Below are 72089 nucleotides of genomic sequence, written 5' to 3' on the forward strand. Positions count from 1 at the left end.
CCGCTTATTGTAGTGCCCAGACGCTGCTGCCATGATCTTCCCCGTTCGACATAAGAACAAAAACTGATTTAAACGGGTACGCGTCACCTCTATTTATAAACTAACCGTATATGGTTTAGTCACTTAGGTGCGAGTGTGTGCAAATGCCAACGTTACCGAAAATCGATAGCGCTTATTGCATCGCCCGGAGACGATGTTGCTCGTATGGGATAAGAGCAACAACTGATTTAAACGGACATGCGTTGCTTCTATTTATGACTTTTCGTGTTTCATTGAGCAACTAAGCTGCCCTCTCTTGACGGCTGTGTCTGAGAAATCTGCCTCACGAATGGTAATTTTCCCGTTTTTCGTGAACTTTTTAATTTTACCAATTTCCAAAAGTCTACTTTTATTGGGGAGATATTAAATTATTACCAATATTTAAGTTAGGTGTTTCTGAATCGGTTGGTGTATGAATGATTAAAATCCATCTAGTAATATCGGAGTTATAAGCGTGCAAACCTTACATAGTTTCGTTACATGGGAGATAGTTTAGATTTTAGAATGACACCTAGCCCCAGATAGTGGAGTAAGACATTTTTAATGTCAAAATATGAAAAAAAAAAAAAAAGAAATAGAAAAAGGCTATGACAAGAATAAATGTAGTAAATAGACAAATTCTAAAAGTTAGTGGAATAACAATAGAAACAAAGAAAAAAGCAGGGTATCAAAATATGAAACAATAAAAAAAATAAAGAAAGCAGAATTTTCTCGAAAAATTGCGAATAAAATTAAATAACAGAGAAAAAATATAAATTAAAGTAAGTGCGATAGTGATAGCAATAGAAAAAAAGCAAAAGTAATTAACGTAAAAAAATGGATTAAATAAAAGTATGCAAATAGATAAAAAAGGCAGAATCTTACAATTGTAGAAATATACATACAATCCACAACTTGAAAAACAGATCAATGAAATTTTAAATCCACGTAGGAATAAACAAATGGAAAAAAATATGAGAAACATGGATCAAATTTCAAATAAGGGTTTTGATTGGATTTTACGCTATGCTAATTTCGAAAACATTCATAATCCTATAAAAGCATGAATTATTCTTTTATTTGTGTTGGTGTGTTAGCACACCTTAAAATATTTTACAAGAATGTTGTAACTGATTTCTAGAAAATAGTTCAAAAATAAAAATAAAATCGTGACGTTCAGGAAGCGACGTTAAAAATCTCACGCTCATTCCTCCACAACGAAAAGATTTTGTATGCGGATTTAACTTGCTACATTAGTTAGCTAATCTTGCTAACTAATTGGTTTAGTTTGGAAGCAGAGTTAAATTTTCTCTTCGAAATCAATCAAACACAATTTCGCAATTTAGTTGAACGTATGCTTCTTAGAATCATTGGCAGCTGCAGGATTGTGACCTGAGAGATCTTCTCTTCATGCTCCATGACATATAAAATTCAAAACAAAACTATTAGCACTATACTCGTCACGAAAGGGGTTTGTTGTTTCCGCAGTTTGCTGTTATAATGAAAATGTTGATAAAAGGCCGTATTTGGAAGAATTGTAAAACGTATTTATTTTTTTTCCACCCCTGGTCTCTTTGCTAGGGGAAATTGGTAGTCGAAAATCGCCGAAAAAAGCTACGTCATTTGAGTATGACCCCTTTACAAAAATGTTTCGGTATCATCTCGCATCTGAATATGATTTTTTATAGATTTTGTATCAATGAACGGCAAAACAAATATATTAAATTTCAACTTTAAATTTTTGGATTATTTTGGAATTCTTTTGATGTATCAAGAGTTTTTGATGACTCATTTGACCAATTGGGCTTTGAAATAGAGGTAGGGTTACTGCCTCTAGTAGTACTTTGACGAGCAGAATTTTACTGAGCAGGGGATAGATTTCAAGAGACACATGGGTATGCATTGAAATCAATTCGAATTAAAGTGATCACTCGAAAAAAATTTGGAACGCTTCCGTTGCTTTTTATTGTATAAAACGCTTAAAAACAAATAAATATGCACTGTTTTGTTTCTTATGTAGGTCGTAGCACTAGGAGGAAAAATATCTTATTTTCTTCACATTCACCGTAGAGTGTAATGTTTTGGTAAAGCACTCCACCTTTCTGTGCCATTCACATTTAGTTTTTTGCATTTGTTACCAGTTTTGTTGATTTAGTTAGATGTAGTGATTCGCTTTCTCGGATATTCACAAAGAATCCAAAAGCATCAATCACTCTCGCTGTGAAGGATAGCCCGAGCGAGCTTTGCTCTGCTCCTCAGTAAACAAACACGGGGTGTGAAATCACACTTCAGTTTCTTTCGAAAATCTTTGTGAGGAACATAGGACCTGCAACCCGAGGATGATTTTTATGAGGACTGGGTGCTGGGCGATTCCTGGTAAAGAAAAGGGCAACGCAAAATTGCAAAATAATCCAATGGATTCTTCCGGGCGAATTCAGATTTACCTGAACGAAGACACGGAATTCGCCTCCAAAAACCGGTGTGGCAACCCTAAGCATGGTATTTCTTTCAATAATTACTTTCGATACTAATCCAGTGCTTTCGAAGATTGGAAATTCAATAAATTAAAAAAATCGATTTCAAATTGGCGAAATTTGAAGACAACCTCATGACTTCTAATCAAACCATTTAATTGTTTAACCCTTGCAAGTCTGATCATATTTTTGTTCTTTTTGATTATAGACATTTCAACCGTAAGGTCATTCGCTTCTTCATTCAGGTTAGGAATTTTCCTATAACAAATCTCTATTCCTGTGCGCGGGGTTGGGATTCGAACCCAGGTGAGCTGCGTACATGACATTCAATGTACAAATTACACTATGCCCGCTCGAGTCTGATCTTGTTTCAATGCGAGATTTGCGTTGGTATAAACATAGTTGATATCAAATATGCAGTAGTTTAGAATTTTCGCCATTCTAATTACCTCATACACAAGATATTGAATTTTTAATTGTATTCTCAAATAAATTTTTGTCGAAAAAGTATTTGTCAAAATTTTAGTTTCTGTTAAAAATCCGGGCCCCCTTCATAACTCCGGGCCCGGGGGGAAACACCCCGGTCCCCCCCTCTCGGCGGCCCTGGTACACATTATCCAATGATTTTTTGTTGCAAAACATTTTGTTTTGTAGAAGTTGTAAGCGATATTGTGATTTCGAGCATACTTTGTAAATTTTTTCGATTTTAAAAGTTTTATGTTAATTAACGTAATTCTCAATCTATTTCCCGAATGATTATATTTTTGCACAATACGTGTGAAGAACTTTCAGTATCTGCATAGATATTACAACTATCCACAAACAACAGTTATTTATAACTCGATTTAACAAATATAGAAATATATAAAATTTCCACTACATTGTACAATACTACCATTCACTCAGCTATCAAATTGAAGCCCATATAAATATTTTTTGGTATAAAGGAGGGAGGAGAAAGGCCCCTAAACCTCCAGAGAATACTTGAAAACAAATTTTCGATGCAATAGTTCAACAGCTAGAAACCTATCAGAAAAAGGTTATTGATTCCCATAATAGAAGCAGAATAGATGAACCGAACTTTACTCCAGGAGACACAATTTACAATAGAATAGCAGGGATTCCTAATAAGAGAAAAAATAAATTCAAAAACAAATTGTCAGATCTAACAGGAGAAAAACTATCATAGACAACAGAAACATTAAATTACATAAAACCAAGCTAAAAAAGAAGAGGAAATCTTGAAATGAATGCAATTACATGCAACTATATGTATACAGCGTTCACTAACAAAGAACTTAAACCATTATTAACAACTTGCTATTTATCCACAACCAACAATATCAACATTAATTATGATTACGATAGCCTCGGTTCAAACACAAAAATTAACAATCCGGAACTTACAGAATGACCCACTACTACTTGTGAAAGAGAGAGATTGCAAAATTCAAGTAGGAACTATAAAAATAATACACCCTATCAATCTCACGTCCATTGAAGAGACCATAGAATATCTGATAAGATCGTCATATCCGGACAAAATTCAAAGTACTAACACACTAACAAATATTTTAAAACTTAAGACAAAGAAATTGTACGGCAACCTGTATCAACTTAAACCACGAGAACATCACCGATCAAAAAGATGGAATGCCATTGGTACCGTTTGGAAATGGATTGCGGGGACGCCGGACGCTTCTGACTTACAAGCCATCAACACGACCATGAACGACTTAATAGATCAAAATAACCAACAATTCAAAATCAACCAAAACATTAACAGTCGAATTGAACAGCTTACATATGCAATTAAGGAAACAACTGTACAAGCCCGTCTGAACGATCTTATGATGAATGATGTCGATACCATTACTGCCATCTTAAACATAGACATTCTGAACCAACTGCTCGAAGACATTCAAGACGCAATAATATTGTCGAAACTATCTATAACAACCAATAAGATACTATCTATCCAAGAAATCCTAACAGTACGAGATCTACTACAAGATCAAGGGATCAACATTCAATTACCTGATGAAGCGCTGCAATAGACCTTTCTCGTCCGACCTAACCCCCTTTTTTTTCTTATTTTTATTCAAAAGACTACACATTTTTAAGAATATTACCGTTGAAATGAGACTATTTGGAGCTATCGTGATTTTTTGAGATGAGAAATTTGAAAAATGCTAGAATGTTGAGTATTTTTTTCACCTTTGCAAGAATGGTGGGACTCAAAATGTGTGTTTGGGCAACACTGTTTTGTATATTTTTGCTTGAGTTCCTGGCAACGCGGCAAATGAAGTGGTGAGTGGCGGTACAAAGTTCATTGGTTATGGTTGTGAACCATTTGGCGATTTTTTTAACCTTTAGTTAAAATTTGACAGTTCGAAAGTTATTTTCTCTTGAATGGAAAAATTTAACCGAGAGAACGAACCATTTCACAAGTTGACATATGGATAGTTATTTAGAATTAACAGCTGCGATAACCACAAGATGGTGGAGGTGTGAACATTTGTCGATATTTTGAAAATTAGTTTTTTTCTTATTACATTAAGTTTGACAGTCATAGCCTCGAAAAGTAAACATCCACATCATGAAATAACCCAAACAAATCTTAACACAACACGTTATCGTTTCCATCTTTATCCCTTAATTTTGTATTGAAAAATATTGACAAGCTCAATTAGGTACAGAAAATGTTTCCACCATTTTGTTCTGCATCATGGGCAACATTTTAACCATCGAGCTGTCAAATTTAACTATCGCTCTGTCAATATTAACCATGCTCCAGAGTAGGGTTATTTTGCAAATAACTTTCGAAGTGTCAGATTTTAACTAAAAGTTAAAAATTTCACCAAATGGTTCACAGCCTATGTAAACAAACTAAAGTGAACTTCTCGGTGGAGAACATTGCATGATAATGTTTAACCTCACTTTTTTGACAGTTAAGAGAGATTGTTTACATGGTCTTGGAATTTTTGTTGATTCGATCATAGTATGAGAAACTTGGTTTGGTTCGCTGCCAAATGTTAACACTTTCCAAACAAGGTCGCTCAGCTGTATTTTTTAATTTGATGTCGGCATCATACATTGTTTCGATAAATTTAACATTTTTACTTTTTTTGTACATGATTCATTGAAGAAGTAAGGAATTTCTAGCCAAGCATTTGAAAAAGGCCTACTGCCAAATGCAAACAAATCGAATTTTCATGTTCTCTATTAAAATCCTAGGACAAAACCTGTGGATAGATGTTTTCTTTTTCTTTTTTTCTGTTCATTTGATCTCTTGTCTTGCATAGTCACTCTTTCTTCCTCACATATTTTTAATGGACTGGCTACATACGACAGTTCCCTTTGGCTGCATTTGACAGCTCCCCCTGGCTGCAATTGACATTAGTTTTTTTCCGTATCCACACGTCACCTCCCAGTTAAAAACTATCTATCTGGCCCTGTGCATAAACATAACGCAACAATGGATTATGAAGAATTTTGATAATGATTTTATAACAAATTATCAAAGGGCCCGGCTGACATAAAAGTCCTAACTAGCAATACGCTTATTATAAAATGATAATAAAGGATTATTGTAACTGATTCCAAAAGGATTATAAAGGCAGTGAAATACGTACTCAATGAATTAAGGGGAGTGTCTGATGTAAACAATATGCACAATCAAACTAAATAAAACAGTATGAAATTTTTAAATAGAATTATAATGAATTCGACCAAAACTTCTTTTGCCTTTTTCTCAAGGTTTACGTTTGGCAGTTAGACCCTTTTCAAATGTTTCAAATGTTTGGGTTGAATTTAGCCAGTAGCAGACTGCTTCGGTTCAGCAATACGCTCCGGTATCGGATGAAGCTAACACTCCGGCAGGACGAAGGTTTCAATGAGGGGCTCAGGCATAAGTAGCAGAGTCCTTGCACTTACTGCTTGTCGAGTGACCAATTCCGACGAAACCACTGCCGCTCTCGCCAAGTTTGATCACCGTCATAAGTGTGACGTCAGCGGTATAGTGCCAGGAATAGTCGAGCAGAGTGCCAGGACTGACTTGCCGAGAGCTACAAGATTAAATAGCAGGGCGTTTTTAAAGTGACCGTAGTATAACCAAATACAAATTAAACATATTTGTATTTGGTATAACGTAGAAGCTTTAGGCAGATGATTTATTTAGCAGATTAAGATAGCAAAATTACCCAAAAAGAGAGCTGGCTGCTGAAGTGAATCCACACACATCATCACCTACAGAGGCAAGCAATATTGGAACTCACAATGAATTGATCTCGTTAGATGAAATTCCAGGAAGTACAATTTTCATAGCATAATTTTATCGACCGAAATTGTAGTCCTCAGTCGAGAGAGAGACTGATAGAGTAGCAGAAGCTAGGAATTTTCTTTCGAAAGTTAGCAGCGGTTTCGCGTATCCTGCGCTAAGTAGAGAGCGTTAAGACAGATCTCTGAAGCATGTCAAGTGCTATCAGATGAGAAAAAACGTCGCATCTATGACCAGTACGACAAGGACTGTCTGCTGACCAACGGTTCCGTTCCGTACCACCATGACACACGGCACCGGCGACACATATATTCACAACATACTAATTACTTATCCTTCCGAAAAAGTAAATAAATTGACTATGAAATTTATCATTCGCTGCCTAGTTATTTCGTGCCAATTTGAACAAGACGGCAGTTGCAGATAGCTTTATTGCGGTGCCAAAATGATGGCAACTCGGGATATAATATAAATTTACATATAATTTCTCCTCCCTGATATTCTTCCAGAATGTATAATGCTTTGCATTATTATCACTCCTATCAAATCCTTCTTACCCCTTATTGTCAGTGCCGAGCACTATTTTGCATTTGCCGGCTAAATCAACGACAATGCGATAATCTACGAAACTTTTCCTGTAATGGAACTTGAACACGAATAATAAATAATTGTTCCATTCGAAAGTGATAACCTTTCTGTCCTCATGTTTGCAGCTATCATACGCTGGTAGGCATTCTGACCAATGGAAACGTTCTTCGAAATGGGCCTTGAACGATCAAAATCATTTCAACAACTTATCATTGACCGAATTCGTTACCTATAAAGTTCAGGTAAACTTCACCACCTAAAAATGAGTAATCAATCGGATCATCTTGTTAGGACTTAACCCACGAGCAAACAAACAAATGTGTACAAATCCTTATCCATCATCCAGAAAGCAATCGTTTTATAGCCCAATGCTTGATCTTGCGATTCAGCATATGCCACCCTCTTGAGTTGATATTCTTTCAAAGAGCATCGAAAGTATTCAAGTAATGTAAATTTTAAAGTCCATGTAAACAAGTCTTAGGCAAACAAGCACACCGAACTGTCAGAAAAGTGAGGTTATACATTTTCATACAATGCTCTATGTTTTTGACAGGTATATGAATGAATCATTTTAGCATCAGACATGCCAGGTCTATTTAAACAATAGCCTGCAGTAAAAATATAAAAGTCTACAGATTGCTACAAAAATCTTCAATAAATTTGACGTAGAAATGTAGTATGTATATAATTTAAATGATCAAAAATGTTGAAGGCTGGTGTATAAATTGGCTGGCATAGGCTTTGTTCTGCTAAATATTTGTAATCTGCAAAAGATCTGCAGTGAAAATGCAAAATCTGCAGATTTACTAATATATATATATATATATATATATATATATATATATATATATATATATATATATATATATATATATATATATATATATATATATATATATATATATATATATATATATATATATATATATATATATATATATATATATATATATATATATATATATATATATATATATATATATATATATATATATATATATATATATATATATATATATATATATATATATATATATATATATATATATATATATATATATATATATATATATATATATATATATATACATATATATATATATATATATATATATATATATATATATATATATATATATATATATATATATATATATATATATATATATATATATATATATATATATATATATATATATATATATATATATATATATATATATATATATATATATATATATATATATATATATATATATATATATATATATATATATAGATCTGGCATCCTTTTAGTATTCCCCACAGGAAATTCATCCAAATGGTGTAAAAATACGGGGAAACAAGGCAAGATAGGTATTCAGAATATGGGGTTAAATGAGCAGCTTGCACTATTTTTGATTTTTTCAATAGTTAGAGGTACCAAATCATCGCGGCAATAGGCAGTAACGAATCGGGGATAAAAAGGGAAGCATCCTATCATATATAAATTTTTGACGAGAAAGGTCTTTTCATCACACCAAAGTTCGCCACTAGCCCGGGAACATTATTATATTTCATGCATGTACCTTTACTGGAAAATTCCACCTCAACGATCATTCGAGTATACCCAATAACAAACAAAAATCAAATAATCATCCAACACCCAGAATATATTGTCAAAAATGGGAACCGTATTTTCATAACTGACAATCCGAACGATTTCGTTCAAAAACTTCCGCACCTTCAGGAGCTCAACGACAAGTGCGTCAACCCTCTAATCAACGGAAGGAAACCGATTTGCAACGTTGTTTCGAATAATAAAACAATATACTAATTAATTTCGGATAACACTCTATTGGTATCCAGCATCAGAAATCAAACACTGGAGTCAAACTGTGGACCTGATAATCGCAGATTAGAAGGAAACGTGCTGATTTGCTTTGCAAATTGCTCAATTAAAACCAATAACCAGACCTTCAAAAATGAGGAACGTATAAGTGAACCAGAAATCATACACAGTGCATTTTATAATCTGGAACCGGACTGGACATTGAAGAAAGAACTCGATTTAGGAAAAATTCATCTCAATACCATACAAAACCGAAAACATCTACAACACGTATACCTAAAACAGAGTAATCTAAATTTCAAATTCTGGAGCCTAACCGGAGGATTTTCTTTTCTGGGAACAGCATCAATCATTATCATAATTTTAATCTTATGCAGATGTAGAGAATACGGAACGGGACGTTCCTCACTTATGGATGGAGTAGTTATCGCATCAACTTCATCTGGGCACGAATCTTCACCAGACATACAACGGACGTTAAATCGAATCATATCATTGCAACAACAACAACAACAATTACCTGCGAAGCTACCAACTCTAGAACCGTCACAAACAGCGAAGCCGTAGTCAGCAAATTCATCCATAAAACCCCAACCAACAAATTCAACGCCATACGCATAGCAACCGGTCTTTCAACGTGCGACGCTTCGTGTCAGCAGTATGCGCCCGGATGGCACAACTCCGATTTCAACACGAGCCACCTTAGCTAGGGAACAAATTTTCAAAAGCAAGGCCTCTGTAACATACATAGCAGGAATAAAATTCACTTTCAGTTAGCTCTCCAACCAGTGCAGTCGTGTTTTAGTTTTTAAAAACGTACCGAATGTGATTAATCTTGAAGCTTATATATATATATATATATATATATATATATATATATATATATATATATATATATATATATATATATATATATATATATATATATATATATATATATATATATATATATATATATATATATATATATATATATATATATATATATATATATATATATATATATATATATATATATATATATATATATATATATATATATATATATATATATATATATATATATATATATATATGTCTTCGAATTAATAATTTTCGTACAGACTGAAATACTATACTAACTAAAACCTATTTCCAATTTAAACATTTCTCTACTTAAATTGAAATCAAAATGATGAAAAACGCTACTGAAGAGCAAACATCTACCGGGTTATTCTGGCCGCACTGCGTGCGATGAGTAGAGCGCCGAAACAAGTCCATTCTCCGCAGAGACCTACCAGGAACGAGGGCAGAGGGCAGTCAATGTTGTCAGCGAGAAGATCGAACACAAAAAGTCGCTGCAGAAAAACTCTCCTGTTTCGTAGCGTAGGCAGGTTGATAAGAGCACAACGATGCTCATACGGTCGTAGTTCAAATCGATTTCGCCAGGGAAGCCGTCGAAGGGCATACCGGACGAAGCTCTTTTGCACCCGTTCTATGCGATTAATGTGTACGGTGTGATACGGGGCCCAAACGATAACTCCATACTCTAGAATGCTGCGTACCAAACTGATGTACAGTGCCTTCAGTGTCGTTGAAATCTTGGGTGTTTCGTTTGATGAGTCCTAGTACTGCATAGGCTTTAGCAGTTACTGCATTGAAGTGTTCGATGAAACGTAGCTTACGGTCAAGTATAATACCAAGGTCCTTGATTGATGAAACTCGTTTTACTGGGGCAGCGCTCACTGCATACTCAAACGTAATTGGCGAGAGTATTCGTGTGAGTGTGATTATGTTGCATTTCTGAATGTTTATAGTCATTCCGTTTCTATCACACCAACTCATGATCCTATCTATGTCCATCTGAAGTGCACAACAATCTACCAGAGTTGTTATGATGCGATAAATTTTCAGATCATCTGCGTACATCACCTTACACGATGTCAATTCGCTGCAAATGTCATTCACAAAGAGCACGAAGAGAAGAGGTCCAAGGTGACTCCCTTGAGGTACACCCGATGTGATATCGAATGGGTCTGAAAGTACAGTTCCAAGACGCACAGATGCACTGCGGTTTGTAAGGTACGAGAAGATCCAATTGGTCAGCCAGTCCGGAAATCCGATTCGCCTCAACTTTTCAACAGCTAGCTGATGAGGAAGGCGATCGAAGACTTTGGAGAAATCTACATACACTGCATCAATTTGTTGTCGTTTCTCTAATTTATCAATCAGCGTTGACACATAGCTCATTAAGTCCGTCGTTGTTGAGCGCTTTCTAACAAACGCATGCTGATCTGTAGTGATGATGTGTTTTACTGCAGGGTAGAGAATATCTAACAGCATACTCTCAAAAACTTTTGGGAGGCAGCTCAGGATTGAAATTCCCCTGTAATTTATGACGTCATGGACGTTACCGGCTTTATGAATTGGTGTTATTAAAGCCTCCTTCCACTTGGCGGGAAAAATACTTTCACCGAGAGAGCGATTGAAAAGCATGGATATCGGTACAGTTAACGATGAAGAGCATTCCTTGACGAAACATGGTTGTATTCCGTCCGATCCTGGTCCCTTTGAACCGCCACATAAATTGGTGTACACTTCGCGTTCGGTTACAGGCAAATTCAAGGAGAACGTCGGCAGACTACTCAGGTACGATTCAGACAAAGGTGGTGGGTTATTACTTAGCACACTTTGAAAGAAAGACGAGAATAGATTTGCTGACTCTGCAGGTGTCGTTGAGGTCCTGTCACGGTAGTTCACGTTTTCAGGAAAACCACGGGTTGATGTTTTGTTCCGCAAATAAGCCCAAAATTGCTTCGGCTCGTCCTTCATGTTACTCTCAAGTTGTGAAATGTATGATCGAAAGCAAGATGCATTCAATGATTGAAATTGTCGCTCTAAATCTCGCATAAACGATTTATCATCTTCATCTCTTGTCCGGAAAAATCGTTTACGAGCCTTCCTTAACCGATTTCGCAGATAGCGCAGCTCATCGTTCCACCAGGGGCGTTTATTTGTGCAACGGCGCTTTCGCCTTCTCAGAGGCACGTGTTGTTGAAAAATTAAGTCCAATTCACGATAAAACCTGTCCACAGCCTCGTCGAGAGTACCCAGTGATAATATTTCAATTCAATTGATGTTTGAGATTCTCGCATTTAGCTCGTCATAATCGCATTGATTAAAATCATACCACACATCTACATCGTCAATCACTGGAGAACCGTAAAGAGTCTCGATGGTCAAAACAAACGGATGATGATGACGATCCAATTTCATTAGCGGTACGGGTGGTTCTAGGATTTCAAAATCACTGGCACTACTTACAAAGGCTAAATCAAGTAATCTTCCATTGTCATTCGTCAGGTAGTTTACTTGTTGTAAACCAGAAGCGATCATAGTTTCGACTAACAACATATATATATATATATATATATATATATATATATCATTTTGACGTTCAAGGTAAATAATATTGATTGTGTAGCTTACCCGTGTTCTAATCAGTGTTTTTCTGTGTTTTAAACCGGTTTCACTACGTTCGACGTTTTAATCCTACGCCTCAACCTGTACTACGTCCGTCACATCTGGAGTACACTTATCCCGAGCCTCAAATTAAACGAATTCAACGAAAATATATTTCTGCTTTTTCCTGAGTAAGTTCAAACAATGGGTGCCTCTTCGCTTTGTTTTGCTTGCACTTGCGAATTAGATAAAGCAGATGAAATCGTATGCAGCGGATTTTGTAGATCTTCATTCCATCTAAAGTGTGTAAAACAATCTACTGTCATACGCGATGATGCAAAATGCTACTTTCCGGCAAACCATCTCATCAACCAACAATGCCATGGATGCCATTAGTGTTGAACACAATAAGGCACTGTTGGAGCTTAGGAATGAGATGGAGCAGAATAGCGCAAAAATAAATAAAATTTTGCAGCACATTCCAGCCGTGCTAAACGAACAAATCGGCCGTAAGGGTAGCTCCAGCAGCTCCCGAAAACGTCCCCGCTTGGACGGCGATTGTGATCAGTCCTCTCCTAACGTTAATGAAGGCACCAAAGACATCGATTCCAACGCGAAAATTCCACTGGCAGTAAAAAAATCAGGCGATGAATTGTTTTGGCTTTACCTGTCTGGTTTTGACCCGAAGGCTACAGAGGAAGACATACGAAATTTAGTGCAGCAAAACCTCAACACCAGCGAGACTGTTGACGTCCGTGAGTTAGTTCCCAAGGGCAAAAATCTTGAAGAACTTTCCTTCGTGTCGTTCAAAGTCGGAGTTGGATTACAGCTGAAAACGGTCTCCCTGTTAAAATCCTCCTGGCAGAAGGGAATTATCTTCCGTGAGTTTGATTTTCACACGCCATCTACGTTTCGGTTTCAATCACAACAGCAGATATGAAATAACAACAATAATCAGCACTACCCCGCTCAATGCATGTATCTCGCCAATCGCTAACACTAATCAGATGGTACACTCGCAATTAAAATCACAGAGCTCTGAATCCGACCCGACTACCGATAACGAAACAAAACGTCCATTCACAATCTTCTATCAGAACACGAGAGGTCTCCGCTCAAAGACCCGGCAACTCTTCGGAGGTCTTTCGATTACCGATTATGACGTTGTGGTGTTTACCGAAACATGGCTCAACGACAATATACTTAATACTGAGCTGATGAGTATGCAATATATCGTTGTGATCGAAATTCTTCCACAAGCCGGCACAGCCGCGGTGGTGGTGTTTTGATAGGCATAAAGAAAAACAATCGAAACAATATTGTAGCTATCGATGGGGCTGAGTCTCTAGATCAGATTGCCGTTCGAGTCACATGTGGGACCGTATCTATCGTTATTTGTGTGATTTACCTACCACCAAATTCCGAGCTCGCTTTATATGAGCAGCATGCCGCCTGTGTGGATAAGCTGCTCAATCACATTGATGGTCGCACTAGGGTTGTTGTTCTCGGTTATTATAATTTACCGTTGCTACGCTGGAGCTTTGATGACGAAATCGGATGCTTTATCCCTAATAATGCATCCTCTGAGCACTAGCTGTTGTTAGTCGAAACTATGATCGCTTCTGGTTTACAACAAGTAAACTACCTGACGAATGACAATGAAAGATTACTTGATTTAGCCTTTGTAAGTAGTGCCAGTGATTTTAAAATCCTAGAACCACCCGTACCGCTAATGAAATTGGATCGTCATCATCATCCGTTTGTTTTGACCATTGAGACTCTTTACGGTTCACCAGTGATTGACGATGTAGATGTGTGGTATGATTTTAATCAATGCGATTATGACGAGCTAAATGCGAGAATCTCAAACATCAATTGAATTGAAATATTATCACTGGGTACTCTCGACGAGGCTGTGGACAGGTTTTATCGTGAATTGGACTTAATTTTTCAACAACACGTGCCTCTGAGAAGGCGAAAGCGCCGTTGCACAAATAAACGCCCCTGGTGGAACGATGAGCTGCGCAATCTGCGAAATCGGTTAAGGAAGGCTCGTAAACGATTTTTCCGGACAAGAGATGAAGATGATAAATCGTTTGTGCGAGATTTAGAGCGACAATTTCAATCATTGAATGCATCTTGCTTTCGATCATACATTTCACAACTTGAGAGTAACATGAAGGACGAGCCGAAGCAATTTTGGGCTTATTTGCGGAACAAAACATCTACCCGTGGTTTTCCTGAAAACGTGAACTACCGTGACAGGACCTCAACGACACCTGCAGAGTCAGCAAATCTATTCTCGTCTTTCTTTCAAAGTGTGCTAAGTAATAACCCACCACCTTTGTCTGAATCGTACCTGAGTAATCTGCCGACGTTCTCCTTGAATTTGCCTGTAACCGAACGCGAAGTGTACACCAATCTATGTGGCGGTTCAAAGGGACCAGGATCGGACGGAATACAACCATGTTTCGTCAAGGAATGCTCTTCATCGTTAGCTGTACCGATATCCATGCTTTTCAATCGCTCTCTCGGTGAAAGTATTTTTCCCGCCAAGTGGAAGGAGGCTTTAATAACACCAATTCATAAAGCCGGTAACGTCCATGACGTCATAAATTACAGGGGAATTTCAATCCTGAGCTGCCTCCCAAAAGTTTTTGAGAGTATGCTGTTACATATTCTCTACCCTGCAGTAAAACACATCATCACTACAGATCAGCATGGGTTTGTTAGAAAGCGCTCAACAACGACGAACTTAATGAGCTATGTGTCAACGCTGATTGATAAATTAGAGAAACGACAACAAATTGATGCAGTGTATGTAGATTTCTCTAAAGCCTTCGATCGCCTTCCTCATCAGCTAGCTGTTGAAAAGTTGAGGCGAATCGGATTTCCGGATAGGCTGATCAATTGGATCTTCTCGTACCTTACAAACCGCAGTGCATCTGTGCGTCTTGGAACTGTACTTTCAGACCCATTCGATATCACATCGGGTGTACCTCAAGGGAGTCACCTTGGACCTCTTCTCTTCGTGCTCTTTGTGAATGACATTTGCAGCGAATTGACATCGTGTAAGGTGATGTACGCAGATGATCTGAAAATTTATCGCATCATAACAACTCTGGTAGATTGTTGTGCACTTCAGATGGACATAGATAGGATCATGAGTTGGTGTGATAGAAACGGAATGACTATAAACATTTAGAAATGCAACATAATCACACTCACACGAATACTCTCGCCAATTACGTTTGAGTATGCAGTGAGCGCTGCCCCAGTAAAACGAGTTTCATCAATCAAGGACCTTGGTATTATACTTGACCGTAAGCTACGTTTCATCGAACACTTCAATGCAGTAACTGCTAAAGCCTATGCAGTACTAGGACTCATCAAACGAAACACCCAAGATTTCAACGACACTGAAGGCACTGTACATCAGTTTGGTACGCAGCATTCTAGAGTATGGAGTTATCGTTTGGGCCCCGTATCACACCGTACACATTAATCGCATAGAACGGGTCCAACAGAGCTTCGTCCGGTATGCCCTTCGACGGCTTCCCTGGCGAAATCGATTTGAACTACGACCGTATGAGCATCGTTGTGCTCTTATCAACCTGCCTACGCTACGAAACAGGAGAGTTTTTCTGCAGCGACTTTTTGTGTTCGATCTTCTCGCTGACAACATTGACTGCCCTCTGCCCTCGTTCCTGGTAGGTCTCTGCGGAGAATGGACTTGTTTCGGCGCTCTACTCATCGCACGCAGTACGGCCAGAATAACCCGGTAGATGTTTGCTCTTCAGTAGCGTTTTCAATTTAAGTAGAGAAATGTTTAAATTGAAAATAGGTTTTAGTTAGTATAGTATTTCAGTGTGTACGAAAATTATTAATTCGAATATATATATATATATATATATATATATATATATATATATATATATATATATATATATATATATATATATATATATATATATATATATATATATATATATATATATATATATATATATATATATATATATATATATATATTATATTATATATATATATATATATAATATACATATATATATATATATATAATATTATATTATATATATATATATATATATATATATATATATATATATATATATATATATATATATTATATATATATTATATATATATATATATATATATATATATATATATATATATATTATATATATATATATATATATATATATATATATATATATAAGTTTCAAGATTAATCACATTCGGTACGTTTTTAAAAACTAAAACACGACTGCACTGGTTGGAGAGCTAACTGAAAGTGAATTTTATTCCTGCTATGTATGTTACAGAGGCCTTGCTTTTGAAAATTTGTTCCCTAGCTAAGGTGGCTCGTGTTGAAGTCGGAGTTGTGCCATCCGGGCGCATTCGGGCGCATACTGCTGACACGAAGCGTCGCACGTTGAAAGACCGGTTGCCATGCGTATGGCGTTGAATTTGTTGGTTGGGGTTTTATAGAAGAATTTGCTGACTACGGCTTCGCTGTTTGTGACGGTTCTAGAGTTGATAGCTTCGCAGGTAATTGTTGTTGTTGTTGTTGCAATTATTTGATTCGATTTAACGTCCGTTGTATGTCTGGTGAAGATTCGTGCCCAGATGAAGTTGATGCGATAACTACTCCATCCATAAGTGAGGAACGTCCCGTTCCGTATTCTCTACATCTGCATAAGATTAAAATTATGATAATGATTGATGCTGTTCCCAGAAAAGAAAAGATGTGCTGCAAAATTTTATTTATTTTTGCGCTATTCTGCTCCATCTCATTCCTAAGCTCCAACAGTGCCTTATTGTGTTCAACACTAATGGCATCCATGGCATTGTTGGTTGATGAGATGGTTTGCCGGAAAGTAGCATTTTGCATCATCGCGTATGACAGTAGATTGTTATACACACTTTAGATGGAATGAAGATCTACAAAATCCGCTGCATACGATTTCATTTGCTTTATCTAATTCGCAAGTGCAAGCAAAACAAAGCGAAGAGGCACCCATTGTTTGAACTTACTCAGGAAAAAGCAGAAATATATTTTCGTTGAATTCGTTTAATTTGTGGCTCGGGATAAGTGTACTCCAGATGTGACGGACGTAGTACAGGTTGAGGCGTAGGATTAAAACGTCGAACGTAGTGAAACCGGTATATTATTTACCTTGAACCTCAAAATGATATATATATATATATATATATATATATATATATATATATATATATATATATATATATATATATATATATATATATATATATATATATATATATATATATATATATATATATATATATATATATATATATATATATATATATATATATATATATATATATATATATATATATATATATATATATATATATATATATATATATATATATATATATCGAGATTCTGGAATTCCGGGAAAGATTTTTTCCAGAAGACTTTTACATTCTGCAAAAGAAATTCTGCAGAAAATATCTCGACCGGCAAACGTTTGGGGTGGGTAGTAATTGCAAATTGTGCTTTTACAACTGGTTCGCGGATCAACAGGCTATTTATCTTTGAGCTCGGAAAAATGCAAATATTGTTTCGTGATTTTTAGGTATATACTCTAAACCACTTATAAAAAATATTTATGTTCAACACACTAACTTATAAAGAATATTCATGTTTACAAGCCAAAACAAATAAATTTGACGACCGTTGCTCAAAGCATTTCCTTAGGGGAGACCGGGGCTAGTTGGCGGTGTTTCCAAACCTTATTCAAGTCACTTATAAAGAATATTCATGTTTTCAAGCCAAAACAAATAAATTTGCCGACCGTTGCTCGAAGCATTTCTTTAGGGGAGACTGGGGATATTTGGCGGTGTTTCCAGTTTCCATTTTTTCTCGCTTTGATTTATGTAGATCTTGCAAAATTGAACACTTTGCATGAAAGGGCAGGCTGTTGGCAACATCTCTGAATTTTATTGAAATGTACATTGACATTGACTCAATTTTTAGAGACAAAAATATGTGACGCGGAAAACCCTAGGCCCGACGTAAGTTGGCAGGTATGTTTGGGTTGGCGGAATGCCAGAAAATAAGCAATCTAATAAAAATTCGATTACATCAGTGGTCCTTATGAAATGTGCTAATTATAGTCTGTTTAACAAAACTGCATATTATTCGACACATGCCTATATATTTCAGTCTTCCCCAGCATTTAAACTTTGGCGAATACCCCATATTCAAAAGCAATTTTTCGAAATTCTTCAAGCGATTGGCCGAAATAATTGTCTTCTACATTGACGAGAAACAAATTGATTCTCTTACTTTGGAATGAATTCCAGAAATTAAAATATTTGATGACTATTTTTGCACTGTAAATAGTACCCCAACTTACCCCAACCGCATATTTTATGAAATAATGGGTATTTGGGCTTCATACATCTAAAAATTTCACTTAGGGTTGAATGATATCGTTCTACGATTCCATTCACTTCACTATGGTCAGAAGGAGTGTTATATATTTCTACATTTAATCTTTGTAAAAGACCGCGTAACTCGATGGATTTGAATGCCACCTCGTTGTCGCATACAATCATTTTCGGTGTGCCATATCTGGTCATTAGTTTTGTCAAACCTCGTTTCACGTCGGGAATGGAGCGTGATTTTATTGGGATCAGGATTGCATAGCGAGACAATTTGTCTACTGCAGAAATAAACAAGTTTGGTGAGGATATGAATATGTCAATATGCAGGATGTCTAGGGGTTTTCCTGGGGTAGGAGTGTAGGCAAATTTCACTTTGTAGGGAGATCTTTCATACTTACTTTCCAGGCATGTTTCGCAGAGGTTGATAAATTTCTGTACTTTTTGTTTGAGTTTTGAGAAGAAAAACGATTTTTTAAGTACATCGTGATTTTCTGTAGCACCCCTGTGGGCGCGTAAGTGGATTTCTTCTATGACGTGATCCTGCTCTTCTTCGGAAACGATGTCCACAAATCAACTGGTGTTCCACCAGTGATGCCTACAGCGGGTGATGTGGGTCCGTCTTTTCGAGGTTGTCACGAATCCTGGTGCTTTCTGCCGTTGCTGACTGATCACACAATGATTTTTAGGAACTGCGATGAAGCTGGGACACGATCCTTCCCCCTAAGTCGACTGCGCCAGTTTCAAGATTAATCACATTCGGTACGTTTTTAAAAACTAAAACACGACTGCACTGGTTGGAGAGCCAACTGAAAGTGAATTTTATTCCTGCTATGTATGTTACAGAGGCCTTGCTTTTGAAAATTTGTTCCCTAGCTAAGGTGGCTCGTGTTGAAATCGGAGTTGTGCCATCCGGGCGCATACTGCTGACACGAAGCGTCGCACGTTGAAAGACCGGTTGCCATGCGTATGGCGTTGAATTTGTTGGTTGGGGTTTTATGGAAGAATTTGCTGACTACGGCTTCGCTGTTTGTGACGGTTCTAGAGTTGATAGCTTCGCGGGTAATTGTTGTTGTTGTTGTTGCAATGATATGATTCGATTTAACGTCCGTTGTATGTCTGGTGAAGATTCGTGCCCAGATGAAGTTGATGCGATAACTTATATATATATATATATATATATATATATATATATATATATATATATATATATATATATATATATATATATATATATATATATATATATATATATATATATATATATATATATATATATATATATATATATATATATATATATATATATATATATATATATATATATATATATATATATATATATATATATATATATATATATATATATATATATATATATATATATACATCGGACTCTAAATGGACAGATAAGGTTATAAATAACAATTCATCTGATAAACTAAAATAAAACAATATCACATCAAATAAAAACATCAAAGCACAGTAGAGCGGCTAATCTTATTGACGAAGCGACTGGAAAACACATTAAACTCAAAAAACTCTTCCACTGCGGTGAATGTTCGAATGCATGCGGTAATCGGTTCATTGGATCCAAACAAGGTACGATGAAATCTTTGTTGAAGCAGTATTGTATTACGTAATGTTCTATTTGGAATCCGAAAGTTTACTTTCGAATGAAGCTCTGGAGCATCCATCTCACCGTTAATCAGTTTTGCGATTACCAGCACTTGCTGTATTTTTCGCCGGCGATGCAACGTATCGATTCCCAGAAGCTGACACCTATCCGGATATACTGGCAAATTAACTGGATCATTCCACGGTAGATTTCTTAATGCCATGCGCACAAAACGGCTCAGCACACGTTCGATTCTAATACACCACGTTACTTAACTCTGCTAGCGAATGACGGATCTCAATAGTAGCATGTCTGTAATAATATACGTACCTGGAACTATTGAGAACCAGAGCTACAGGTCCAAAGCCCTGTTAAAAGAAGGATGATTGTGATGATTTGAGCCGCGGTCACCACGTAAAGCAAGATAGGTCATAACCCCAATTCCAAGGCGTGAAGCGACCCGTGCCGAGGGATGAGTGATCGAGGGGGTGAAAAAGATGCTCGATCGTTAACGGAGTCTGTGGGGTACCTGGGCAACCCCCACAGTAAGCGTCCCTTACCACGTTACTGCGGAGCTCTAGCGTGCCGGACATTTATTCTCGTGTAACTTGTGGGTATTACTATGGAGATGAACAAAAACAAAACAAATAAACAAACGGAGGTTCCAAACCCCTTTGCTAGAGGTGGTTTGGCGAGGTTTCCCCCCCCCCCCCCCGTGGGGAGAGTAGTGGAGCGACGAGTGCTGCATCTGATAGCACCAATGACCCCCAAGCAGTGGTAGGAAATAGCCCTACCAACGCACTGGACGGGCCACTATCCGCGATGCGCAAAGTGGTGGAGCAGCTCGATTCAATAATCGAGTTCACTAGCGCAAAGCAAAATATCAGCAAGGAGCTGAAGCAGAGCCTCCTGGTGCTCCGGAAAGCAGTTCGTGTCGCAAGACAGGAACAGCAGGCTTACGACAAGAGGGTGGAATGTCGGGAGAAGTCCGACAGAAAAACCCAGACAGTGGCCTCCAAGAGGGAGGGAAGAGAGAAGGTCGACATCGGTACCCAGACAGTGGCCTTCACCTTCTATGGATCAGCCGTGTCGCTCGAAGCGGCGGCTGAGTTTCCCTCGGAGGGCAAAGGCAAGGGCAATCGCAAGACGGCGTCGAACGCGAAGCGCCCTAGGAAGTCGCCAGGCGAGGGTGCAAAAACCGACACCACACGTCGTGCAACCGTTAAGGTCAAACGCCGTTTGGTCGAGGTAAGCGAGGGCGAGAGTGACCTCGCTGGGCAGAGCGGTGGTACCAGCAATCACTTAGCAATCCGCTTTAGGATCAACTATGGTGTGCAGCATCCGAGGGCGGGAGATCCCTGTCAGGTACGCGGGTGGAAGTCCAATCACTTCGACAGCGAAGCTTTCACCGCGGCCCTGGGACTGGAGGCCAACACCAACAGTCTAAGCGGATATGCGCTAGTAGCTGTTCTATCACGCGCGTGCGACGCCACTATGCCGAGAAAAACCCTGCCAAGAAACAGCAGATGCCCGGTATACTGGTGAAGTGCCGCGATTGCAGCTCTACGATCAGCCTGCCTCAGAGCTAGACGTAGGATGCAAAGAGCTCGCACCGAGGATGCAAGAGAGAACCGCCGTGAAGTGTTTCGAGCTGCGAAATTGGCCCTTAACAAGGCCATTAAAAGCAGCAAGAGAGCGTGATTCGACAACCTGTGTGAGAGTGCCAACGCGAATCCGTGGGGTGGCGCCTACAGGATTGTGATGGCCAAGACCAAAGGGGGCTCCTCACCCCCAGAACGGTCTCCGGACCGGTTGGCGACGATTATCGAAGTACTCTTCCCGTCTCGAGCCACAAGCCCCTGGCCACCTGCACTACGAGACAGTGCGGGCACGGCCGAAATGGTGGCTCCAGAGACGAATGAAGAACTACTCGCAGTGGCTAAATCCCTAGCAACGAACAAAGCTCCAGGGCCGGATGGAGTTCCAAACAGCGCTCTCAAGGCAGCGATCATAGCGAACCCGAACATGTTCAGGCTAGCTATGCAGAGGTGCCTTGACGAGCGCCGTTTCCCCGATAGATGGAAAAGGCAGAAATTGGCGCTGTTGCCGAAGCCCGAGAAGCCGCCAGGCGACCCATCGGCGCACAGACCAATCTGTCTGATCGACACGACTGGCAAACTGCTTGAGAGGATCATCCTCAACAGGCTCACCCCGTTCGCGGAAGGTACGGACGGTCTGTCAAGCAACCAGTTTGGCTTTCGGAAGGGTAAGTCCTAAGTGGACGCTCTCAACTCAGTGATAAATACTGCCGAGATAGCGATCCAACAAAAAAGGCGAGGTATTCGATACTGTGCGTTAGTGACACTTGACGTGAAGAACGCATTCAACAGCGCAAGCTGGGATGCCATCGCGCTCTCGTTACACCGGCTTAGCCTACCGGTGGGTCTGTACCGGATCCTGGAAAGTTACTTCCAGAACCGCGTACTGCTATACGAGACCGATGCCGGTCAGAAAAGGGTTCCGATTACCGCCGGAGTCCCGCAGGGCTCGATCCTAGGCCCGGTGCTATGGAACCTCATGTATGGCGGGGTTCTGAGACTGAAGTTCCTCCTGCGGTCAAGATCGTCGGCTTTGCCGACGACGTAACCTTGGAGGTCTATGGGGAGTCAATCCCTGAGGTAGAACTAACCGCAGAACACGCGATTAGCACGGTGGAGGAATGGATGAGCGCGAGAGGCCTGGAGCTCGCTCATCATAAGACGTAGGTAGTTATCGTCAACAACCGCAAGTCGGCACAACATGCAGTTATCCATGTGGGAGAAGTCGCGATCACTTCACAGCGAAGTCTGAAGTCTCTCGGAGTCATTATAGACGACAAGCTGACCTTCGACAGCCATATCGACTATACAAGAGAGCGTCGACTGCTGTTGCGACTCTATCGAGGATGATGTCCAACAGCTCAAAGGTGTGCGCCAGTAGACGTAGGCTACTGGCAGGCGTTGCCGTATCTATCCTCAGGTACGGCGGCCCGTCATGGTCAAGAGCACTGAGGGTAACCAGTTACCTACAGAAACTGGAGAGCACCTACCGCGTGATGTGCCTCAGAGTGATATCTGCCTACCGCACGGTATCACACAATGCATCCTGCGTGATAGCGAGCATGATGCCAGTCGGGCTGGTCATTCGAGAAGATGAGGAGTGTTTCGAGCTACGTGAAAATAGAGGAGCCCGCGAGCGCACCAGGGTGACCTCGCTCGCCAGATGGCAGCGTGAGTGGGACAACTCCTCGAAAGGTAGGTGGACCCACCGGCTGATACCTAGCATATCGAGCTGGGTGGGAAGACCCCATGGGGAAGTTCACTTCCACCTGACACAATTCCTGTCAGGCCATGGCTGTTTCCGACAGTACCTCCACAGGTTCGGGCACTCGGAGGTCCCAGACGACGGACACGGCTAACTAGTGATTGGTTAGTTGGAGCGAAAAAGGCCGAGCGCAAAAAAGGGAGTGAATGGTCTGTTCATGCTGAGGCAGGTTTGGCGCAGCGAGTGGCAACCGCGTAAGGGGTAAACACAGCCACCCCGAAGCAAGGCAGAAGAGCGAGTGTATAGGCGTATAAGTGGACTGCCGCATGCCAAGATGGGAGGGTCGTAGCGTAGTATGTTGGGACTTAGCTATCGATGCCTCATGGCGTGGCAGAGGAGTGAAAGGGTGAGCATCCAAGTCAGTCTCACACGGCATGTTAAGGGTGAGCACAAAAGTCAGCCTCACATGGTATGGTAGAGGCTAGCACAAAAGTAAGCCTAGCAAGGAATGAAAAAGGTGAGCACACAAGTCAGCCTCGCATGGTATGTCAGAAGTGTGGCCTAAGAAAAATGTCCCACAGATTTTCTTAGGTATAATAGAGTGGCACGATCTAGAGTGAACCAGGTGATAGGGTGAGCACCCAAGTCAGCCTCACATGGTAGGGTGGGGCGAGCACAAAAGTAAGCCTAGCAAGGAATGAGTAAGGTGAGCATACAAGTTAGCCTCGCAAGGAACGGAAAAGGTGAGCACAAAAGTCAGCCTCATGTAGAGTGTTTGAGAGTGAATCAAGGTGCGATAGACATAGCACCCAAGTAAGCCTCATACAGGACGTATGAACGCGTGAGTGAGAGTGAATGAGTACATTAAGTACAGCCATCCCCCCAGAAGTAATATCGAGAGGTAGTTCCTGGGAGGAACGATGGCGGAGTCCAATGGAGTTTTGTCGGTATTAATGGCAGCGTCACCATTCGAGCCCGACACGCTCCCAGTACACCCCGTGCGGTAGCTTGGACACCTATTAATAGCACATGTACTGGGCTAGGACGTAAAGGTCTTCTCCATTGTAAAAAAAGCACCACGTTACTTGATGCGGACACCAGATCACTGATGCGTTTTCGAGAATAGGTCGGACGAGTGAACAGTACAGTGCCTTCAATGCGGGTCGTTGAACTCCTTAGCAATCTTGGAAATAAATCCCAACTGACGTGTTGCTTTTGAAATAATCAGCGAACGTTGCAAATCGAACGTCAGTTTCGCGTTCAATTGCATTCCTAAATCACACACTTGCTCAACTCTTGTCAGAATTGTACCGTTAATTATATAATCGAACTGCACCGGGCCTAAAATACGATGGAATGTAATCACTTGGCATTTCGCCACGTTAATGACAAGCTTGTTTCTGCCACACCAATCTACGAAAAATTGTAGTAAACCTTGTAGGCGCCAACAGTCTTCTACAGAACGAACAACTAGGTACAACTTCAAGTCGTCAGCATAAACTAGTTTGCAGCCGGCTCCAAGCAGCAATGCGATGTCATTGAAATATAGTACGAACAGCAGAGGTCCCAAGTTACTCCCTTGTGGAACACCAGACTTGTTGGAAAATTGTGACGATGTGCTCGTCGGCGTTGTTTGTGTTGTAGTTCTACAATTTTGGAAATTTACGTGTTTGCTGGAGAGATAATTTCTGTTACTTCCTGAATCTATCAAAAATTTTAATTCAGCTTTGCTAGTGTTAACTACAATATACGGAATGCAATTGTTTATGTCATTCCCATTTGTCCGCCCGCTAGCTGAAAATTTAAGTCATCTACAACTTGTTGGGTATTCTGTTCAGTGGCAGAGTCATTAGTTTTTGCTACTGGTTCTTGAGTTTCGCTACCGTGTGTTTTTTTATCATACTCTGCTGGCGGTGTGTAATTAAATTGGTCTTCGTGGTATTGATCGTAGTTTTCGGGAAGATAATGATCTTCGTATTGAACGGGTTGGATTCTAGATGGGAATGTGGTCTGTTCATATAATTTATTTTTCTGAACCGTATGGACGGGTCTACATCCATAGGTGTTGGTTTGGGTTGAGGTGATTGGAATTGATAAGGGTTTTGTGGTGGTTGGAAGTGTTGGAAGGGTTGTGATGAACGGAATTGTTGGAAGGGTTGCGGAGCACGAATTTGTTGGAATGGTTGTGATGAACGGAATTTTTGGAAGGGTTGCGGGGCACGAATTTGTTGGAATGGTTGCGGGGTACGAATTGGTTGAAATGGTTGTGTTGATTTAAAAGGTGGTCGAGATGACAGGAAGCCTGGATGGAGTCTCATTGGGATTCTCTGCAGATTAGCCGATGGTCTCCGAGGAAGAGCAGGTGGAAAAACTGGCGTTTTTTGGCAGTTTCTCCCGTGATTGTAGTTACTTTCCTCGAGACATAGTCTCAAGGCTTCTCTGATAGTAGTTGGAGCTTGCGCTCTAATTATCGGGCCAAGAGGATCTTTTAATCATCCCAGGAAAACTTTTAAGCCCATTTCAGCATACTACTTTTTCTTAGCATGTTTAATTTGTTCACTGTCATGGTTTAATAGATTAACAAGCGGAGATATTATATGGGACACTTTTCATTAAAAATCTCTAAGTCTGTTCTAGTTTGACCAGATCCCTAGTGAGGCAGACTTCGTCACGTCTGTCACTATAGTGTGTGATTAAATTGTTCTTTATTTCCTCCCATTCTAAAATGGTCCCGTAGAGCTCCAACGCATTATCAGCTTCGCTAGTCACCTTTGCTCTAATTGCCAGTAACCAGACATTAAAGACAGTTGTACCTCTTACACTTTCTATTAATGGCATGAGGTTATCGATACTCTTAATAAAGCATGCAATTTTATTGGGTTGCCATCGAAAGACGGCAACTCTTTAATTATTTGGGGTGTTTGAAGCGTTTTCAAAATATCTTCCACCCGTGGAGTTTGGTCTGTGGTATCAATTGTTTGCAATTGCAAACGCGCGGCATTAGCAGCGGCTTGTGCAGCCTGCACTGCTTCTGCTGCACCAATTGATTCGAGTTGCATTTGCTCGATATGCTCCTCTTTTTCGGCCAGCAGCTGCTGTAATTCAGCTATGCGTGCCTGAAGGTGAGCTTCCATTGTTAGATTCACTTAAAAAAATTAACTTAGACACTTTGTTGCAAATTATTTAGTGTTTTATTTGTTTAGGGTTAGTTTCACTTATTTAGATTTGTGATATTCAGACCTCCACTTACCGTGGGTCGGGGCTCGAGTCTCTGAATTAGTAGTTGTATTATGTGTTTATCTAAAGATAGCGCTTTTTAATGTAGAATACATTTAAGCTTTCAATATAGGGGTCCCGTTTCAAAATATCGGCTGCGGCGCCGCGTCAGATTTTGAACGTTAATAACTTTTATCATACTTAACAGAATGATTTGATTTTTAGGCCAATTTGTTGCAAATATGTTCCTCTATGCTGTATTAAAATTTGAAGTATGTATAACATGCACTAATAACAAAAAAATGTGTTTTGAAAAATCTTTCGAAAACGACTCGGAAAAGTGAAAATTTTCAGCCCATCCCGCACAGAGCCGTCAAAATGGTGGACCAACCGAACAATAAAATAATGAAAAGTTTATATATAGGTCCACTACATGTTTGTTCCTATGGTTATTCGCATTGGGTTGCTTGACGAGAGCAGTTGGTGGGGGAAAGACGGCATATTCCTTTGGTTAGGCCATTAGAAGCCGGACGGAAAGGAAAGGCTCATGCACGGCACGAGAACGAGCGAGAAAGCGATAGTAGTGCATATTAGCGCGATTATATAAATATCTGTCGGTCGGTTTTTCTCATCATTCGTATTCGTTCAAGCACTAGCAAGTAGCCAGTCCACCGAAGGAAAGCAGTTGGCAATGACGACGGCGGAAAAAGTGCCCCAGCTACTGGTGACTCATCGCAACCCGATCAGGAACTGTCGACCTGCAAGAATTTCGCCCCAACTAAAGGGCAACAGAGTAGGCTATCGTTCCAGCGTCTGGGTCGTGAGATTGTGCAGGACTGCAAAATCGAGCCACGCTTACAAAGCTCAGTCGTAATGATGCCCCGAGAAGCCAACGATGCCTACTTGGTCGGTTTGTTCGAGGATGCAAAATAGTGCTTTGTGGCTCACCGTGTCCGCGGGGAATGCGTCTGAATTATGCTCCCGCAATAAAACAATAAACGGTTCTTTACAGGACCAATTAATTGTGTTGTAATAAGAGTTAAACTGAAATTTACATTTTATGGTGTATAACAAATAATTTTCAGAAAGCTATATAAAAAATACGATGTGTGGAAAGAAAGAAAGAGAATTTAAATTATCCTCTCTTGCTCGTTTTCGTGCACTGCTTTTCCTTTCCTTTCTGCTGCTACTACTATCATAACTAAAACGAATGTGCGTGTTCCCCCAGCCAGCAATTGGCCAGTGTTGCCACAATTGCATGTCGCTATTACAATTTGAATTATTTTATTGATCCTCTCTAGTATTGATAAAATATAGAACGTGCAAAGTACACTAGTCGCATGCTTTTATTCGAACTTTTTGGCAGCCTCCGTTGATTAACTGCATAAATCGATTTGTTTGTGCAGCTCCTTGCTAGTAGCAAACTAAATAGCCTTTATCAGCGCTAACAAATAACACGAAAGAATTTAAATTTGTGAAAATCATTTCCTTCTTTTCAAATCTGCAGCATTCTTTGAAAATATTGTTTGAATGTTTTTATTGAAAAACTGAACATGCAAGTTTGCTAGCACTAGATTGAAGGCGATGGAAAGACAGAATATTCGTTTTGGTTATGCTAGTATTGGTAGCCGAACGGAAAGGAAAGGCACAGGAATGGCACGAAAACGAGCGAAAGCGATAGTAGCGCTTTCTCGTGTGTTCATATATGAATATTGGTCGGTCGGTTTTTCTCATCATTCGTATTCGTTCAAGCACTAGCAAGCAGCCAGTCCACCGAGGGAAAGAAGTTGGCGATGACGACGGTCGGAAAAAGTGCCCCAGCTACTGGTGACTCATCGCAACCCGATCAGGAACTGTCGCCCTGCAAGAATTTCGCCCCAACTAAAGGGCAACAGAGAAACTAATCTGTGTTCTAATAAGAGTTAAAGTGGTTCACCGTGTCCGCGGGGAGTGCGTCTGAATTATGCTCCCGCAATAAAACAATAAACGGTTCTTTACAGGACCAATTAATTGTGTTCTAATAAGAGTTAAACTGAAATTTACATTTTATGGTGTATAACAAATAATTTTCAGAAAGCTATATAAGAAATACGATGTGTGGAAAGAAAGAAAGAGAATTTAAATTATCCTCTCTCGCTCGTTTTCGTGCACTGCTTTTCCATTCCTTTCTGCTGCTACTACAATCATAACTAAAACGAATGTGCGTGTTCTCCCACCATCTCATGGCCAGTGTTGCCACAATTGCATGTCGCTATAACAATTTGAATTATTTTATTGATCCTCTCTAGTATTGATAAAATATAGAATATGCAAAGTACACTAGTCGCATGCTTTTTTTCGAACTTTTTGGCAGCCTCCGTTGATTAACTGCATAAATCGATTTGTTTGTGCAGCTCCTTGCTAGTAGCAAACTAAATAGCCTTTATCAGCGCTAACAAATAAGACAAAAGAATTTAAATTTGTGAAAATCTTCTCCTTCCTTCTTTTCAAATCTGCAACATTCTTTGAAAATATTGAAAATGTTGTTATTGAAAAACTGAACATGCAAGTTTGCTAGCACTGGCCACTAAATTGAAGGCGTTGGAAAGACAGAATATTCGTTTTGGTTATGCTAGTATTGGTAGCCGAACGGAAAGGAAAGGCACAGGAAAGGCACAGGAATGGCACGAAAACGAGCGAGAGAGCGATAGTAGTGCTTTCTCGTGTTTTCATATATGAATATTGGTCGGTCGGTTTTTCTCATCATTCGTATTCGTTCAAGCACTAGCAAGCAGCCAGTCCATCGGAGGAAAGCAGTTGGCGATGATGACGGTCCGCAAAAGTGCCCCAGCTACTGGTGGCCCATCGCAATCAACTACCGATCAGGAACTGTCGCCGTGCTAGTATTTCGCCCCAACTAAAGGGCAACGGAGCAACTAATCCGCTGGCTAACATTCCAGCGTCTGGTTCGTAAGGTTGTGTATTACTTCAAAGTCGAGCTACGCTTACAAAACTCAGCCGTAATGAAGCCAGTGATGCCTACTTGGTCGGTTTGTGGGAGTGGGCGTAAATTACAATAAAAGCAACGGTTCTTTTCAGGACCAATCAATTGTGTTCTAGTGAGAGTTAAACTGAAACTTTCATTTTAAGGTGTGTAGCAAATTTTCAACAAGCAACATAATACGTTGTGTGGAAAGAAGTAGCTTGCACACGGAACAAAAATTTAAATTATCCTCTCGCTCGTTTCGTGCACTGCTTTTCCATTCCTTTCTACTGTTATTATCAGTATTACCAAAACGAATGTGTTGTTGCATGTGTTTAAGAGAAACGTTGAAGTCGCATGCTTATATTCAAGCTTTTTGGCAGCCCCCGTGAACTAACTGCATTAAATGGTTTTTTTGTGCAGCTCCGTGCTAGTAGCAAACAAAATGGCCCTACTAGTGTCTGATTCGTGAGATTGTGCAAGATTTCAAAGTCGAGCTAAGCTTATAAAGTTCAGCCGTAATGGTACCCGAAGAAGCCAGTCTTGTCGTTTTGTTCGAGGCTACAAAACAGTTCGCCAGGCACGTAACTATCATGCCAAAAATATCCAACGATCCAGCGCATCACCATCAACACCAACGCCGATACCAAAGGTTCTTTTCAGAACCACCATTATTACCATAGAGAATTATTTGAAAATTTCCCATTCAAACGTGATTCTGTTGAATATTATTAGATTTAAATTAACGTCTCGAATTGAAATCACGACGCTCCGGTTATGTGACAGACATTACCCACCCATCTTTTTTTATTGTGACCACGACTAACGGTTTAATATAGACACCCCATTTCAATATTTCTGAAGGAACAGAAGGTCGAGTTTGGAAAGTTTGTAACTTTCATTGTACTTAACCAAATTACACAATGTTCGCACTAATGATTCAGAAATATGATCAGGAATCTTCTGTTAGATTTGTAAGTATGTATAATTTACATGAATAAAGAAAAATTGATTTTCAGTAATCAATTATTATCTGTTCTTCCATTGGCCAGTACTACGCGACTTCCTCATGCTAACAATTAATTTCATCGTTAGCCATCTCCCTCACCAAGGCCAACAACGCCAACAAAACCGGTCCTTTTCAGGACCACCATCATTTTTGTAAAGAATAATTTGAAATATTCCTCGCCCAAATCACCTTTTGTCCGAAAATTCCAATGAGTATCAAAATATTTAAAGAACGTGTTCCTTATGTATTCTACATCTCTCCGGTTATGTCGCAGACATTACCCACCCATCTTTTATTGTGACCACGACTAACGGTTTAATATAGACACCCCATTTCAATATTTCTGAAGCAACAGAAGGTCGAGTTTGGAAAGTTTGTAACTTTCATTGTACTTAACCAAATTACACAATGTTCGCACTAATGATTCAGAAATATGATCAGGAATCTTCTGTTAGATTTGTAAGTATGTATAATTTACATGAATAAAGAAAAATTGATTTTCAGTAATCAATTATTATCTGTTCTTCCATTGGCCAGTACTACGCGACTTCCTCATGCTAACAATTAATTTCATCGTTAGCCATCTCCCTCACCAAGGCCAACAACGCCAACAAAACCGGTCCTTTTCAGGACCACCATCATTTTTGTAAAGAATAATTTGAAATATTCCTCGCCCAAATCACCTTTTGTCCGAAAATTCCAATGAGTATCAAAATATTTAAAGAACGTGTTCCTTATGTATTCTACATCTCTCCGGTTATGTCGCAGACATTACCCACCCATCTTTTTTTTGTTTCAAAGATTAAAATTACTTACAGTATTTTTTGCGATATCCGTTCGCAATGTGTGTAGATTCAGCGGAGTTTCTTCAGAATAAAACACAATTCACACTATGTACGCTTGTGGAAGGATCGATCCGGGAATTATCACTGAACAAATCCGCGCCCGACTGCGCCACTGAAGAAATATACTAAGGGAAATTTATTTTATTAAACGATAACTTGAAGGCCCTGGCTTAGTCCCTAAAACTGCTGCTCTTGCGCTTGGTGACGGTGGCTCACACGATGGTCCGATGTCCAGGTGTTCGCATGTGTTCATACATACGCGACGCTAGCTCAGCGATTCCAGAGCTTACATTTGTGCCTTCGATGGGTTTGTTCAAGTCAACATTTTTTTGTGCTGGAGGCGGCCTCGCGCTTTACTTATATATATATATATATATATATATATATATATATATATATATATATATATATATATATATATATATATATATATATATATATATATATATATATATATATATATATATATATATATATATATATATATATATATATATATATATATATACATATATATATATATATATATATATATATATATATATATATATATATATATATATATATATATATATATATATATATATATATATATATATATATATATATATATATATATATAACAACAAAATTGATCATAGAATACTTTTATGCAAGCTGTCTTGTCTCGGCATTTCTTCACAATTGGTGTCTTGGTTAGATTCATATCTTTCCGGAAGAATTCTGCGAGTAAAATTGGATAACTGCACATCGTCACCAAGGATAGGAAGAATCGCATCGTTTTACGCTCACTCAAGGCTCATGCGCACTCACCTACCTCCGATGCTTTATTCTGTTTTTCTTGTTTATGAGTGTGCATCTGTTGAGCGCCCGATCGGCCAAAGCCAAGTGAATATGGTATCTCATATGTTCGTATTTTTTCTCTCCTACGCTCACCTTGGATCGCTGCGTTTTAGGTTCTTTCCGATACATGTTCGGAATTGTATCCGAACAATGATGATCAGATCCGTTCGGCAATGCAATTCTTCCTCAAAAATTTGAATCGCGATCTATGTTCGCCTAAATCGAAAATCGATTCAATTCCCACCGCATGCGAGCGGGAGCGGTGCTTGCGATTATTTGCATTGACGCTGCCGCGGTGTTTTATATCGATGGAGTGGTGTTTTATTTTTTTTTTTACAATGGAGAAGACCTTTATGTCCTAGCCCAGTACACGTGCTAACGGTAGGGTCCAATCTACCACACTGGGTGCACTGGGGGCGTGTCGGACTCGAATGGTGACCAGCCATTAATACCGACTAAACTCCATTGGGCTCCGCCATCATTCCTCCCAGGAACTACCTCTCGGTATTACTTCTGGGGGGATGGCTGTACTGAATGTACTCATTCACTCTCACTCACGCGATCATACATCCTGTATGAGGCTTACTTGGGTGCTCTCTCAATCACACTTTGATTCACTCTCAAACACTCCCACATGAGGCTGACTTTTGTGCTCACCTTTTACGTTCCATGCGAGGCTGACTTGTGTGCTCACCTTACTCATTCCTTGCTAGGCTTACTTTTGTGCTCGCCCTACCCATCCATGTGAGGCTGACTTGGGTGCTCACCCTATCACCTGATTCACTCTCAATCGTGCCACTCTATTGTACCTTTGTCACTCCCTCTGCCATCCCATGTGGGACATTTTTCTTAGGCCGCACTTCTGACATACCATGCGAGGCTGACTTTTGTGCTCACCTTTTTCATTCCTTGCTAGGCTGACTTTTGTGCTAGCCTCTATCAACCTGTGAGGCTGACTTTTATGCTCACCCTTAACATGCAGTGTGAGACTGACTTGGATGCTCACCCTTTCACTCCTCTGCCACGCCATGAGGCATCGATAGCTTAGTTCCAACATACTACGCTACGACCCTCCCGTCTTGGCATGAGGCAGTCCACTTATACGCCTATACACTCACTCTTCTGTCTTGCTTCGGGGTGGCTGGGTTTACCCCTTACGCGGTTGCCATTCGCTGCGCCAACCTACCTCGGCATGAACAGACCATTCACTCTCTTATTTTGCGCTTGGCCTTTTTCGCTCCAGCTAACCAATCACTAGTTAGCCGTGCCCGCCGTCTGTTGCTCGGTTCGCCAGATTACCTGTAGCCTACTGGCAATCTGGATGGTAGCAGCCGAGACTGCGTTCCACTTCTCCACCGTTTGACACATCCGCTGAATAAGGGTATCCGGGGTTGTGTCCCAGCCACAGACGTCAAGCATTGCTCTTCTTTCGACGTCGAACCGATGACATACGAACAGTATGTGTTCGGCAGTTTCATCTACACCTGGGCAGTCCGGGCAGACTGGGACCTCCGCGTGCCCGAACCTGTGGAGGTACTGACGGAAACAGCCATGGCCTGACAGGAATTGTGTCAGGTGGAAGTGAACTTCCCCATGGGGTCTTCCCAACCAGCTCGATATGCTAGGTATCAGCCGGTGGGTCCACCTACCTTTCGAGGAGTTGTCCCACTCACGCTGCCATCTGGCGACCGAGGTCACCCTGGTGCGCTCGCGGGCTCCCCTATTTCCACGTAGCTCAAAGCACTCCTCATCTTCCCGAATGACCAGCCCGACTGGCATCATGCTCGCTATCACGCAGGATGCATCGTGTGATACCGTGCGGTAGGCAGATATCACTCTGAGGCACATCACGCGGTAGGTGCTCTCCAGTTTCTGTAGGTAACTGGTTACCCTCAGTGCTCTTGACCATGACGGGCCGCCGTACCTGAGGATAGATACGGCAACGCCTGCCAGTAACCTACGTCTACTGGCGCACACCTTTGAGCTGTTGGACATCATTCTCGATAGTGCCGCAACAGCAGCCGACGCTCTCTTGCACGTATAGTCGACATGGCTGCCGAAGGTCAGCTTGTCGTCTATAATGACTCCGAGAGACTTCAGACTTCGCTGTGAAGTGATCGCGACTTCTCCCACATGGATAACTGCATGTTGTGCCGACTTGCGGTTGTTGACGATAACTACCTACGTCTTATGATGAGCGAGCTCCAGGCCTCTCGCGCTCATCCATTCCTCCACCGTGCTAATCGCGTGTTCTGCGGTTAGTTCTACCTCAGGAATTGACTCCCCGTAGACCTCCAAGGTTACGTCGATCTGACGATCTTGACCCCAGGAGGGAACTTCAGTCTCAGAACCCCGTCATACATGAGGTTCCATAGCACCGGGCCTAGGATCGAGCCCTGCGGGACTCCGGCGGTAATCGGAACCCTTTTCTGACCGGCATCGGTCTCATATATCAGTACGCGGTTTTGGAAGTAACTTTCCAGGATCCGGTACAGACCCACCGGTAGGCTAAGCCGGTGTAACGAGAGCGCGATGGCATCCCAGCTTGCGCTGTTGAATGCGTTCTTCACGTCAAGTGTCACTAACGCACAGTATCGAATACCTCGCCTTTTTTGTTGGATCGCTATCTCGGCAGTATTTATCACTGAGTTGAGAGCGTCCACTGTCCTTCCGAAAGCCAAACTGGTTGCTTGACAGACCGTCCGTACCTTCCGCGTACGGGGTGAGCCTGTTGAGGATGATCCTCTCAAGCAGTTTGCCAGTCGTGTCTATCAGACAGATTGGTCTGTACGCCGATGGGTCGCCTGGCGGCTTCCCGGGCTTCGGCAACAGCACCAGTTTCTGCCTTTTCCATCTATCGGGGAAACGGCACTCGTCAAGGCATCTCTGCATAGCTAGCCTGAACATGTTCGGGTTCGCTATGATCGCTGCCTTGAGAGCGTTGTTTGGAACTCCATCCGGCCCTGGAGCTTTATTCATTGCTAGGGATTTAGCCACTGCGAGTAGTTCTTTATTCGTCACTGGAGCCACCATTTCGACCGTGCCCGCACTGTCTCGTAGTGCAGGTGGCCAGGGGCTTGTGGCTCGAGACGGGAAGAGTACTTCGATAATCGTTGCCAACCGGTCCGAAGACCGTTCTGGGGGTGAGGAGCCCCCTTTGGTCTTGGCCATCACAATCCGGTAGGCGTCACCCCACGGATTTGCGTTGGCACTCTCACACAGGTTGTCGAAACACGCTCTCTTGCTGCTTTTAATAGCCTTGTTAAGGGCTAATTTCGCAGCTCGAAACACTTCACGGCGGATCTCTCTTGCATCCTCGGTGCGAGCTCTTTGCATCCTACGTCTAGCTCTGAGACAGGCTGACAGTAGAGCTGCAATCTCGGCACTCCACCAGTATACCGGGCATCTACCGTTTCTTGGCAGTGTTTTTCTCGGCATAGTGGCGTCGCACGCGCGTGATAGAACAGCTACCAGCGCATCCCCGCTTAGACTGTCGGTGTTGGCCTCCAGTCCCAGGGCCGCGGTGAAAGCTTCGCTGTCGAAGTGATTGGACTTCCACCCGCGTACCTGACAGGGATCTCCCGCCCTCGGATGCTGCACACCATAGTTGATCTTAAAGCGGATTGCTAAATGATCGCTATAGGTGTAGCCTTCGTCTACCCTCCATTCCATGCCTGGAGCCAGACTCGGGCTGGCAAAGGTCAAATCAATCCACGCCTCCACTCCGTTTCTACGGAATGTACTAGCGGAACCATCATTAGCTAGCACAGTATCGAGTTTCGCAAACGCTTCCATTAGCGCTTGACCCCTGCTATTTGTACAGCGGCTGCCCCACTCCACTGCCCAAGCGTTAAAGTCTCCCGCTATTACTACCGGTTTCCGGCCCACGAGGTCCGACGAGAGCCTATCGATCATCTGGTAGAACTGTTGTATTGGCCACCTTGGTGGGGCGTAGCAGCTGCAATAGAACACACCATTGATCTTGGCAATCGCCACACCCTCGGCGGAGGGGTGTATTACCTCTTGAACCGGGAACCTTCCCGTTGTACAGATTGCCACCATTCCAGACCCGTCCGACACCCAATTGCCGTTGCCGGCAGGGATGCTGTACGGGTCTGATAAGAGGACGACATCTGTCCTCGACTCCGAGACCGACTGCCACAGCAGCTGTTGGGCTGCTGCACAATGGTTAAGATTTAGCTGTGTGACTCTCACGGCTTTTTCTTATTTAACTCGCCGAAGGGACACGAAGGTCCGCCCATAGCATGTTTATGGGCTTGCTTCTTAGCGGTGCAGATAAGGCACTTATATGCCTTAGTGCACCCCCGCTCTTTATGCCCCTCCTCGCCGCAGCGACGACATAGCTTGCTCCTATCTATGCCTTTGCATTCGTATGCTTTATGGCCGGATTCTAGGCACCGATAGCACCTGTCCACTGAAGGCGGCTGGGGTATACTAATAGGGCATACCGACCAGCCGATCTTCAGCTTCCCTTTCTCGGTTACCTTTTTGGCATCCGCATTCAGTAGCCTGAGGTAGGCTACTTGGGTGCCAGAGGGTCCGTCTCTCAATCGCACAGAGGCCCGCTCGATTGTGACGCCGCAGTGCTCCTTGACGGCTGCGACGACGTCTTCTGCGGTCGTGAACTCGTCCAAGTGCTTGCACTGGAGAGTTGTTTCCGCACCTAGCGACCTGATTTGGGCGCCCTCACCAAGGACCTCTTGGGCCAATGCCTTATATACTGCACTTGATTGTGCGCCTCGCTTCAGCACCAGGAGCATCTCTCCCGTGTTGGTGCGTCTTACGCTACGCACATCCTGCCCAAGGGCCGAGAGGCTTTCGGCCGCCTTAATCGATTTAAGGACATCGGCGTATTTGTCCTTGTCGGTTTTTAACCACAAGGCTTCGCCTCTGTCCTTGGCCTTCCTTGCAGGCCGCGGTACCTCCGGTTTCGGTGCCGGCTTTTTCTTGGTGACCAGCGTCCAGGGGTTTGAGCCCCCCTGCCCCGGTCGTGCCGGGTTGCTGGTACCATCGCTCTCCACAGCGAGGTCACTCTCGCCCTCGCTTACCTCACCCAGGCGGCGTTTGACCTTGACGGTTGCACGCCGAGTGGTGTCGGTTTTGGCACCCTCGCCTGGCGACTTCCTAGGGCGCTTCGCATTCGATGCCGTCTTGCGATTGCCCTTTCCTTTTCCCTTCGAGGGGAACTCGGTCGCCGCTCCGATCGACGTGGCTGCTCTGTAGAAGGTAAAGGCCACTGTCTGTGAACCTTTATCGACCTTCTCTCTTTCCTCCCTATTGGAGGCCACTGTCTGGGTTTCTCTGTCGGGCCTCTCCCGACATTCCACCCTCTCAACATATGCCTGCTGTTCCTGTCTTGCGACACGAACAGCTTTCCGGAGCTCCAGGAGGCTCAACTTCAACTCCTTGGCTATATTCTGCTTTCCGCTAGCGAAGTCGATTATAGAATCGAGTTGCTTCGCTACTTTGCGCATCGCAGATATTGGCCCCTCTGATGCATTGGTAGGGTTATTGCCTACCGCCGCTGGGGGGTCACTGGTGCTTTCGGATGCAGCACTCATCGCTCCACTACTCTCCCCACGGGGGGAGACCTCGCCAAACCACCTCTTGCGAAGGGGTTTGGCACCTCCGTCTGTTTGTTTTTATTTTTGTTTATCTCCATGTATAGTCCCACGAGTAGCGCGAGAAATATATGTCCGCCACGCCAGAGCTCCGCATTAGCGTGGTAAGGGACGCTTACTGTGGGGGTTGCCCAGGTACCCCACAGGCTCCGTTAACGATCGAGCATCTTTTTCACCCCCTCGATCACTCATCCCTCGGCACGGGTCGCTTCACGCCTTGGAATTGGGGTTATGCCCTACCTTGCTTTACGTGGTGATCTCGGCCCGGATCATCGCAACCATCCTCCTTTACCAGGGCTTTGGACCTGTAGCTCTGGTTCTCAATAGTTCCATGTACGTATGTTATTACAGACATGCTACTATTGGGATCCGTCATTCGCTAGCGGAGTTAGATGGAGTGGTGTAGTGTCAGTCGAGTGCATGTGCGTGTTTGCAATTTGCTAAGCGAGCAGATTGTTCCTTTGTATATCATTCATATTTCACATAGGTATAAATGAATAGCGGACTTTACGCGTTCAATATTTTTGATGCACATCATCAATCCAACTTTGTTATACCACAATGGATTATTGAACGCTTAAGAGCCGCTAATCATTAACAGACTTTGGAGTTTTTGTTTTCAAGACATGTTTTGCATAATTTGTAGTATGATAGTACAGTAAGTTGACTTTGTGGCCAAGGCGGGGTGCGTGGAATCGGTTTCTTTCATTGGGCTGTTCACTAGAGTGGGACATGGTTATATGAAAAAAATAAAATTTGGCTCCGAGTAACTTTTTGGGTCACATTTAGCTCCCAGAACAACTCTGAAAATTTTTAGCTTGTTCGGTGAAACTATATTTTTGCGCCCACTGTTTAAAGTTTACATGAGATTTCGTATGGGAAAATTGTCTTTTGCAAATTAATTCGTCCAAGAGTCGCCCGTTATCTCCTAAAAATAAACAGATGTCTGATATTTATAGGAAATTTGCCAAGGAAACAAAGTCTAGAAAACTGCAAAACGATCTGATGCTTGTGGAAAAAGTTATTAAGCAAAAACCGATTGATGCCCTGAAGATTGATGAAAATTTCACTTTTCATAACATCACTGCTTCTGATGGTTTTATTATATACAAAAATTATAACTTTCTCTTATTATGTACAAAAGAAGCCTCAATTTATCCCTCAAAACCTTGCGAAGTGGCCAAATAGTATAAATAAACGATTTAGGCACATGAAGAGAGGATTAAAACAAAATTGCGTATAATTGGACAACAAAAGCAGTGGTGCTAGAAAAAATGAATATTTTATCAATTGTTAGAGCATCAATCGGTTTCTGCTTAATAACTTTTTTCTCAAGCGTCAGATCGTTTCGTGGTTTTCTAAACATTGTTTCTCTGTTAAATTTCCTATAAAAGCCACATAACGATTTATTTTTAGGAAGTAATGGGCGACTCTTGGAGGAATTATTTTGTAAAAGTTAGTTTTCCCATACAAAATCCCATGTAAACTTTAAACAGTGGGCGCAAAAATATAGTTTCACCGATCGAGCTAAGAATTTGCAACTAGAACCCAAATGGTACCCAAAAAGTTCCTCGGAGCTGGAATCTAATTTTTGTCCCACCCTACTGTTCACAGTGATGCCATGTGGATCTAATTCGGAATGATGAGCGGTCAAGAATGGATTTGGAACGTGATGTTCCGGGAACGACGATTTATCCATCTGTTCTAAATATTGTTTTCCCGATGTTTTGATTGCTTATGCTTTTTGTGGTGCTTTTTGTTATTTCTGCTATCATCATATATACTAGTAAAGAATGTTTGATTTTGTTTGTGTTCCATATTAGCGGTCCTTACACGTTCAGTTGTTTTGTCAATACTGGAGCGTATTGACAAGGTTTTTCAACGTGTAATGGAATGGAGGGAGTATTGACGATATGTGTTTTTTTATGTTTCTTGGAGGCTGTTCAATGATAGTACAGTAAGATTCCATTTTTGGCACGTTTCGATTTTTGCATACTCCCTTTTCGGTACACTCAGATTTTGGCAACAAATGGGTTCCGTTTTTCGCAACATTATTGTTGTACATAATGTCTTTTAAAAATGTGCAATAGATATTTTTTGTATCAATTGATATCACATTTTACTTTATTTCCAAACATGGGAGTCATATTACCCTTAAAGGTGCAAAGAATTTTTTTTTTAAATTTTGTGAAAATTGTTTCCTAGTTTCAATACGATACTGTGATAATTTTGAGATGTTTTGCGTAATATTGTTTTGAAACAGCGTTATGAATTTAAGGGTTAACTATATTTTATGCTATACGTGTTATATTTATTGATTACAATGCATAGAAATGTATTATTTATGTATAATATAACTGGTAACAGTGTAACTAGTGTCTGACGGAATCAATTTTTATAGTAAGATTCAGAGTCTGTGCACTTTAGGAGTCAAATACGGAGGAATGCGCTACACTGGATAATAAGACTATTTCTGGAGAAAATTTTCAAAAGAACCTTTTGTTTGGACAGTTGAAAGTGATTTTTACAACAAAAATGGTTTTCTTTCAAACCTAAATATCTTCAGACATTACAATTCGATTTTCAATCTATCGAACTCGGTCACTAAAAACATGACGACTGTAACGCACCGGGTGGAGATATCCCTATTAGCTTCGACAACGTTAGTGATTTTTACACAAGTTGAACGCTAAAGATGGACGTCTGTTCTCTGTGGTATGTGCTTCTCTTTCAGTAATAAGCTACTACTCAATGTTTACTTTCCGAAGCACAATAGAATTCCCCTAGAATCTTTGCAAAAATCCAGTAGCTTGGAAAATATAGCCGAAGACTGTCCAAATTGATAGTATTTATAAGTTCTTCAGTTCTACGCAGTTCTGTGTCGTAAGTGCCCCAGTTTTCGCAATGAACACCATTCTCAGCAGATAGCTAAGCTTTTGCAGAATTGTCATCACTTCTTTCATCTGACACCACCAGTGCAGTAATTCTTCATTATCAATTGAAATATTTCAATGATAATGAGAATGGCAACCATTCAGTTTCCATTTGTCCCTATTCACTCGATTGATTTTGACATACTTCTTCAGATGAAATACTAAAATTCATCTTCAATTGAATGGGAGCATGTGTTCATTTGAAACATTTTATCCTATGGAAGCCGATGTGGACATGAAATGATGTTACTAAAAGTTCACTCCGAATACAAAGGCATAGCGAACGAAACATATACCAGTCAAACGAACGAAAATGAAATATAAACTATACAGTCCTATGCAAATTATTTCACGCGCACTACTTGGGGTTTGTTCCTACAATTATTACGGCCAAATAGTTTTGGTTACCAGATGTTGGACGCTCGTAGGACCAAAGTGCATCGTATCGGACTAACGGGAGGACGAGATGAACTATTCTAACGCCAGCTATCATGATGTCACACTGGGGTTTGTTTTCCTCCAGCTGTCATATGTAAAACTGTCAGTTAACTCAAACGTTTTAAATAGCTTGCCTAACGTATTTATGATGGTGCTCTGTGCCACTGTGAAACTTCTGCCGGAGACGTACACTACCGATTGGTCGGGATCCAACCTGCAAATAATCCGACCGAAAAGCTCTTTTCGATTTGTTTTCCTCCATCTATCAGAACATTGTGATAGGTAGAGGAAAACAAATCGTGAACACACTAAAGCAGTTACTGATTGTCAAGTATTCTATACATACCATGGTATTGAATAAATGGTAGGCATATTTTCGAAAGTAAAAGTAAATCGAAAAAACGTATTGCTTTTTAGGGGAAATTATCGACAATACTCATTGGATTATTTTATATTATCACATTTACCGATTATTGGCAATTCTCTATAACAATTGCGAATTATTTCATAATCATTAAGACATATAAAAGTAATCCTGATACACCCTAACCTTTACTAATACATCTTGATGCACTGTAAAAAAATCATATAATTCATTCAAATATTTCCACACATGATGAAGCGCAATTATCAACAAAATAATTCCAAAACACTTCTACAAAATCCCCAAAATTTATGTCAAACCCTAATGTTTTATCACATAAACATAGTAACACAGTGATTTCTATTAGTTTCCTTTTGAATTCAATTCCATTGAAATTTCTGAGATTTACCTTGCACTTTGCACCAGTATTTTGTAACAGTGCGTTCGACTAGAGCATTAAATGTAAACAAAAGTATAGGTCAAAATGTAGAATGTGTGGTGTGAAACAAAGTCCAGTGGTTTAAACTCTATAACGACTTGTAAATTGCTAAAATGAGAGAATCAAGTGGTAAGTGGACAGCCAAGCATATTCTGTTTCCATAATTTTTATATTTTCTTTGGTTTCAGCAAAAGAACTTACGCTATGGAGAAGTGTGTCAGTTTGCAGTTCAAAAATTTGGATTTCTACTTGGTGTGTATAATGATCCGTCCGTCCGGGAGGTGGTCCAGTAGAGGCAGTCAGGAACTCCAGATACTTGAAAATCACCCGCAGTTTACTGGATTGTTCCGATAATGCTTTGGGATAAAATAGATTGACATGTCAGGCTGATTTGTTGGAATGTGCGACGTGTTCTGCATTGAAGGTGAGTTCTCAGTGGTTTCATTTGAGTAATGCTTAATTCGTTTTTTCTTGTTGATTTAGGGAGCTCAAGCTTGACAAACGGTTCTGAATCACTGGTGGAATGATGATAGCAAAGTCGTTGGATTTGAGGCTTGTTACAGCAGGTCGTGGGCGACGCTTGAATAATGTCGCGTTGTGTATTATTTGTGATCATTGATCATCATCATTGCAGTATTGAAGTTTCGCAAAATTGAGTGCTGAAGCTCTTGCAAGTAATATTTCCAATTTGCAGAGCCTAAACAAAATACACTTAAAATTCATCATAAACTTTGTTTTCAATGAGATTGAATAAGAAAGAAAGTTTTCTCTTGTGTGTGCTGTGGTAAAAAATGACAACATCAGCTTGCTTAAATTGAACGGAAACCAATTTGGGTGCGTCTTTAGAAAACAGATGATTTGGATTCTAGATAAGCATAGATGATTGGTGGATATTATGCAGGTTCATTTCGATATTGTAATCGCTGCTTTATCCGCTCTCCTCTTTAGGCTTCGTATGTGTTTCTTCTCCCAGCTGCTGCGCATAGTTTGATTTGTCAGTCTGCTAACCACAGAATGCAGAATTTGGTACAGTGTGTACGGCATGTACCCGGCGAAGCAAATCAAACTTCCGGCGTTTCAAAGAATTTGCTCACAGCATGTTTTCGGATACACATATACTATTATTGTAATACAAACACATACTAATGAAATATATTTTATATGCTTATTTTACTTAAAAAATATGGCATTAAGCCGTAATATAACTGAATATGAAACGGATTTCTGTTTTAATCGCATGTTTGAGACTTTGGTTTCCTTGTACTATAATGGGAGTAATGAGTGTTAGACCAGTTCAAGTGACGATGCTGTGCGATAAACAAAGAAGATGACACTTGTGTTATTTATTAGTTGTGATTATATATATTTTGTGAAGCAAAACTAATATTAAAAATTTACATTTAGTTAAACTCTGGGTTCGACTGTGAATTATTTTCTTGGGGAATGGAGTCACAGTTGTATGAGGTTGCAATAGTTTACTCGTAAATATCCTTATTCAATTTGACAAGCAAAATGTGTTCAAGCGTATCCTCTGCCAATGTTGAACGATGGGGTGAAAGGATTAATGCCAGGGAACTGAACGATCTTTCTACTGTAGATTGGGTGGCTGGTACAGACATGACTACAGATGCTACAGCAGATAGCTCAGGATGGCTCGTTTTTCGGTTCATCCAATGACTCCATACGTCATATTTTGTACTTTGACGCTGTTCAGCTTGGAGTGCTCGTAGCTGCTGTTGAAATGTTGTACTTAAAGCATCAACAGTGGCAAGCGACCCACCGAACATCGCAGTAATAAAACCATCACTTTCGTTTGACACATCAGTCACGTTTGAAGAACATGTTGGCTGAGCCCAACGGTGAGGATCCAATTTCTTTATTCTTTCCCATGTTTGTATAATGAATCTCTAGCAGTGAAAAACTATATTAATAGACGCTTTTAAACAATTTATGTTTAATTCATTACCTGAATGTACTCTTTCTCTTCCCCCGTAAATATTTTCGAATCGACATAATTGAAACGAGGGTCGAGATACACGGCCATTTTAAAGGCCATTGATGCACGCAGATTTTCAAGTCTGGATGATAATTCTTCTGTTAATTCGTGAGAAAATGGATTGCTTTTTAATTTCTCCACTGAACATATGGTCATCAGCCATTAGATGTAAAAGTCGCTCAGTGATGTGTGCTTCTCCTGCAACTTTTTCGTACAAATGTAACATGGTTTAAAGGCTTCCAAATAATCCTGGATAAAATCCCAGCTCGGCGAAAGATCTAGAAAGCATTTAAATAAACATTCTAACAATTCATTACCCACAGCATGAGTTTTACCTAGTTCAGAAAATTCTTCGGAAAGTTGAGAGAACATCTTCTGATCCATGAAACATTCGAACATTTTATAAATACCTCCCCACCTAGTTTGGCACCACACCGGAGGATATTTGGCATGGTGGTAATCGAAAAACGTTTTATATTTTATATTTTTGCAGCGCTTGGCAACCTCTGTAATTTTCTTTACCATATCGTTGCTTCTGTTCACAACATCGAGGATAGCAAGTTGCAGAGTATGAACTGCACATCTTACCATATTCAGGTTATCCCGAGCTTGATCATGAAACTCATTTGTAAGTTTTTCAGCAACCTCATCAGCACGATCATTTGTGTTGTCGACATCATCCATTTCTTCATACAGTGTTATAATTGATGATTCAACTTCGTCCTTCAATCGCCGTATACACGCAAGCATGTTTACGCCGTTGTCAACCGTTATTGAAAATATTTGTTCAATCTTAAGATCATAGCGAGCCAATATCTCCAGCACTTTATCTTTGAGGTAAGCGGCAGTTTGCCTGTCCTTCACCTCAATCATACCTTATAATGATTGTTATTAGAAACATTTTAACCTATCTTGTGTAAACTTACCTAAAGTTCTAACTAGTATTTTGCTACCTACAACATATTAAACACCAATTCCCAATACATGATGATTCAACCGACTAGCTGAGTCTATCATCAAGCAAAGCAAGCGAGTCTTCATCTCAGCCGCCATGGCTGGTACCATTTTGGAGACCACCTGCTTGATATGTGCTTTGGCGTTTGGTCTATTTAGCGTAAGTCCCAAAGCTGCACCCAACGGATCAAAAATCTGTCGAAGACCTTCCCAATCGAAGCATGACAACGGAAGATTGTGATAAGCAACAAGTTTTATTGCTGAATCAACTAACAATTGCTTATCAATGGCCACTGATTTCTTAGGGATACTCCTTGCTTTTTTAACAGTTTCTTCACCGGTTAGTCCGTGTTTTATAGCCAAAGCAGTATGACGAGTTCGAAAATGCCGAATGAAGTTTCCGATATCATATTTCGATTGGATGTATGTGCAACCATCATCCGACCCTTCAATTCGATAGAATGCCCGATCTCCGTTACGATTAACAAACCTAGCAGCAATTTCGGAAAGGTTTTTCCTTTGCTCATTTTTACGTTTTGAACCATCCATTCCGGTAATGAACGCTTGATGAACCGCAGGTAAAATCAATTGAATGTGAACAACTGTTTCAAATGAAATGACGTGGACTCAATTGACAGGTATAAAGGATTCAACCGATCATGAATGGCGCATTGAATGAACGTATGTTTATTTAAATGAGTGTGAGTGAGTGACCGAATATAATGAATTTGTGAATGATTCATTCGGACCTGTCAAATCATTTCAATTCACATGGTAGGTAATAATGAGAAGAAAGGTTGTCAGATTTGACTGAGCAGTATAGTTTGTTCACATTCAAATGAATGACTTGAAATTTTACCGCACTGCTCCGGAGCAAACAGAAGCAAAAAATACTTACTTTTTACTCCAGCTTGCTAACGGAAGAAGAAAAAAGAGAAGAGAACATAGGAACGATTTTCTCTCTGTTTGCTCCGAAGTACTTCCACTTTCTACTGGTACTGGAACAAATCTAATATTGGTATAGTTCTAAATAAAAAATAGGTATTTATCGGTGTGAAGATGTATGCTAACTAAAAGTTACCTGCAAATTATTGGTTTTAAATAATAGATCATTCTAATGTTATGTAATCAAACCTACCGAGTTCAATCGATTCCAGAATCGGTTGTTGAGCTTCATTTGAAATTTTGATAGTAACCTGGCAGATTGCTAAATCAATTTCCGGATGATTTGATGTGGAAATGTGAAGACATTTTCTAAAAAGGCCCATACGTAATATTAATTGATCGTATTATATGAAAATCGTTATTTTTTGGTAAGAAAAAAGAAATCGGTATTTTAGTAACTTTATTGGAACTGAAATTAAAAATCGGTTTAGATATCGATGAATCGGTATATTCTGCAACACTGTTTTGGGGTTCATCTACGTCAAAACAATGTTTTTGACAAATTGGAATAAACTCTTGGAGTTCATACCCAGTAAACAAAACGGCGAATAGCCAGATTAAAATCGATGCCGGCGAGCGGTAGGCTACTGGAACTTTGTTATAAGCTACCCGCCGTAACTTTATTTCATATTCCCCACTCGAAGTTCATCCAAATGGTGTAAAAGTATGGAGAATCGAGGTAAAATAGGACAGGGGAATTCAGAGTAAAATGGGCAGTTCGAAGAATTTTTGATTTTTTCAATAGTTAGAGACACCAAATTAACGTGACAGTATTCAGAATTGATCCAGCGATGAAAACGGAAGCTGTTCTGCACATAAAATTTTTTGACGAGAAAGGTCTATTATATACCAAATGTTCCATGCTGCAACAATTCTACCCTATTGTGAATTTAGTAAACGGGGTAATTCTAAAAGATGCGACGAAATGTTGAATGATAAAAGGTCGAATATAGCAAATGATTGAAAATAACAAAGGTTCCAATGTTACTAAAGGTTTAATGAAACAAAAGTTTAAAATTTAAAAAAAAGAATAATGTATTCTCACCGTTATGACGCGTCACCTCACCTAGTTTGGTGAGGTGAGAGCGAAAAAGCAATCACCGCAAACACTTAGGTGTCTATAGTCACCCAAGGTGACAGAAGTCACCTGGCAGAGCGATTCCAATAATCATTTTGAGTGACCACGGTCACCGTAAGATGGAAAAATTAATGTTATGCGTTTTTTTGAAATTCGAAAAGGCGGCTTATGGTTACAACTAAACACTTAAAACCACCGTTAATATACACAGAAAAAAATATTTTGTAATTTTAAGTTTATTTTCATGCACATATTTGGAGCATGAATAAAAATGTAAAATTAAGTTCCACCAAAAATACACACGACTTGTCGTGCTTTCTTCAATGAATTTTATTATAATTCTACACGTGGATTGAAAATTACTGTTCATTCAAACTTAAAACCAATGCACTTCAATGTATTTTTTACACGCATATTGCTGTAAAATGAATGACATGTGAATGAAATGTAAAATTGTATGCTCTTTGATGCTCCAATTGAGTGCATTGATTTTACCGTATTTTTCAATCAAAGTTTTGATTCAATCTTTGTATGTTTACATTCGTATTGATTTACATGTAGTTTAAATTTCATTATTTTTTGTGTGTAGGTGCCATTTGAAAGGTAGTGTTTAGCAAAGAGAATAGGGAAAGAGACGAATAGTGTGAAACCAAAAATACCTTATTGAGCAGACCAATCGTGCAATGTAAATAAACATTACTCATGCCTGAGTTGGAGGAGATAAGTATTGTACTTCTATCAAAAAAGAAATTTGAATTTTCGTCAGAATTTAGTTCAATCGTGATTGTAAGGTGCATTCTAGAGTATATGTATGAGTAAAAATAAGCTTTAGAATTATTTCATCTCTTTGTTTCGAAATGCACATCGTTTGATAAACAAATCCATCGATCGACATACGGTTTGTTTTCAAAATATAATAGGAGTCATTTAAAGTGCTGCCTGTAGAAGCGGTTGCCAAAATTCTAGTGTTGAAATCACAGCCCGGGGACAACTTGACAGCTTCCATATATTCAACTCATAAGCAAATTTTGTGGTGATTTGGTGATGTCATGGCGGCTCGAATGGAACAAAATTTAAAAAAGGCGCATCCCATCTATTATTTTCTATATCTGTAAAAAATGAACAATTTAAGCATTTCTATCACCAAATTTATTCCACTGTTCAAATTAGAAACTGTCCATACCTTAACAGAAACATATATTCCATTTTGGATCTAAATAATCCAAGAAAAATAAATCGATTTTCAGAAATACAAGAAGATGGGTTTCAAAATCGAGCCACTTCCATTTATATTGAAATTTCCGAAAATCTTCAGAATCGAACCAACATGAAATCCTCCTGTAGACGCCGTTCAATTAGTTTTCTGTCGGACTGGAGCTGAGTAATATGCGAAATGAATTCTGAAGGGATCCGTCCCAAACCATCGCAAAATCTTTTGAATAGAATTATTGCAAAAGTCAAACAAAACTCTGGCAGGAGTCGAACATAATTGTATATTCCTGGCAGCAATCTTGCTAAAACCGGGCACTACCGGTTTGCTGCCAGAATTCTGGTAAAAGCGCACAAATTTTGCTAACTGTGTAGAAAATCCTACATATTTCGTTTATATTCCCAAACAACATTCTAGAATTCTTGACGTTCTTAATTAATTTGAAACAAGATGAAATATGTTCACGAATTGTTTGGCTTCATGATTTACTTTCATTGGCCAAAATGATTTTCATTCATATTTCGCGGGCAAAAAGCACTGCTTACACACTTCACACAACAATAAAACCAAAAAAAACAACGACTTCCAGCTAAATTTATAATAAGATTTATGTACCTTGCTGACAGTTTCCAGTTAGGGATAATTTTTTCTCTAATAATTGTTTTCTTTATCCACATTTTGGAATACGCTTTTTCTACATGTTGTTCTTGCTGCATTGACGGCGTTCATAACACACGTAACGAAACACGCTTTTCTCTTGAAACTATTTCGTTTCGTTGTTCGTGGTACTCGTACGGAGAAGGCATACTAACGCCACCATCAAATTAGTGGTACATATATGAAACAAGCACTATCTGTCAAGTTGTCCCCGGGCTGTGAAATCATCATAAAGGGAGTGTTGCCGTTTTGACTGATTTTCACTCTTCGTCTCTTTCACTATTCTCTTTGGTGCTTAGTAGAAGGCAAAAAATGATGATTGGAGTCGTTTAAAAATCCAAGATGGTGGGTTCCGATTATTACAAAACACTGAAAACCACCATCAGCATGGGTGTCATTTGAAAGGTAGTAATAGGGCTTTTGGTTTAACAAAAATCACATGCAGAATTGAACAATTAGTCAGCCGCAAAACAAGGTCTGCCTTCTCACGCTACTTACATCAGATAAATGTTTCGAAATAAAAAGAAACAACCTTTTCCTTCAGAATCTAATATGAAATACTGATAGCTTGGAACGTGACATCGGCTTTTATCTCTTTCGCACTGATGATGGAAGGACTACCTTCACGAGAATATCGAAAAAATATTTGCGGATTTTTCACATCCTCCGATTTCTATAATATTGTAGACTTTTGGATTTGGTCTGATATTCGCCAATTTCAGCATGACAATATACTTTTAAATAACTGTACATTTTTGTATTGTTTCGGAAGGATAATTTTAAACAAATCACAGATTTTTGTAAATTTCAGATTGTCAATGTACGCGCAAGCAACAAGTAACGAATATAAACGGTGGAATTAGGTTATCGTCATCGTCAAGAATTTTTCAAACTTGTTCTTCATTGTTGGTTATAGCCCTGAAAAGGGCTTTTAATTTACAAAAATAACATGCGAAATGGAACCATCAGTCAGCCGCAATAACGGTTTGCCGTCTCTTCCAGCCACGCGCTACTTACATCGGATAAATAATTAAAATTGGAAAGAAACAAACAAACTTCCCCTTCAACAGATAATTTGAAATACTGATAGTTTGAAACATGACATCGGCTTTTATCACTTTCGCATTGTTGATGGAAGGACTGCCTTCATGCAGAATAACGAACAAAAATTTGCGGATTCTGTTTGGTACACCAATTTCAGCCTCGAAATGCACTTTAAGTAGCTGCCCATTTTTGTATTGTTTCGGAAGGATAAATTTAAACAAAATTTTTTTTTTCGAGATAACACAAAATCTCGACGTTTCATGCATTTTAAAGATGTTTGGCATCAAAAATACGAATTCGATTTCTGAAATTTCATGGGGTCCCCCCTTTGAAAAAAAAATTTGAGTTCTGACTTATATGGGAATTTCATATGTGACCGGACGATTTAGTCTATATTTCCGGACCCATATAAGCGATCCGTACGAAATTTTATAGACATCTGTGGGGATATTATAGCTATCATTTGGAACTAAGTTTGTGAAAAATCGGTTCAGCCATCTCTGAGAAAAATGAGTGACATTTTTCGTCACATACACACACACACATACACACACACACATACATACATACACACATACATACACACACACAGACATTTGCCGAACTAGACGAACTGAATCGAATGGTATATGTCACTCGGCCCTCCGGGCCTCCGTTAAAAAGTCGGTTTTCAGAGCAATTGCAATACCTTTCTATTGAGAAAGGCAAAAAGGTGCGAAATCGGCAAAGTCCCAAAAAGTCGATTTTTATAAAAAAAATTTTTTTCGAGGTAACATAAAATCTCGACGTTTCATGCATTTTAAAGATGTATGGCATCAAAAATACGAATTCGATTTCTGAAATTTCATGTGGTCCCCCCTTTGAAAAAAAATTTGAGTTCCGGCTTATATGGGAATTTCATATGTGACCGGACGGTTTGGTCTATATTTCCGGATCCATATAAGCGATCCGTACGAAATTTTATAGACATCTATTGGGATATTATAGCTATCATTTGGGACTAAGTTTGTGAAAATTGGCCCAACCATTTCCGGGAAACTGATGTGAGTTCGTAAATTTTGAAAGATGGCCACTTTTCCCGGGCACTTCCGGAACCGTCTATGGTGGTTAATGTAGTCAACGAAAGTTTGGTTGGCCGTCGGTGACCTAGAACAGCAAATTTAAGTTGTTTGAGAGACATTTTAGCGAAATTTTTACCTTTTTTGCTTTCATCGGAGTATCGGTTTGAATCACAATTTGCTATGTGATCGCACGCCACAACCTGTAACTCCGGAACCGGAAGTCGGATCGGGATGAAATTAAATAGCCATTTACGGGGACGCAATACCTTTCATTTGAGGCCAAGTTTAGTCGAATCGGTCTAGCCATCTTCGAGAAACCGATGTGACTGTTATTCTGAATTTAGATACTTCCGCCGGGGCTTCCGGAACCGAGGATGGTGGCCAATGTGGCCAAATAGACTTTGAATGGATGTTAGTGACCTAATACTACAAATCGAAGCAGTTGTGGTCATATTTTGGAAAATTCTTCACCTTTATACATTCATTGCAGAATTTATTAAAATCGACATTTTCTGCGTGTTCGTACTTATCACCCTGTAATTCCGGAACCGGAAGTCGGATCCATTAGAAATTCAATAGCAGCCTTTGCACCTTTCATTTGAGACTAAGTTTGTCAAAATCGGTTCAGCCATCTCTGAGAAAAATGAGTGACATTTTTCGTTACATACACACACACACATGCACACACACATACATACATACACACATACATACACACACATACATTTGCCGAACTCGACGAACTGAATCGAATGGTATATGTCACTCGGCCCTCCGGGCCTCCGTTAAAAAGTCAGTTTTCAGAGCAATTGCAATACCTTTCTATTGAGAAAGGCAACAGTCACACGGCGCATTTATTTATAACTTTTCGTGTTCGTTTGAATCACTAAGCTGCTCCCTTTCGACGGCGCTGCCGGGGATAGATTGACTGATGTATGAGAGTTTTCACGTTTTCGAGATCTGTTCATTTTTGCTTGTTTTTCAATAGTGTACTATTGAAATACAAAAACACTATAAAACATAATTTCAGTTAATTCCGAATTGTTTAGTGATAACCAGACGGAAATCCGTTCATAAATAAGAAAGTTATTAGCGTTCAAAATAGTAACGCAAAAACGTGACATCGTTTGATTTTAGATTTTAGAATGACACCCTCCCCCAGATAGTGCAGTAAGACATTTTCAAAGTCAAAATTAATGATTGGTGCCATTCCGAAATCCAAGATGGCGGCTTCCGGTTGCCACAAAACAGAGCCCATCCACCGATAGGCCTCCATTTACCGATCAATTCGACGGCGTAATTTTTTTGACTCGAATATTGCACAGAATTTAGAAATTATTAATAAAGTGAAATATGGAAATAGTACGTATAACCTCAATATAATATACACTTTCATTATTCATCTTTTCATATTTTTCCAAATAATTATATTTGAATGCTGTATTAAATCCGTTGCCATTTTACCGCTTTTTTCTCTTAACTCAAAGCCAACTGTTAATAAAACTGTGTAAGGACAATATTTCTAAGTGAATTATACCGAAACCGAATGAAAAAAGTCTGCAACACATGTTTGGACCTAATTTATCGGTAATAAAAAATTATAAACCTAGAATTTTCGGCAAATGGATATCTATTACTTGTAGTGATCGGTGAATGGCACTCTAGAATTGTTGGGCTTTTCGGCTATTTTGCACTGTCTGCCAATTCATTTACAAATTTGCGTATTTTTTCTTGATAGTTGATTAAATATTCTAGTTGAAAACGAAGATCGAATTGAAATGCCTTTTAACATTGTTTTTTAAAGAGTGTTGGAAGTAGAAATCGCTGTTAATTGATCGGTAGATGGGTCTTGCACGGTATTAGAAGAAGGCGAAAATTGATGATTGGTTCCATTTGGAAAACCAAGATGGCCGCTTTCGGTTATCACAAAACACCGTAAACCACCATCAATATGGATGTCATTGGAAAGGTAGTAATTAGTAGAAGGCGAAAATTGACGATGGGAGCCATTTGAAATCCAAGATGGCGCCTTCCGGTTACCACAAAACATCAAAAACCATTATCAATATGGTTGTCATTTGAATGGTATTGATTAGTAGAAACCAAAAATCGACGATTGGCGCCATTTTGAAATCTAAGACGATTGACTTGGTTTGTTTGATAGAGCCCATCAAACGAATTTTCATGCAAGAGGTGACAGAATGGGGTCAATACACTGACAAAATCGGGGGTAGACTGAATCAGACACAGACAATATCGGTGGCTGATAATATCAGATCTTCCCTATATTTCTAAGTACTTCGATAGTACCATTAAAAATAACTGTTTCTAGAATCATCCAGTTCGTAAACTAGCATTCGGTGAAATGGAAATCGTCGTACTGACGCTCTTCCTTTTTTCAAATCATCTATCTATTGCTTTTAACCCTTTCATGCCCAAAGTTTTTCTAGTGCATGTAGGGTTTCAAAACTATTTTTCCTTGAAAACAGTGAGGTTAAGAAACATGAATTCTTTTCACACAGAATCGACGGACTGAATCGAATGGTATATGTCACTCGGGCCTCCGGGTCTCCGTTTTAAAGGCAGTTTTCAGAGCAGTTTTCGTACGAACAAGTTATAGCAAATAGTGGCACATTTTACACTTTTATAATGAGCGGCTCATGTCCTAGGGGCAGATCACTTGTGATGCATTTTTAAAAATCAGCGAAATTAAATGCATTTATTTTCATCAAAATAGAAATCCATAATATATTTTGCGTTGCGTGCAATGTTTTTGCGTTGCGTGTAAGACGTCAAAACCCTACAGAAAAACTAGCCCTACATTTAACAAAACGTCGAACAAAGTGGATCAGCGTAGGACGTTTGTTGAACAAACTTTTTTGCGAGGCAGTGCAAAGCTGATGCAAAAATGGAAATTAAATGCATTTTTTTCAATTTGATGCAAATTTGTTATACATTCTTAGAGTGATCTGCCGCTAGCTCATGTCCCTTTAGATTTGACCGCACATACCGCTTGATGACGTCCCAGTTTGATATTTCTTTTGAGGGTTTTGAGAAAACTGAGAAAACGAAAATCGTCAACGCAGGCCTGGATACGGTTAAAGAAATATAAACAAATTTTGGTATCCTCGTATCGTTTTCCGGAGCAGTTGGATATGTAAGGATATTTATTATTTTTAATCTAGTCCTGTAATTTAATTCTATTAATCGAATCGTATATTTAAAGCATTGTCATCAATACGGTTCTGTGACTCCGAATCTAAAGAATATGGCGTGCGGCATCGAAGAATTTATTCCGTGCATTTTAGGTCGTCTTGTTTCAAACACCTATTAAATTTATCTAAAGGGTAAATGTTGCAAAATTACACAAACTAAAAATTAAAAGTCTGACACGTTTCATTTTGTAGATGATGATCGATTAGAAGTAATTTGGTGACCATTTCAATAGTTTTTAGCCTCTGAGGTATCACGATTGTACCGATTTATATGGGAAATTCCAGTGTATCCTTACTAACACCCCTGTAACTCCGGAAGGAAAAGTCAGAACCGAATAAAATTCAGCAGCAGTCAATCGTATTACTGTATCTTTCATTTGAAATCAACTTTTTAAAAATCGGTAGAGAATTCGTTGGGGAATGGGTGTGATATTAGCTTAAGAACTTGGCGGGTTCCCCGGGGGCGTCATGAACCGTCATAGGTGGCCAATGTGGCCAAAGCTGCTTTGATTGATCATTAGTGATCCAAACCCGCAAACTAGAGTAATGTTACATCAATTTCAATATGTTTTACATCATTTGAACATCATGGTGGTACCAGTTTATATGGGAATTTGCTGTGTGACCGCACTCTTCAACCCGTAACTCCAGAACCGGAAGTCTGATCAACTAAAAATTCAATAGCAGCTTATGGGAGCGTTATACCTTTCAGATGAAACTAAGCTTGCGAAAATCGGTTCAGCCATCTCTGAGAAAATTGTGTGAGTTTAAATGACACACACACACACACACATACATACACACAGACATTTGCCGATCTCGACGAACTGAATCGAACGATGTATGACACTCGGCCCTCCGGGCCTCGGTTAAAAAGTCGATTTTTACAGTGATTGCATAGCCTTTCTTTATATGAGAAAGGCAAAACGAAAGCGCTATAAGATTAATTTAATTTTTTTGTAGATTATTTCGCTGCCTATCCACTCGTTGCTGTCGTTCGATTCCGTTCACGTGGCTTCGACGTGCTGCCTCGTGGATCGTCAACTCGTTGGTAGCGAACCGCGTGGCTTGTTTCGATATTCCACCTGTTGCTGTGGGACTTGGTTGCGTTTAGCTGACCTCGCATCTGCGTGGTGTTCTCATGTATGGTTATATATATATATATATATATATATATATATATATATATATATATATATATATATATATATATATATATATATATATATATATATATATATATATATATATATATATATATATATATATATATATATATATATATATATATATATATATATATATATATATATATATATATATATATATATATATACATATATATAATAAGATTTTTTGCAGGAAACTATTCAGTCATGTCAAACTGAGGCTTCCAATAGTCAACACCGGTGATACAACGTCATCTCGGTTATTGACTTCAGATACATCGACCAATACGGAACATTTGAACAAGACTGTAGCTTACCCGAGTTCCGAGCCACTACAATTGCATTTGACAAATTTATTTATGAAATTTTTCCATATAACATGGCTTTATTTGGAAAACTAATATCCACTATAACTTTTAAATTGCAAATATCACTAAGAAATTTGATAAAAAGTCAGTCTACATTAGTAGACGACATTTGCACAAGGCCGTGTTGCCGAATCTTTTTTCTGTTTCGCTCTACTGGGTCCTAAATTATAAAGAAAAACAGCTAACGGATGTAAATAAATAAAAAATGTAATATTTTCTCATTGTTTTTATTTGGAAAAGAACAACCAAAACAAAAAAATAAGAAGATTGCTAAAAATAAGGAGCACGACTATCGGCCGATTTTATATAGTTCGACATCGTGCTCACGTCGGTCGGATAATGTCGATGCGTTTTACATATTCGAAGGTTAACGGGGTTTCTGCAAATGGTGCAGAATTGCACGATATAAACCCGATATCCTGCTCTGATCGGCCCGTCATCGGGCTTAGTCGGCCCGATCATCGGCCTGATGATCGGACCGATGGAGCTCTACAAATTTTACTGGGTAGATTTTAATCAGCCTACCCAGGTAACCAACAAGCATTAGTGTATGCAGTAAAGTAGCGTAAAATTTGCATTCCGGATGCTTCTTGCAGTATGCTGGCATTCGTTATGCATAACTGTTGTTAATCAGCATTTGAAAAACTGTTTAAAAACTTCTTGCCAGTAAGCAGCATTCTGAATGCACAACAGTAGTAAAAAAGCATTTTCATAGCACAGCAGTAATGTAGCCGTATATTTTGCCAAAAGCGACTTTTAAATAGCATTTAAAACGACTTAAGTGCTTATCAAGTAGCCGTTAAGACGCATTCAGCTTGCTTATTGGTTACCTGGGTAGTCGCCTTTTCGTTTACTGGGTATATACACGCTTACCAGCCGTTACCTAATTTTGGGTAGAATCCTACCCAAATGGACTAAAGTGCATCTCCTCACTTTTGGGTAACAAGCTTTGAACTTAAATTTTGGGTAGTGTGAGGACTACCCAAAGTTTGGGATAACCCAAGTGTTGGGTATAGAGCGGGTAACCCAAAGTTTAAGTAACGCCCAGTAACCCAAAATTTGAGTAATGAGCGGATAGCCCAACATTTGAGTACTGAGCGGATAACCCAAAATTTGAGTACTGAGCGGATAACCCAAAATTTGAGTACTGAGCGGATAACCCAAAATTTGAGTACTGAGCGGATAACCCAAAATTTGAGTAAAGAGCGGATAACCCAAAGTTTGAGTACTGAGCGCATAACCCGAAATTCGGATAACCCAATATATATTATATGGATGCTTGGCATTTGTACTAAGAACAACCATCAATATGGGTATCATTTGAAAAGTAGCCATTCGTAGAAGCTGAAAATTTATGATTGGCGCCATTTTGAAATCCAAGATTGCGGCTTCAGGTTACCACAAACCATTGAAAACCACCATCAATATGGCTATCATTTAAACGGTAGTAATTAGTAGAAGGCGAAAATTGATGATTGGCGCCATTTTGAAATCCAAGATGGCGGTTTCCGGTTACCACAAAACGCTAAAAACCACCATCAATATGGGTGTCATTTGAAAGGTAGTAATTAGAAGATAAAAATCGATGATTGATGCCATTTTGAAATCCAAGATGGCGGCATCCGGTTACCACAAAACACTGAAAACCACCATCAATATGAGGGTCATTTGAAAGGTAGTAATTGATAGAAGGTGAAAATTGATGATTGGCGCCATTTTGAAATCTAAAATGGCGGCTTCCTGTTACCATAAAACACTGAGAACCACCATCAATATGGGTGTCGTTTGAAAGGTAGTAATTAGTAGAAGGCAAAAATTGATGATTGGCGCCATTTTGAAATCCATGATGGCGGTTTCCGGTTACCACTAAACACTAAAAATCACCATCAATATGGGTGTCATTTGAAAGGTAGTAATTAGTAGAAGATAAAAATCGATGATTGGTGCCATTTTGTAATCCAAGATGGCGGCTTCCGGTAACCACAAAACACTGCAAACCACCATCAATATGAGGGTCATTTGAAAGGTAGTAATTAGTAGAAAGTGAAAATTGGCGCCATTTTGAAATCGAAGATGGCGGCTTCCGGTTACCACAAAACACTTAAAACCACCATCAATGTGTGTGGTAACCCCTCAGGTTTAAGAACAATTATTCACTAGTGATCTATCCCCCATACGCTTGCTCATATGTCAGTTGCGCCATAATTGCAAATGTGGCCGCAGTCCCAACTACAAATATATTTGAAATGAATTAATCACCAACAAAAAACAAAAAAAAAATGAATTCGCAATAAAAATACTTGTCTATTAGACAGCCAGAATTCTATATTATATTCCAGCCGGTATGACTAAAGTCAAATATGCAAATATCGATCGATAGCAGTTGATTAGGGCCATCTGTTTTTATCGCCAGTGTCTATAATGCAGCACAGGCCAAGTATTTCCAGTAGGTGTTCCTTGTTCTCACAAAAATATATTTATATATATATATATATATATATATATATATATATATATATATATATATATATATATATATATATATATATATATATATATATATATATATATATATATATATATATATATATATATATATATATATATATATATCTATATATATATATATATATATATATATATATATATATATATATATATATATATATATATATATATATATATATATATATATATATATATATATATATATATATATATATATATATATATATATATATATATATATATATATATATATATATATATATATATATATATATATATATATATATATATATATATATATATATATATATATATATATATATATATATATATATATATATATACATATATATATAATAAGATTTTTTGCAGGAAACTATTCAGTCATGTCAAACTGAGGCTTCCAATAGTCAACACCGGTGATACAACGTCATCTCGGTTATTGACTTCAGATACATCGACCAATACGGAACATTTGAACAAGACTGTAGCTTACCCGAGTTCCGAGCCACTACAATTGCATTTGACAAATTTATTTATGAAATTTTTCTATATAACAAACATTCAACAATAACAGTGCACAAATAAAATTGATATTCACTTACACTCGACTTCGATTTCTGCGCCGTTGATATCGTCCCGTGTTAAACGGATGTAGACTTCGTTTTGGTTGTTCAGTAACTCGGACACGACTATGCCCTGTCGTTGGTCGACGATTTGCAGTGCTAGCCACCAGTCCGAATAGAGCTGCGGCTTCTTCAATCAGTCTCGGAGGTTTCGGATCCTGACAATTGAACACATCCTCGGCAAAATCCACCAGGTCAAATTCGGAGGTCTCGAATCCAGAATCGACATTGAAGCCATAGTGGGACTTGCCCAACCGAGGTTGCGCAGGTTTTGGGTGACGTCGTATTTCCGGAGGACTTTTTTGTGAGAACAAGGAACACCTACTGGAAATACTTGGCCTGTGCTGCATTATAGACACTGGCGATAAAAACAGATGGACCTAATCAACTGCTATCGATCGATATTTGCATATTTGACTTTAGTCATGCCGGCTGGAATATAATATAGAATTCTGGCTGTCTAATAGACAAGTATTTTTATTGCGAATTCATTTTTTTTTCTTTTTTGTTGGTGATTAATTCATTTCAAATATATTTGTAGTTGGGACTGCGGCCACATTTGCAATTATGGCGCAACTGACATATGAGCAAGCGTATGGGGGATAGATCACTAGTGAATAATTGTTCTTAAACCTGAGGGGTTACCACACACATTGATGGTGGTTTTAAGTGTTTTGTGGTAACCGGAAGCCGCCATCTTCGATTTCAAAATGGCGCCAATTTTCACTTTCTACTAATTACTACCTTTCAAATGACCCTCATATTGATGGTGGTTTGCAGTGTTTTGTGGTTACCGGAAGCCGCCATCTTGGATTACAAAATGGCACCAATCATCGATTTTTATCTTCTACTAATTACTACCTTTCAAATGACACCCATATTGATGGTGATTTTTAGTGTTTAGTGGTAACCGGAAACCGCCATCATGGATTTCAAAATGGCGCCAATCATCAATTTTTGCCTTCTACTAATTACTACCTTTCAAACGACACCCATATTGATGGTGGTTCTCAGTGTTTTATGGTAACAGGAAGCCGCCATTTTAGATTTCAAAATGGCGCCAATCATCAATTTTCACCTTCTATCAATTACTACCTTTCAAATGACCCTCATATTGATGGTGGTTTTCAGTGTTTTGTGGTAACCGGATGCCGCCATCTTGGATTTCAAAATGGCATCAATCATCGATTTTTATCTTCTAATTACTACCTTTCAAATGACACCCATATTGATGGTGGTTTTTAGCGTTTTGTGGTAACCGGAAACCGCCATCTTGGATTTCAAAATGGCGCCAATCATCAATTTTCGCCTTCTACTAATTACTACCGTTTAAATGATAGCCATATTGATGGTGGTTTTCAATGGTTTGTGGTAACCTGAAGCCGCAATCTTGGATTTCAAAATGGCGCCAATCATAAATTTTCAGCTTCTACGAATGGCTACTTTTCAAATGATACCCATATTGATGGTTGTTCTTAGTACAAATGCCAAGCATCCATATAATATATATTGGGTTATCCGAATTTCGGGTTATGCGCTCAGTACTCAAACTTTGGGTTATCCGCTCTTTACTCAAATTTTGGGTTATCCGCTCAGTACTCAAATTTTGGGTTATCCGCTCAGTACTCAAATTTTGGGTTATCCCAAAATTTAAGTTCAAAGCTTGTTACCCAAAAGTGAGGAGATGCACTTTAGTCCATTTGGGTAGGATTCTACCCAAAATTAGGTAACGGCTGGTAAGCGTGTATATACCCAGCAAACGAAAAGGCGACTAGGCTGATTAAAATCTACCCAGTAAAATTTGTAGAGCTCCATCGGTCCGATCATCAGGCCGATGATCGGGCCGACTAAGCCCGATGACGGGCCGATCAGAGCAGGATATCGGGTTTATATCGTGCAATTCTGCACCATTTGCAGAAACCCCGTTAACCTTCGAATATGTAAAACGCATCGACATTATCCGACCGACGTGAGCACGATGTCGAACTATATAAAATCGGCCGATAGTCGTGCTCCTTATTTTTAGCAATCTTCTTATTTTTTTGTTTTGGTTGTTCTTTTCCAAATAAAAACAATGAGAAAATATTACATTTTTTATTTATTTACATCCGTTAGCTGTTTTTCTTTATAATTTAGGACCCAGTAGAGCGAAACAGAAAAAAGATTCGGCAACACGGCCTTGTGCAAATGTCGTCTACTAATGTAGACTGACTTTTTATCAAATTTCTTAGTGATATTTGCAATTTAAAAGTTATAGTGGATATTAGTTTTCCAAATAAAGCCATGTTCTACTAGTTCATAATGAAATTAAGTCGAATACTGCGCGAGTGAAGTGATTTGATAGTGTAAATGAATGAAGAAGATCTCCAGAGATCCAGCCATTTGCAAGCCGCACATCTATACAACCAAAGGAAGTATCTTTTTATTCTATTTTATACCGGGGGGCCGTCTTGTTTTTTTTTATATAACAGTGCAAGTAACGACGCCATAAGATCGCTTTAGATTCATTCATCACTATACCGACCATATAGCTGAATGTGTTAAATTCCACCAGTCATGATATTTCAGAATATTCGATTCTGAAAGGTAGTGAAAAGCATATGCGATAGGAGACAGATTTATCTTATTGGATTCGATTCACAAGATGGTGGTAGGCCAACGATAAATTTTACAGCGAACTTATCAGGGTTACCACTTTCACAGATTTTTTCAGTGGAGGCATTGTTCGATGCACTTTCACAGATCACACATTTTTTTCAAGTTCCGCTGATTTCTTTATTATTTCCTCAAATACACAGATGCATTGACAGATTTTTTTGTCGTGACTAACGACTTACCTTTCAATATAGGAACCCCTTTTCAAAATTTCGGAAGAAAAATGATGTAAGATTTTGAACGCTGGTGGTGGTAGGCCAACGATAAATTTTACAGCGAACTTATCAGGGTTACCACTTTCACAGATTTTTTCAGTGGAGGCATTGTTCGATGCACTTTCACAGATCACACATTTTTTTCAAGTTCCGCTGATTTCTTTATTATTTCCTCAAATACACAGATGCATTGACGGATTTTTTTGTCGTGACTAACGACTTACCTTTCAATATAGGAACCCCTTTTCAAAATTTCGGAAGAAAAATGATGTAAGATTTTAAACGCTTATATCTTTTGTTGTACTGAATGGATTTAATCATTTTCTTCGGCATTTTGTCGAAAATAGTTGTACCAATGTTGTATTAAATTTTGGAATATGTAGTACATTCATTATCAACGGAAAAATAGTGTTTTGAAAAATCTTTCGAAAACGACTCGGAAAAGTGAAAATTTTCAGCCCATCCCGCACAGATCCGTCAAAATGGTGCATCAAATGAACAATAAAATAATGAAAAGTTTATATATAGGTCCACTACATGTTTGTTCCTATGATTATTCGTATTGGGTTGCTTGACGAGAGCAGTTGGAGGGGGAAAGTCGGCATATTTGTTTTGGTTAAGCCATTAGAAGGACGAAAAGGAAAGGCTCATGCACGCCACGAGAACGAGCGAGAAAGCGATTGTAGTGCATATTAGCGAAAGCGTTACGTACATTTTGAACCTTAATAACTTTTCTTCTACTAAACGGATTGCTAATCTTGTTTCATAAATCGGAAGGAAAACGTTCAATGCTTGCTACCGATACGTTGTTTGCTATATAAAATTTGTTTAAATAGTTCAAAAACTACTTTAAATGAGAATCAACATTAATGATAAAACCTATAAATAGGGGTGTCGCAGCTTTCCTCAAAGCCAGACGTGTGTAAGACGCAGTGCATAACAGACGTACGTGGTCGTGAGAAGCTGCATCGGACGACCAATAAAATCGGCTACCACCGGAGAGAAGAAAAACGTTGGTGGCGGTGAGAAGGTCAAAAAGCCAAAGGCTAGAAAACGCAGTCACTGAAAAGGCGGTAGTAACTTCCACTAAAATTGCCACCAAAATATCGAAGGCTGCAAAGCGTACTCATTCGGTGTGAGCTGAGAAAGGGGAAAGATGTATGTACGCAGTAAAAACAATCGTCGGCAAGGTTTGAATTGTTTCAAAAGATTCTCGTCTTGTATCAACATAGTTATCTACAAACCGTCCTTATTAGGACGAATGCAAAATGGGAAAAGAATTTAATTAGAAAGTTTCTTTTATTAACTAGTACTAAGTTTGCGCTTGTTAATTCTGTACTTTTACCAGTGAATCATAAGAAAATGTTTTTCTAATCTACAAACCCGAAGGTTTTTGCAAATCCTTCCAAGAAAATCAGTGAATGAGGCAACTCTGCCACTAAGCGAAAGCTACATCAAAACGAATGATGAAAATATTTTCATTTATCGAACAAAAGGAAGGCCTTCCATCTGCATTGTAAAGTCAATAAATAGGAACGCCTTGATGCGAAGCGTATTCATTCGGAGTGAGCTGCGAAAGGGGAAAGATGTATGTACGCAGTAAAAACAATCGTCGGCAAGATTTAAATTGTTTCAAAAGATTCTCGTCTTGTATCAACATAGTTATCTACAAACCGTCCTTATTAGGACGAATGCAAAATGGGAAAAGAATTTAATTAGAAAGTTTCTTTTATTAACTAGTACTAAGTTTGCGCTTGTTAATTCTGTACTTTTACCAGTGAATCATAAGAAAAAAATTTCTAATCTACAAACCCGAAGGTTTTTGCAAATCCTTCCAAGAAAATCTGTGAATGTGGCAACTCTGCCACTAAGCGAAAGCTGTACCAAAACGAATGATGAAAATATTTTCATTTGCCGAACAAAAGGATGGCCTTCCATCCGCATTGTAAAGTCAATAAATAGGAACGCCTTGATGCGAAGTGTGCTCATTCGGAGTGAGCTGCGAAAGGGGAAAGATGTATGTACGCAGTAAAAACAATCGTCGGCAAGGTTTGAATTGTTTCAAAAGATTCTCGTCTTGTATCAACATAGTTGTCTACAAACCGTCCTTATTAGGACGAATGGAAAAAGAATTTAATTAGAAAGTTTATTTTATTAACTAGTACTAAGTTTGCGCTTGTTCATTCTGTACTTTTACCAGTGAATCATAAAAAAATGTTTTGACATTAAAAATGTCTTACTCCACTATCTGGGGCTAGGTGTCATTCTAAAATCTAAACTATCTCCCACGTAACGAAACTATGTAAGGTTTGCACGCTTATAACTCCGATATTACTAGATGGATTTTAATCATTCATACACCAACCGATTCAGAAACACCTAACTTAAATATTGGTAAAAATTTAATATCTCCCCAATAAAAGACGACTTTTAAAAATTGGTAAAATTAAAAAGTTCACGAAAAACGGGAAAATTACCATTCGTGATGCAGATTTCTCAGACACAGCCGTCATTAGAGGGTAGGTTAGTCGCTCAATCACACACGAAAAGTCATAAATAGAAGCAACGCATGTCCGTTTAAATCAGTTGTTGCTCTTATCCCATACGAGCAACATCTCGTACACACTCGCACTCGCACCTAAGTGACTAAACCATATACGGTTAGTTTATAAATAGAGGTGACGCGTACCCGTTTGAATCAGTTTTTGTTCTTATGTCGAACGGGTAAGATCATGGCTGCAGCGTCTAGGCACTACACTAAGCGGTAGACGCTATGCATTTTCGGCAGCGGTGGCCGTGTGCGGATTTTTCGGGTACCAGCACGGTATCACAGAATGATTTGCAAAGTGGGTGGGTGGGGTGGTTTGGATTTAATTCAATACGGTGTGTGCTGCTTAAGAGTGTTGCGTTTGAAAAAATATATATTTTTTTATGCATGCGTGTGCATTGTAACTTGTTAATCCATGTTTACGGCGCTTTGTAGCTGCGTAGGGTAAAGAGCCTATTGGTTTTCATGTTTCATATTTCGGTTATATGTTTTTTATGAGTAAGGCATCTGACAACGTGCTTCTGTAGTTATTGCACTGTTAAGCAGCGTAGTATTTTATATAGGAGAATACACTCAGGTTTTTTTTACGCGGATTTTGAAATTTACGCGGTTTTCATTAACGCGTTTTTTTTAAATTAACGCGGTTTTCATTTACACGGCCTGTATCCCCTGCGTGAAAAATCTGAGTGTAATTGCATCGGAAACAATCACATTTCCAGCAGAACTTTTTGTTTTCTAATTTCTAACACTTTTGTTTCGTACTGCACGCAACGGAAAATTTTAAAACAGAACTTACCGTCTTAGCAGCAGTTTAAGCGGGTGTTCTTTTTCGATTCAAATTCAAGCCATGTCTTAAGCGTTATTGGACTTAAAATTGTTTTCCCAGTTTATCCAGTCAGAATATCAGTCCTACCCTATGTATTTAAAACACAGTTCTAATTGCGTTTTAAAGTATACAACAAATAGAACGGTTGGGTATACTAATTTAAATTTTTAAATAAATCTGTTTTAAATTATGAAACAAACCGCTGTACTGAAGATATAATTATGTCAGTCCTATTACCACATAAAACACCTATATCACATAAAACGCTGCAGAATTGGTTTAATAATACAATGATTACACTACAGAGTTATAACACGTTTTAATAATTAGCAACAAGCAAAATGTCACCAAGATAGCATAAAAACCCGCTTTAACTGGTAGTGCGAACGTTGCATAACAATGTAATTTATCAAATAATTTCATTTTTTCCACCACTAATCGATCAAGAAATACTTAAACTTAAGATTGTTTACTTAAGTTCATTAGTCCATTATTGAAAATTTAAATGGAAAATGAAATTTCATATTTCATGGAAAATCTGTATATTTCCGTTGGCGGGCGTGGGCTTCCTCATCACAGCTCTCAATATGGAACTTTTCTGTTGAATATATTTTCTGGACAGACCAGCCTATTTTTACTAAATGGATCAGCCAAATAATGCCAATCACCTAGTGAGATACTTGATTAATTAATAGATTACCGTTAAAAGACCTTCAATAAATTATGTTTTGATGGGGAGGGTATATAGGAAATTGTAACATATGAAAACAGGCGAGTGAACAAGAACGTGAGTCAATATGTGTGATAGATAAAATTCATTTGCACGCTCTTGAAAAAAGCTGCATTTCTAATGTCACCGTGGTCGTGTCCTGTACACAACCCTTTAATTTTTCTAATCTACAAACCCGAAGGTTTTTGCAAATCCTTCCAAGAAAATCAGTGAATGTGGCAACTCTGTCACTAAGCGAAAGCTACACCAAAACGAATGATGAAAATATTTTCATTTGTCGAACAAAAGGATGGCCTTCCATCTGCATTGTAAAGTCAATAAATAGGAACGCCTTGATGCGAAATGTGCTCATTCGGAGTGAGCTGCGAAAGGGGAAAGATGTATGTACGCAGTAAAAATAATCGTCGGCAAGGTTTGAATTGTTTCAAAAGATTCTCGTCTTGTATCAACATAGTTATCTACAAACCGTTCTTATTAGGACGAATGCAAAATGGAGAAAGAATTTAATTAGAAAGTTTATTTTATTAACTAGTACTAAGTTTGCGCTTGTTAATTCTGTACTTTTACCAGTGAATCATAATAAAAAGTTTTTCTAATCTACAAATTCGAAGATTTTTGCAAATCCTTCCAAGAAAATCAGTGAATGTCGCAACTCTGCCACTAAGCGAAAGCTACACCAAAACGAATGATGAAAAGATGGGTTGGTAATGTATATGACATAACAGGGGTGTCGTGACCACACTTCGAAGTTATTTCAAATCTTGCAAAGCATAAATTGACATAATTTCAATGATTGTTCCTTTATGAATGAAATGACAAATTTTCAGGTCAACGCGGCAATAACTTTGCAATTTAAAGAACAATTTTATATTTTTAGTTATCATATATTAACTGTCATCTCTTCCAAACAACTTAACCCTCTGCTGCCAACCCCGTGGTTTGGACCAAGCGCCATTTTGAGGTACTTTATCTAAAATCGCTTTAACATTCAATGTAACACCAGGAACTCTAATATCTATTATGTTTTGGGAGCTCAAATAGCAAACGAAAGCAAGCAAGTGTTCTTTGACTTTGTACGTAAATGGTAAGTTATCGAAAAATGAATTTTGGTACGAAAAATACACGAAAAAAATGATGGCGCTTAGCTCGGTTTGGCTTAACGCAGGCCATATGGGCATCCTTCCTATACATTATGCGAATATTATCCTGTTTCTCCTACCAGCTGATCAAGACGACCAAACTCAAACCGCTGATTACTGGTTCAAGTTATCGATTTGGTCTTTTCTTTTACAAAATTTTAGAACTCGAATATTGATTTCTTGTATATAGGTGTCATGTCATGTATAATGAAAATGTATTACACTCAGTTTTTTTACGTACCGGGGGATACGTACCGCGTTAATTGGAAAATCCGCGTTAAGTCGAAAATCCTCGTAAAAAACCGCGTTAATTCGAAAGTCCGCCTAAAAAACTCTCAACACAAGACTTAGAATATTTTTAAAAGTTTTTTTTTGCACGGATTTCGCAATTAATACGGTTTTTGCAAAAATAAGTCCTTTGAATGCAAAAGACTTAGACTTTTTCCTACAAAAATGCTAAGTCCTTTTAAATCCAAAGAAATTTGGCAGTTTTTTTGCGCGGATTTCGCAATTATTTCGTTTTTTGCAAAAAATATGCCTAGTCCTTTTGAATGCAACAGACTTAGACGATTTTCGGAAAGATGGAAGAGACGGGTCTGGACTCCTTATGTCCCGCACCTCAACAATATGGGTATTTTCTGAATGGTCTTGACGAGTAGGTGCCAGAAATTGATTTTTGGTGTCATTTTGAAATCCAAGATGTCGACTTCCGGTTTAGCGAAATTCGCTGTAATCCAATAAATATAGGTATTTTCGGAATGGTCTTAACGAGTAGGTGCCAGGAATAAATAAATAAATAAATCAGCATCTTCAACGCAAGGTTGTCTCTACAACTTAATCAATATGACTATTTTTGGAATGGTTTTTGACGAGTAGGAGACGAATGTCGATGTTTGACGTCATTTTGAAATTCTAGATGGCGACTTCCGGTTAACCAAAATTCCCGAATGAAAAATCTGGGCGATCATCCAAAACATCCTTGAATATAAGATCTAATCATAAACTAGCGAAATGAAAAATATTTTTATGTGCGCATCCAGAAGAGTGCGGTGAGAATGGAAGTGGGAGAATGAAGAAATGTATGTAATGTGAGTTGGGAGTTTTAATTGATTCAAATTAAACATATTGCTAAAATTCAAGTAAATTCAACTGTTTAATTAAAGCTATTTGTACTTCCCATACTGATTGGGTTATATCGAATTTCGCTAAACTGAAAGCCGCCATCTTAGATTTAAAAATGGCGTCAAAAATAATATCTGGTACATACTTCAAGACCATTCCGAAAATGTTCATATTGTTGAGGTGCGGGCAATGAGGAATCTTCCAGACCCGTCTCTTCCAGCTTTCCGAAAATCTTCTAAGTCTTTTGCATTCAAAAGGACATAGAATATTTTTTGAAAAAACCGTGGTAATTTCGAAATCCACGCAAAAAATAAACTGCCAAAATTCCTCTAAGTTATTTGCATTTCAAAGGACTTAGAATTTTTTTTTCAAAAAACATCTAAGTCTTTTGCATTAAAAAAAGGAAATTTATTCATTTCAACTACCAAAGGCATTTTGAATATTATTCTTCATTAGATGCACAATATATGTACCTATGTGAAAAACTGGTGCGAATATTACGCACTACTATTGCACTGACGGATCGCATTCATTGCAATTGAGTGAGTTTCAGGCAACCTATATTTTAACTAAAGATTCGGACAAATCAGACTGAAGTCCACGCTGGCACGTAGCCAGAGGGAAGGAGGGGGAGTCTAAAGGGTAACTCCGCTCTCCCACCACATTTTCGGGAATAATGATAAATGATCACAAATAAAAAATAATTCCAAGCAAACGTGTTTTCAAATTGATGTGAAAATGATGTAGAATAAATTTAATAGTAGATTGAGCATTGGCAAAATCAAATTCTTACATTGGCGATCCTGCCGGTTATTGTAAAAAGAATCCAGTTAGAATCTCCCACGCAATAACCAAAATAAGGAAAGAGTGAAAAGTGTAAACTGACAGGTGTGAATTGTGAAAGCTTGTAAACCACGTGCCTTTTCATACTAGCAAAATACCTACTTGTAGCCTGCAAAGAAAAAACTCACCAGCCGCATGCATATATTATATTTCGCAAAAATCACCTTAGGGACCATCCATATACCATGTGGACAATTTAGGAAAGGGTAGAGTTCACGAGAAAGTCCATGCTTGTCCATTGGGATGGGGGTGGGGTATGGGTAATGTCCACGTCGTCATATTTTTGTCTTTTATAAAAATATGAAACAAATTTGTATTGTCATTGGTGTGAGCGGTTATATTCAAATATTTTTAAGATTTTTAAATAGTCCAAGTGCTTATAACTAGAGGTGCGCGCCACGCTGCCGCCGCTGCCTCGCGCCGACGATTGCATGTAAAAATAGTAAGCATATCGGCGTGACGCCGGCGCGCCGCCGGTTTTTACCTGAAATCGGCGGCCCGCGCGCTCCTCTACTTATAACAGCATAGTATGTGCGTCTGCATAATGTGTGAAAATTTAAAACATCTATGACAACTATCATCGAAAAAATCATAAGAAATCGCACGAAAAAGAATTAGAATTTTTATTTAAATCACTTGATGCAATCATCTGTAACATGAACATCACATTAATTTTGGATTTCATAGCTAGAGGTTGAAATTACGAACCAATTCAAGAATTCAAAGGTTACTTTGTGATGAATCTTTGAATTATCATAAGTCGTTGAGATTTGAACGATTTTCATAAGGTTTGCTTCATATTAGTCTTCCACATGGGAAAATTTTCTAAATCCCATTTTTATGAAACTACCCATTTTTTTTTTAAAGTCCACATGGACACCGTAGGGAGGGGTAGGGGTTTAGGAATTGTCCACACTTGTCCACGAGGGGGTCAGAAAAAAGGTTTTTTGTCCACGTGGTAAATGAATGGCCCCTTATAGTACGCCACATCGCAATTGAATAAAAAAGCTCTCGCATCTGCAAAAAATACCTTGCCGCATTGAAAATTAGGCATGACGGTTCGGGACAACCACATTATATTCAAATCCCAAAACAAATAGTTTTCCTTTTGTTCTAGCATAATGACATCGCATAATTGCATATAATCAATCGTAAGACTAAAAAAAATGGCCGCCAGCATAAAATATTACCGCTACAAAGTTTGGCATGGTAGATCGGGACGACCGCATTGTATTCAGCTAAATGCCTTGAGCAACACGATTTTTTTTGAGCCATTATTGCATTGCTCGTATACGCACACCAGCGTTAGCAACGACGAGCCAAAGGGCTCATTGATCGCAGCAACCTCGACCGGCCATCTTTTTGCTTACGATAGCCTCACAGGTAAGACGTGCTCCTATTGCTCTCATTTAAGTGTAATACCGTGATGGGAGATTTTCAAGCAAAGCAATCAAATTCTCAAATTTTTGTCTACGTGGTTTATGAATGGCCCCTTGTCTCTCTGGTCGTGACAATTTGGTGTATACAGTACTACCCAGCGGTGAAAACACGACCCATGGGCTTTTCCCATGTAAATTATCAAAAACGGTTCACCGAAAGTTACCATCTTGGTTTTCAGAATTGCGTCCAAAATCTATCTCTGCTATCTACTCGTAAAGCCTGCTCCGAAAATACCCATATTGATTAGATTAGAGAGAATTAAGCACTTGCCACAAAAATGGGGTGCACATAGCCGACCATGTTTGGGAACCGACAACCGATTTAGTAACCTTTTTAAAAGCAGAATAAAAACAATTGTGGCGAACGTTTCGGTGGCATTCAATTTTTAAACCGCAATATAAAATTAATTCACTTCGTAAATATTCTATGGGCATACTTTTTCGATCGATCTGCTTCATTCTATAACACTAAGCAAATGATCAAAAAAAACTTTTAAGCAGGTTTTCACTTGTTCAACAAATATTTTGGTTGTAGTACAGAACCTACGAATCAATTGTCGACAACCGACCAGTGACGGCAACCGACCACTTTCCCTGACTTACTACGAAACTATATGAAGTGAAACAACGAGAAAAATGTTAGGCTTCGTTAGGTGTAACATTTTTGTAACGAATAATTTCGAAATTATTTTAAGCCATATTTAAATGTTTTTGAAACCAAATTGTTTGTTAGAAATTCAGAGTTTGGTAAATACTGTCTTTGATGCGGTTGGAAACAGAAATCGGTGCCGAAGTGGATCATGTGTAGCCTCAGTAATACTGTACAAAGATAATGTGGTCAATCGATAAAACTGATTCAAAACCTTTGTAATAATTTTTAAGGCATGTAGAAAATCACAACTAAAATAAAATTGAAACTTTCACTCAAATGTTCACTTTCGTAGCTACATCCGAATCTCCCGGAAGATCCAGAGCATCCGTATAACTGATAAATTAATGAATTCAGTACTAAAACTCAGAGTTTTTTCCGGAAGCATTTTTAGTAGATTTACTG

The 72089-nt window shown here is 39.0% G+C and overlaps 1 long non-coding RNA gene across 1 annotated transcript; it reads left to right on the top strand.

The window, feature by feature from the left end:
• Nucleotides 1-41491: 41491 nt before the first annotated feature.
• On the top strand, nt 41492-43388 carry LOC131689000 (uncharacterized). The gene is made up of 3 exons (XR_009305331.1): nt 41492-42816; nt 42876-43111; nt 43171-43388. It is a non-coding gene; the product is annotated as an uncharacterized LOC131689000 (long non-coding RNA).
• Nucleotides 43389-72089: the final 28701 nt, after the last annotated feature.

The sequence above is a fragment of the Topomyia yanbarensis genome, chromosome 3 (genome assembly GCF_030247195.1).
Source record: "Topomyia yanbarensis strain Yona2022 chromosome 3, ASM3024719v1, whole genome shotgun sequence".
Lineage (NCBI taxonomy): Eukaryota > Metazoa > Arthropoda > Insecta > Diptera > Culicidae > Topomyia > Topomyia yanbarensis.